This window comes from Pelecanus crispus, chromosome 4 (genome assembly GCF_030463565.1).
Source record: "Pelecanus crispus isolate bPelCri1 chromosome 4, bPelCri1.pri, whole genome shotgun sequence".
Taxonomy (NCBI): domain Eukaryota; kingdom Metazoa; phylum Chordata; class Aves; order Pelecaniformes; family Pelecanidae; genus Pelecanus; species Pelecanus crispus.
Window position 1 is genome coordinate 29,577,338 of NC_134646.1, and position 58,363 is coordinate 29,635,700.

At 41.3% G+C, this 58,363-nt stretch overlaps 1 protein-coding gene across 1 annotated transcript; it reads left to right on the plus strand.

The window, feature by feature from the left end:
* The first annotated feature begins 3,138 nt into the window (after window positions 1-3,138).
* PPA2 (inorganic pyrophosphatase 2) lies at window positions 3,139-40,561 on the plus strand. The gene is made up of 12 exons (XM_075709184.1): window positions 3,139-3,280; window positions 5,135-5,199; window positions 6,901-6,945; window positions 15,131-15,184; window positions 17,715-17,834; window positions 20,237-20,323; window positions 20,741-20,867; window positions 28,588-28,715; window positions 30,533-30,618; window positions 32,132-32,201; window positions 39,320-39,359; window positions 40,405-40,561. Exons 1-12 carry the CDS (start codon window positions 3,139-3,141, stop codon window positions 40,431-40,433), a joined length of 993 nt encoding a protein of 330 aa, XP_075565299.1. The 3' UTR covers window positions 40,434-40,561.
* The last annotated feature ends 17,802 nt before the right edge of the window (window positions 40,562-58,363 follow it).

The window sequence follows — 58,363 nt, forward strand, 5'->3', positions numbered from 1 at the left end:
GTGTGTGTGTGTATAAATATATATAAAATAAATGTAAATGTACACTGCAGAGTACAAACTTTTAAAGTAAGGATGTCCTTCAGGCTTAGGTGATTATACTGCTGCCGCGTTTCTGCTATACTCCACTAGCATTCTGCTGGAATGAGATTCACCCCTGTGCAGAGGGCAAGCATAAAACCTAAGTACCATGTAAGTCCTACTTAAGTCTTAAGGACCTGGTTCTAATTCCATTGAAATAAATAGCAATATTTTCATGGTCTTTCAGTGGGAGCTGTTTCAAGGTCAATAAATGGGATCAGTCCTATACATGCCTTTTGCTGGCCCAGTTGGAATGATACTTGAAGGAGCTGGGGTGTAAAATGCTTGGGAATAAAAAGAGGTGAAATAATTAATGGTTGGACTGGATGATCTTAAAGGTCTTTTCCAGCCTAAATGATTCTGTGATTCTATGATTCTAATACCTTGGTAGTAAAAGCCTTGGTAATTCTGGATAATTTGCTTAAGGTAGATACTGGAACCAAAACATTCATTTGCTTCAAAGATTCAAGAATGTTAGGTACATTTATTCTAACCAGGAAGCTGGTCTTACCCAAATCTGACTTGAGGAGTACTGTACGTACTTCTGCCATATTCTGTGTAATATAACACATAATACTGAGAAATCTACTTAGAGCTTTATTATTATTTTTTCTGCAGTACTAAGAGAACTTTGTTCTAGATGTTCTAGAGAATTAGAACATCATGTTCTCTGCCCTGGCAGCATTAACAGGGTTTCTGTGTGTTTTTCTGCTGCATCATCTACTCTTGCTAGGTGACATGATGGCATCTATTTACGCATCTAAAAAGTGCCTGCACAGAAACTCGGTTTTATGTCATAAATTCCAAGTGTTTCACAGCTGATTTCCCATTACAGATGAGAAAGCTTTAGATAAGACCACGTTCACAACACAAGGCAATGGAGAACCCTGCGCTCAGACTTTGTGCATCTTACAGGGACTCCTGGCCACAGTGGCGTATTTCACTTTCCAGCTTGTACAGGGAAATAAATATATATTGGACTCCTTCTAGAATAACCTTACACCCAACTGCCAACTTTGCAAGTGTAAAAATACTGTGTGTGTGCTCAGTAACTGATTTTCAAAGGCTCCGACCTTCCATAAATTAAATCCAGATTCCTCAGAACTCAGCAGAGGGGGAAGGCTAGGCCTATGGCACATGTTTGGTTTTAACCTCGCCTGTTTCAGCAGCAGGCCAACTCATAGAAAGCACAGAATAGATTTTCTTATAATAGCAAAAATTGCTCCACTTTTTTTTATTATTATTATTCTACATGAAAAACAGATTATTTGCCCCCTTGACAAACTTAAAAAATGAAGAACTTCAGAGACCATACATGAATTTCACCCCCACATGTCCAGTTGAGGAGGTTACCCCTGATAACCTTGCGTTGAGTGAACTCAGTGAAGAAAGACACCAAGTCCCCTGTTGAAAACACCAACATTTTGCAGCTTTTGTGGAGGTAGGTAATGAGCCTGCAACATAGCCTCTCTGTTCTCCTGGAGATAAGGCTGTTGTGACAAATACAGCAAGCAGTGGCACAAATCAGAGGAGACCATAGCGTTTTTTGCCTTTATTGTCAGGGCAAATCCACACACAAGAATACAGCTCCCTCCAAGGTCCTGAGTAGCAACTAACACACTTCAGAAGAGTACATGGGGGAACAGTGACTGAAGCCATCAGGAAAATCCCCCACTCTGGTGTAGGATAATGCTGGGTCCTTATTGCACACACCAAACAGACAATCCTGACACTTTTGAAGCCTGACCTACCAAACAGTAGAGGGGACAAAAAAAGGGAAGAAGTTACAGACTGTTTAAATCTAAGGGAAGAGATTGACTTAGCCTTTCTGCTGCAAATAAATAATTCGCAATAGCATTTAAAATACTGTATAAAGTAATCAGGGTAACATGGAATTATCCTGCAGGAATCTTTCAGGGTCATTCAAATCAGAGTTAAAATTCAACGCTAATACTGACCACCTTTAGAGGTGAATACACAAGATGATTGGCTTGGGATTTAAGAGTGACGACAGCAACAAAAGTTGTTCTGCCTCAGTTTCTGCATCAATAAAATGCCAATAGTGGTATCTGCCCCTTTTCAGGAATTTTTGAAATATCCATGAATAAGAAGCACTATTCCAAGAACTACTACCTGTATCGACAGATGAAATTAATTTGAAATCCTCCTCAAAGATCAATGAAAAGAGAATTCAAAGGAATCAGATCACATGTAGGGGTAATAAGCTTTAAAAACAGCACAACCTGAATACAGGTGAGAATCTAATTTAAGTATCAGTGGGGTTCAAATATAAAAACACATCTACCATTGGGAACCCATGCAAACAGCCCGCCTATAAGCGGTGCAGACACAGGCTGGCTTGGGCAACATAAAACTGCATGTGCCACGAAGAAATGAACGCTTCCTTCCCTAGGGAGCAGCAGGGTCGGGTCTTCACACTGATGTGGGCCTCAGGTAAGGATAACAACCCTGCCACCATCACCCCTAGTTTTGCATCCACACCTTTGGCAGTGCTGGTGGCCCGAAAGCACCTCAGCATGGGTACAGCTGGGGGTACCACCTGCTCAGGCATGCCCGGGTCCCGCTGGGGAACACCTGCCACCTCAGGTGGTGGGTTTTTGACTGTTTTCACCTCAGCGGAGCCCTCCCTTGAGCCTGGGCCTGCACCCTGCAGCATCCTTCTTCCTCTGAGGTGCTGACCCTGGCCTCAGCAGCGGCAGCAGCCACCCCCTCAGGAAAACCCCCCCTCCACACACCCGCCTCTTCAAGGGGGCCCGTGCGGGACGCCGCCGCCATTTTGGGCCTCTGGGGGCTAAACCTCGTGCCCTCCCTCAGGTGGCAGCCGCGGCCGGGCGGGAGGCGGCGGCTCTCTCTCCTCGCCGGTGGGGCAGGAGGGGACAGGCAGCAGCCCCCGGCGGCCGGCAGCACCCTTCGCCGCCGTGCGAGGTTTCCCCGGCGGGGGCAGGGGGGGCGGGGGGCCGGCGCGGCGCGGCGCGGCGCGGCGGGAGCGGCGCAGGCCCGGCGGCCGCAGGAAGGGGAGGGAAGGCGGCCGCCGCCATCATGCGCGCGCCGCCGGGGCTGGTGCGGCTGCTGGTGGGGCGGGGGTGGGGGCGGCCGCCGCGCCGCTGGCTCGGCGGCATGGCCCACTACGGCACGGAGCAGCGGGGGCGGCCCAACTCGCCCGATTACCGCCTCTACTTTAGTAAGTAGCAGCCCACGGGCTCCATAAACCTCTGCTACCCCGCCTCGGGGGGGGGGGTGGGGGGGGAGCGCACGGTGGGGAGAGGTGATGGCGGCGGCGGCTGCCCGCTCCTGCTGAGGTGTCGCCCCTAAGCCTCCCGCCCCCCGCTCCAGGGCGGCAGTTTTGTGTGGAGAGCGAAGGGGTTTCCCGGCAGATCCGCTCTTGGAGGGGATGCTGGGCTCGCTCGGGCCTGGGGGCTGGTGTGCGGGGCACAGCCGTGCCCTTCCCCAGCCACGCGAAGGGCCCTGGAGGGTGAAGCGGTGCTGGGGGCGCCGGGGGTGAGGCGCTGCCCTGGTGCGGTGCGGTGTGGGGGCAGCCTGGGCGCAAAGGCCACGGGGTGCTCTGGGACCCGAAGGACAGCCTTGGCCGTGGGAGCCTTGCCTCACCTCTGCGGCGTGACAGCCCAGGGGGAGCATGGCCTGGGCCCTGTGACCAGGCCGGTCCTCCCTCCAGAAACGTCACGGTGAGGGGAGGCTGGCATCCAAAACATGGGGCTGCAGCCCCGAGGGGCCGCTGGGGCCAGCAGCAGCAAGTGGCACAGGGAGGGCACGGGCAGCGCTCCAGGAGGCTTCTCAAAACCCAGTGAGAGCTGGGAGCCTGCAGTCTCAGTATTACGCATGTTAGTAACAATGTTGTGTATTTGTACGCCCCTTCTTTCGCAGTGGTTTTGTACGTTTTTGGTCCATTGACTTACAAGCAGTTAATTCTGACGTCCGCTGGTGTGAGAGAAGCGGAGGCGTCGTGTACCCTGCCAGGGCTCCCTTGTGCTCAGTCCCCAGGGCCCTGCCATCCAGCGCAGGAGCTCATCCAGCGCAGGAGCTCATCCAGCGCAGGAGCTCATCCAGCGCAGGAGCTCATCCAGCGCAGGTCACTTTAGCTAGTAGGAATACGGAGCCTACCGCTAAACTTTGGCTTATCTGGGAGGCTTCTAGGAGTTGCAAGAACAACCGCCATGTACTCCTTTTTGCTGAGGTGGTCAAAGTACAGTCCAAAGCTAAATGAAGTCCCTTGTCTGATTTTCTCTTTATTGTGAATAGGGGTGCTAGCAGAGGAGAAACTCCTTGAGATTTGTGTTAGCACAGTACATTGTTGTTGATGTTTCTGTTTTGATGCAGTACTTGGGCTTTTAGTATGTTGAAAAGTTTGAGTAGTTTGAAAAGCTTAAGCACCCACTCCAGAGAGTTTTGTTCCTTTCTACAGTGGGAGCAAGGCTGAGGTGTAGATTCGGACCCTGTTAAGTTAATGTCAATTTCTGCTGTTTTTGAGGCATGGTTATTTCATTTCTAGGGCCTAGGCAATTGTCCAATCCCTCACTTGTTCTCTTGGTCAGACTTTGGCCTAGTATGTTGGGGGACTTTCTTTTTGTGGCCATGAAACTCAGTTTATTAGAAATGCAGTGAAGTCATCTGGTTGCTAGAAACCCAGATGAATTCACTGATTGCTCATGGAAATGAGGTTCCCTTGGTATATTTTTTCTCTGTTAATGGTTGTGTATTGCTGGGGAGGAGAAGAAAAGAGAATGAAAGGATCTTCTCATCTTTACATAGCTTGTATTGCCATGTAGTCAGAAGAGAAGTGTGGTATTGAATACTAAAGCAATAATTTTGATTCTAAGGAGTCCTTGTCAAACAATCGAATTCCTTGTCTTGCATGTAGGTTATTTTTTTCATCCTTGGAATTAAACTTGAGAAAAAGTTTAAGCGATGCATAATTGTGTCGTATCATACATTTATGTAACACATAATAGTTAGCAATACCAACATCTTATGGCATATCTTTAGAATTGTAATGCTACTTTTTTGTTTTGTTTTTCAGAGAATGCAGATGGTAAATACATTTCCCCATTTCATGACATTCCACTGTTTGCTGGATCTAAAGAGGTATGTATTTATGCCTTGAAACACAATTAATTTCAAAATGATAACAATTTTGTTGTTATTCTTTAGGTAAAAACGCAGTTTTTAAAAGCATTTTTTTAAGCAGCTAACAGACAAATGTATAGCACCAGAAAGGACCATTTTAACCCAGGCTGATTCCTTATGTAATAAAGGCACGATAACTGCCAGATTTTCTCTGCTGAGTTCAGTAACTTGCAGCGAAACATAGCGATTACTTTGCAGACAAGCCTAAGTGTCCTCTTTAAGTCTCCAAGTGATTGAGGGTGGGGAGAACCCTCACTGTATCTTGTTCTCCTCTATGTTTAAGGTTTGTGTTTATATGTTCTTGAATTCATTTTCTACTCTTACTCTTTTTAACGTGGCATTTTTCTACATCTGCAATTAAAAGTGTACATTTCCTTGCAGTAGGGGATGTACAGCACACACTTATGTAACTTAGGGTGTATTTCATTAATTCCCTAAAGGATCATTATAATTGGAAGGCAACAATAATGCCCAAGAGAGAAGTGGTAATCATACCTTTGGAGAATTACAAGGCATGAGGTGCAGCTGAGCACTTTCACGTCTTGTTAGCCACACTCCCTGGAGTTTCATTACAGCAATAATGAAACGCCTGTTTTATGTGTCACCGTTGGGAACTGCCAGTCTTTGGTTTAGACTTAGACTTGCTTATTATGGTATGCTTGTTGCACAAACAGGTTGGGAGGGTTTCGACCGTTTTCTTGATTTGTTGCTGGGTCTCTATGGATGATATGAATGGTGAGAAAGGTCAGCAGTTGTAACGTGTTCAGATTGAGACTTCTGAACTAATGAACCAATCTCTTGAATTATTTAAAAAGAGAGATTAAAAATACGCATGAAACATTTTTGATCAGCAGACCTTAAGCATGCTAGTCAATGGAAGAGGTAAGTCTCTTTCAGATGAGAGAGTCGTTACTAAGATGCTCTGTTCAATGGGTGCTATTGCTGGAAAAGCAATGGGCATTTTCATCACACGTTCCCTGGGAGCCTTGCTGTCCTTGCATCCAGAGTTTAAGAGGGGTGGATTATAGTCTGTGATTTTTCTGTAGATTAAATTATAGTACAGCGATGTGTGATCAATGTGGAGAGGATTTCATTCTGGTGTGTGAGCAAGGAAAGAGCCCTCCACAGGACATAGGGGCCTGAGGGGGGCAGCAAGAAAGGGAGTCATTGTGAAGGTCTCTGTTAATTTTGCCTTCTTTGCAAGAGGGTGACATAAGGAGTTGTATGTTATATTCTTTCACTCCCCTGGTCTGCTCTTTGTGGACTTTGTTTTATGACAGATAACTCCAGCCTTATTTTTGCATACTGCTTTTGTTTGCCTGGTTTGGTTTTTATCTTTTTCAACTGAACAGAAGGATGACTCTGTGTTTTTAGTGAGTTGAGGACAGGCCTAAATTGTGGCTTGAATTTTTTAGTAGCTGGGAGAAAGTGGATGTGCCCTTGTACATTTTTACCTTCCTTTGTTAACATCTGGAAGGTTATAATTTCACAATGAAACAGGACTGAGTACTTACTTTTAAAAGCTATAGCTTAGGCCTTTATGCTCACAAAGGGATGTTTCAGTTGCATTGAAAACTACTGTTGGCTGTATTTTATGTGAATACAGTACTGCTCTCTAATGTTCTTTATGCACTTCTTTACTTCACTCTTTCCCTATAGGATAAAGAGATTCCTGCAAAGAGGTCAAAGACTACCGGAAGTGAGGTACTGCTAAGTTTGTCTTGGTGTTTTGTGGGGGTTCCCCCTCCCCCCCCACTATTCCCTTTATTACTTTCCAACATTGCTTCACTATTCTGCAAAGTGAACTTGCTCTCACTGAATATAGTTGACATATCTTCAAATGCAAGTCTTTTAGGAGGAGAAAGCTTAAAGGATTTAATATTCTCCTCTTCGAATGGGCCAGAAATGTCAGCATTCTTTTATTCATCAAGATGTTCTCAAAGGCAAACACCTTTATACCACTCTTTGAAAGGTTCTTTACAACTATTGCAGTGTAGATACGTTTTATCTTTTTTGCTATTGCATTCAGAAACATTTGCAAAAAAACCTGTTAATGAAATATTTATTATGCTCTGACTGTGGGTAATCTTTGGTATATATACAAAACCTAAGAAATCCTAAGTATATTAGGGCAGAAATTAGACTTAGTATCTGCTTTTTAGAACTGAGGATATGTGGTTTTCTGTACTCATCTGGGAAGCCCAAGGAGAGGAAAAACCACATCTGCTAATGGTTCAACATTAACCAGCACTGAAGTTAAGCCTAACAGAAGCCCAAAAATTCATGGAAGGCCTCCTGGGGCTCTTTCTGTGAAACAGGATTTGTTTACATAAGTGTCTTTTAAAAACATAGCATTTTTTTGCAGTGCTTTCCCTGGCATAGGAGTACCTAAAAATCGGTGGAAGGAAGTGAAAGAAAAAAATGAAACCAACTATGCTTTAAGGCCATGATGTGTCTGTGTGTGTCCCAATCTATCTTCTCAATATCTGTTTGGCCAGTCATATTGCAAAACTGTAACCACCCATCTGATGTGAAAGAACTGTCCTAACTGTCTGGGTTCTCATAGTTTTGCAACTAGTACACCGGTGGTTCTACTGTACACCAGCCCCTACACAATCCTGTACTATGCATTTCCTCTCCCTTTGCCCTGTGATTCATTCAAGCTACAATGCCTAGGTAATGCTTTTTAGATTTCCTGTTGCTTGATGCCCATTTAAGTACTATTTAGTAGACGTAGAATCGTGCCTGAAGATGAAGTGTTGAGGAGAAAGAGTATGTGCCACTAGCCTTTCTGAAAAATCATTGTCTTGCAACATGAATTCGTAATTACTGCTCTTGCTGGAAGTCAAGTATTCTGTTTCTTACCTGCTTATGAATACTGTGACAATACCTGCCAGTTGTGAAGATGCAAAGCCTATTTTATGCAGTGTCTAAAACTGTTCAAAACTGTATTTGTCTGTGTAGTGGGAAGCATGATAGCTTGTTGAAAACCACATTTCTAGTACCCTTTTTCTGATCTCTGGATCAGCCTATGGGGGGGGGGGGGGGGGGGGGGGGGGGGGCGGAAATGCCGGTGAAGCTGAGCAGCTCTTGCTTCCTGGGCCAGTGTAGACTCCAGAGCTGCTTCACATAACTCCTGCTGTAAGAGAGCTCTGGACTGTGGCTTAATAGAATTATGGAAAATGAGCAAAGGCAAACGTACATTCCAGTCATTGTGGGCGTCTGATGAGAGTAAGCAAACAAACATGCAGGCTATAGGCTTCCCAAACATGCTTGGTCTTTACTTAAATGGTGAAATGTGAGAATGCAAATCATTTAGAAAACCCTTTTTCATCATCATCTTTGGGAGTTGGGGAGAAGAGAGAAAATAGAGGGATCTTTGTGTTCAGGAAAGCAGTTTCTTCTTACACTGGTCCTTTCAGCAGCTCTCCTCACCTTGGCCTGGTGAGAAATGCATACCTGTGTGCAAACAGGCAAAACATAGCTTAATCAGGGGATGAAGGGAAAATAAGGAATTTAATGCCATGTACTGATTTCTAAAGACCTTTGAAGCACTGTACTCCTTACTCTTGTCTAGGGATACAAAGGCTACTATTGATACCTGGTATTCAGTTGATCCTTGCACTGAATTTGGCCAGAATTCAAAGGTGATAGCTCTTCTTGTCCTGGAAACACAGTGGCATCTTTAAAACTTATGCTTTTAGGGTGGGAGTTATTTGTTACTCTACACAAGGGCAAGCCCTCTTAAGAGTGTGTCTTAAATTATGCTGAACTGGTGTTCATCAGATGGCAGTTTAGGTACGGAAAATGACGATAATTCTGCATGAGTCTCCTTAGTCTGTTTAATCTACTTTAAATTGTTCTTGGCATTCCTGATGCCAGAAAAGAAGGTCTCAAAATTGAGGCGTTTCAGCTTTCAGCATTCATGGGATAGGGGAATGCACATCATACAAGTCTGTTAGCTGTTTTGCAGTCTCGGCTTGTAGTTCTAAGGGAGACGCTGTAGTGTTTCTGTATGAACTGTTCTCAGTAGTGCAGCCATTTCTTGCAACTTCTTAGACCTTCCAAAATCTCAATTAAGTTTAGCTTTGCGGTCACTGTTGACAACTGATCTTTTTGCTTTCTCACATGTTTTTTGGGTGTTTGAAGACTAGAGAGAAGTTACTATGAGGGAGAAACTATGCTCGAAGAAATCATATTCAGCTTCAGTCTCAAAATTATTACCAGCTTGCAGTCTGAACCTTTGCTTTGTCTTAAGTGTTGCAGACACTCAGAATCCACTCCTGCCCAAGTAAAGCTCTGTGAAAGGTATCAAAAGTTTCACATCTGTGTCTGGAAGAGTGGATGTTTCCACTGTGGTTACAGTCAAAACTGTGTGAGGCTGATTGTTGAATGTGGTCTTCATGTCTAGCAGGAAGAAGGTTTGAAGAGGTCATAATTTTCTTTTCAAGATAGATATGACATGTTGGTTCCCTGCTGTAGTGAAAGGGTTTCTAATCTACTTGTCATTGTACATTTTTGGTAAAGTATTCACATGTCATCTCATTCAGAGGACCCAGGTGTCCTTGAATACAAAGTTTTATTTAAAATGTTGGCCTTGGTAAGGAAGTTGTCCAAGCATGTAGAGATTATACTCCTCTAACTTGGAGACACCCCCAAGAGCATTTGAAAAAGAAAAAAATACAAAGAAAGAAACAAGATGGCTTTTGTTTTGTTGCATCCTGTGGGTTGCACAGTGCTGCTCTTGTGGACTTCAGCTGAATTCCTTCTGTCAGGCAAAAACTTCTGATAGATTAGCTAGTCAGGTGAGATATAAGGGGTCATCAGAGTGGTTGTGCAGTCTGAATAGGTGATCATCAGAGGGCGTTATGCTTGGAACAGTATTCAAAACTGGTGTCAGAGTTGCCTTACGATAAAGTCGGTATGTTTCCTAAGAAAGGAAAAGCTGTCATTTCCTGTGCAGTGCAGGTGCAAACTTTGTAATGACTTTGTATTTGGTCTTTACTACAGCCTCTGTCACTTTCTTTGGTCACATTAGACATTTTTTTGGTGTATGTAACCTGGGCTGTAGTATGTCCATTATGTGTGTTCAGGGATTTGTGTGTTCCAAATTTTACTTACATAGCATTCGTGACTCTGTTTTCACTATAACATGAGGGAAGTACCCTATGAAGAGGCTGTGGGCACTTTGCATTTATGTTGGGCACTGCACTCCTTTTTTGCTATGTGGCATGTTAATTTATATTGGAAAAGTTCCATTGACTTCTCATTTAGATACAGTATATTTGGTCTCCAGATGTTGCTGGCATCTGGTTTGTTGTTTTCATTGGCAGATACCTCGTAGCAAGTGTTACACTGGGAATGCTTATAACATGGGTACTCATTTTATAAGCAAGCCCCTCTCCATTTATTTCTGATTGTATTTCATGACAGCCCTTATTTTCGTTCTCCTTTTTTTCCTTTTTTTTTTCTTTTTCCTTTGAAACATCATCCTTTGTTCACACTGCTGCTGGACTGCAGCTCATCTTTTCAGTTCTCATTAGTCTTCAGGTGCATGCTGCCATGTTCAGTTGATGGCTGATGAGAATCCCTGCAAGATTGCAAATGAGCAGACGGAAAAGAAATGAAAATGATAGCTGCTTTTTCTTCTGTCTTGTGAGCTCAGAACTTCTCAGTGAGGAAGGGTCAGTAGCCCCCAAATGCTGCCTCTAATACTTTCAGATGTTTGGGTTGTTTTTTTTTTTTTGAGCTCTCTACTATAAAAAGGAGTAAAGTAATTGTAAGCTTTAGCATATCTCTTCTCCCTGTCACGCAAGGGTGATGGTGAATGGAAATCAGGCCTTAAAAAGTGATGTTTATCATTTTATGAAATTGTACTGAGTTTCTCTTCCTCTCTCTGTCTTGTTTTGTCACTTTCCTTGCTCTTTATAGGTTGCTCCACTTCTTCAAATTAGCTGAACTTTCAGAGTTGAGCATTAAGTGCTGCAACCCTTGAGCAATATCATTACCTATTCAAAACCCTCCCCTCAAATGTACCAGCTAAGGAACGTGGAAAGACTGGGAAAGGAAATAGTTGAACAAGAAGGGGAAAGTTAGATAAGGAAGAATTGTTTCTGAGAAGGGTGTGTGGGAGTCCAGAAGGGTAGGTTGTAAAAATAGTGTCAGAAGTGTGCTTAATTTTTTTTTTTCTTTCTTCCTGTGATATTCAGGTTTGTAATAACAAACCCTGGTCAAAATGAGTTACCTTCTGTAAGAATCTGTACGGCCAGAGCTAGCAGTTATTTTTGGCCGTCAGTATTAGTGGAGAGAACGCTGACTCACAGTTTACCCAGGTACAGCAGTCTATATTTTCCTTGCTTTTCTCAACACTTGCTGTTTGAATATGTTGAAGTGTATCTTTTTATCTTTCTGTGGTTTTCTTACTTCAAAAACCAAAAATGGTTCCTGTTCTCTGTGCAAAAGAGAGATTCTTACTTGTCTCAGCAAAAATGATATGGTGATACATTAAAAATGATGTTCAACTGAAATGGAATGCAGTAAGTTGCCAAGCAGTGTTAAAGAAAACACCCCGATAAAGCAAACACTTACATCCTACATGAGTTCCCATGTAATGTACTTAGCGTGTAGTTCTTAGTAAATAAAGGATATCATTTAGACATACTGGTTGTTCCTTCTGATGTAATTTTCTGCTGATTTTCATATTCAGTTTTAGGAATTAGGAAATGTACTTTTGACTTCTTTGAGCAAATGGATTTTCCCACCACCCCCCCATCACCTCTTCGAGGTATAATAGAGCACAAGTACAAATGTCTGTCTTGTGTCCACATTAACCCAAAGTCAAACAAGCTACGTAATACCCTGGGTTGAAAGTCCCTCTGGGCTGTCAGGTCACTTGCCCTAGCGGATGGGTTCTGCCCCTATTTCTGCATCTAGGAAACTGTTTCCTCTGCTTTTTGTGTGCTCAAGGAGACTGTCCTTCTGAAGAAACCATCAGCCAGTAGAGTTGGCATGAGGCTATCCTGTAGGAACTACTCCATCTGGCCTGTTGTACAGTCTGCTGTCACGAAGTAGAGACCCTTCTATATTAGGCGCTTGCAGAGTTGCATTAAATCTGGACTGCAGCAAGCAATGATCTCATAGGCAGACCAGTTGACTGCTGTTATACTAAGGCAGTTAAATGGTAAACTTCCCAAAGCAATAGTTTTCATTTCATGAGAGATCTTTTTTTCTGTCACTGGAAGGTGTGTCAAATGGGCTGTTGAAACAGCCTCACCATTGCTTGAGGGGGTGTAAGTGCTCACTTGGGGGTTTGGTGAGGTGGAATTTGTTGGTTTACTGATTTAAAATAAAGATAAAAATACCAATTACCAGATGCATTCACCATCCAAAACTAACCACTGAATGGCATATGCAGATGGTAATTTGTGAAGACAGGTGGTGTCTGACACTTGCGTTTCTGTTTGCAGCTGAGGCAGGGGTGGTTTTGCAGCAAGGGATGGGGGAGAACATTCAAGTGGTCAGAAGGAATAGGTGCTTGGTCTGGGAAAATAAGTGATGGAAAGATTCCTGGGTGATACTTAGGCAAGGAGGAAAATAAGGTAGGAAAGAGGAGGAAAAAACACCTAAAAAACCAGAGGAATATACTTCTCTCTGTCTGTCAAGCTATCTAGTATGTGCTCTCGTTTCCACACCAGTGAATCCTGTCTCACCACTGTGAAAATGTGATTGCCCTATAAATAAAACTTTTATTTTTAAATGTAAGCACTGCATGAAGTTATTAATCTCTTGTAAATGCTTGTGGCAGCTTAGCATTAGAGAGAGTACTTTCGGGGATTTTTTTGCATACAAATTAATGTGTCAGGCTGTCACATTTAAGACTCCTGACAATTCACATTTGACTAATACCACAAATTATGAAGGCCTGGTCTTAGAGCTGAGTTAAACCCAAGTGATTTTTTGTTTTTGAGAGCTGCATTGTATTCATTTCAGTCTAGTTGTTGTCCAGTCCTGAGAGTTGTTTTGGTGAAGACCTGGAATAACTCTTGGTCAATTAAAGCTCAAACCCAAGATTTACAGGCTGCTGAAGCCATTGTATTAGACATGGTCAATGTACAGTGGCATCTGAACAATAAAAATACAGGATTGTGGTGAAGACACTGGGTGTCATTCCAGGAGCAGTTTGTAAGTTTTCTGCCTGTAGCTACCAGTCAGAACAATTCTTTGACCTGCTTGGCAGTTGCCTAAGAGTTTCTTGTCAGCACTGGCTTTCATGCTGTGCATGTCTTTTTTCCCAAGTGTTTCCCAGACAGATGTGCAGACTTTATTTGGCTCTCTTCGAACCCTTCCCTTACCTGCTGCTGCATGTATGTTGTTTTGTTCTGTCTGCTTCCTTAGTGTTGACATCCTTGAGCTCTCTTTCTGATTACTTCTCTATTTCAACTGTTCTTGTATACATAAGGTGTACTTTATGAAACTGATCTGAAGCACCCCTCTCTTTCTCTTACTCTGTTAGGACCTGATTGGGAAAAGTGATTCCATCTGACATGCCACTGATTGCAGTATGGGCACAGTACTTATGGATGGTGAATTGATATCACATAGCTTGTGATCTCGTGGGAGAAACGCTGAGTGACAGTTGGGATTTTCCTTTGCTTTCTTGCTTTCCACATTCCAGGTTTGTTTGGGAGGAGAAGATCATGGAACCATTGGAATTACTTTAATCAGACTGTGGCATTGACCCTGGTAATGGTTATTTGTTTGTTGCAGCTGCAGGATACAAGGAGGAAAAATACAAATATTTAAGGAGTCTGCTGGAGCCTTAATTGCAGTGTAGTTAAAGAGTCAGTGCAAGTCTTCGGTTGCTTTAACTTTATTTTTTTTTCCCTACACATTTCTGCAGAAACATGTTTTGTCCTTCCTGAACCATTGTGATTTTTAGTACCAATGCAGGTTTGGTTATGAAGAGATGTTCCAGGCAATGTGGTATTTTGGGGTTATTTTAGTAATCTAGGAAAAAATAGGTTGTGGACATTGCTGGGTGGCTTGGTCTAGTTACCCATTTCTATTAATACTCTACTCCTTGGTAATGCTTAACTCCGACAGCTTCAGAAGAAGAAATACTATGGCAGTTACACAGAGTTTTTCTCTTTGGAAAATGTCACTTTAACCTCCTCAGTAAGAAGGGCGTAGATTACTTATTTTTCTTCTAAAAGCATGAAAGTTTACATGTTTTAGGTTTATTTCCCCCACACCTCCTTCTTAAACAACTTTAACTTCAGTTTCTATTAGGAAGAAGGCTAATGCAAACATGAGGTGTCTGTCCGTGTCCTTCCTCTGCCATCACTTTTGGATTCATTCTGCCTCACTTCAACCAGATTTGTCTGAGACTCAGAAATGTCTGTGGTTGCTGCATTCACATGGGTTTTTAAAAAAATGAATGAGGAAAAGAGGAGGGCCTGAAGAAATAAATCCTCAGGGGAAAAAAACAAAACATTGTCATTTACAGTGCTTGAGGGAAGCTAACTCTGCCCTGTAGAAATGCCCAATCCTTTTGACTAGTCAGCTGAACCACTGCCTTGTGGCAAACCATTCCATAGACTTTCTGAACATTTTGTGAAGAGTAATATTGATATGGGAATAAAAAACGTGGATTTCCACTACTTGTAGTTGTTCATATTCTCAAAGGGGTGGGTTGAGGAAAGGATGAATGAAGGAGGTTGAATATCATTGTGCAGAACTAAACGAATTGTACTTAACGTCAAAGCAGCTGGAACAGAGAGATGTGGTATATGTTGCTGCTGAATATAGAGGAGAGAATTTGTCTTACTATAAAATACTAATTGCCAAGTGGATTTTATTTTCAGTTCTGTTGTTGGTTTTTTTGTTTTAGGTCCTGTTTAATATGATTGTAGAAGTGCCTCGTTGGACGAATGCAAAAATGGAGGTAATTAAGAAAAATACCTTGATAATATAGGTATTTGTGAAAGTTATGACAATGCAGTGGCTTCCAATAGTCAGAGTTTAATCAAAGTGTGGATTACTCCTTACACATAAAATTATCTCCTGTTAAAAAATTGATTTGAATTTGTGCATACACTTTCCTTGCAATTACAAGAAATGTTGAGGTTCTAATTTTGTTTTCCTTCTGCAGGTGAGCACTGCTTCTTGACAGCCCTCTGACTGCAGAGTGTAGCATACCTGCAACAGAGTCCTAGAGTACTGGCTTGCAGGACATTGTCCAACATTTAGTCTTGCTCGCTCATAGAGAATTCCACTCAGAGGATTTAATTCCCCTCATTTCCGCTGTATAGCGTGCTAGGCCAAATCCTGACAAATGGCGTTGCAAATGAAAAGGCATTTCATTGTGACAAAAAAATACTTGGGGACCTCACTGACTGAAAGCATCTACTCCTGCAGGGAGATATTTTAAAAGTAGAGCCTAGTAGGTTGTTCCTCTGCGGTTACGATATAGAAGCTGAGTAATGCTTCATCTGTAGTGTTCGTGAAACACAGATCTCACCAGGATATGTTCTATCTTCTTGAACATTTGTATTAATTTTAGGGATGCTTCCTGGATGCTTTTAAGGAAGTTTGTTGTTGAGCTGTTAACTATTTTGATTATTAAAAATAACGCCAAAGAACCTCCCCAGCCTGTTATTTCAGAATTTTGTTTTCTCCTTTCCCTGATGGTGGAAAATCATTTGATCTGTGTTTACTGCCATAGTTTTTGTTCTGCAAGCAGGGTTACCTTGGATATTTACCTGGTATTTTAAGATGATGACTTATTGTGGAAGTTGAATTCTCTTTTGCAGAATTTCCCTTTGACAACACTATTTGAACTCTTTCTGTAAAGCTCAGGTTGCTCTCCCTCCCCTTCTCTCGGCACGTTATGTCAAGGGTAGAAAAGTTTGTGGTGCTGTCAGGTTCAGAAATCAGTGGGTTTAGGCTTTTCTGGCTTGAGAGAGGAGACCAGATGTAGTTCTCTAATCGATAACTTTTAATATACTTGAAATTTCCTGCATTAATCATTAAGGCAATTGTCTTGTCTTGCCATTGTGTCCTGGCAGTCCTTCAGTCCAGACTGTGGTAAGGTGCTAATACCAGGTCTTGTCTGTATCTCCATGCTGAGATTCCCTCACATGGAATGGAGACTGTAGGAAATTAAACCTTGCCTTAGGATGAATGTTTCCCGCTGCTACATCTCCAGTGCCAGATCTCCTGTTCATCAGTTTGTTGTATTTCTGTTGTTCTTCCCTTGATTTTATTGAAGGTGCTTTTCCTGAGATTTTGTCTGCTGTTGTCAATTACTCCTCTTTGTCCCGATTTACATCAAGAAAAAGCATTGCTGAGCTCCACTTCTGTCAAAGTTCCAGGTGGCATATTTGAGGTCTTCACTGTTAAGTTATGACCAGAAGCAGGTAGAATCAAGTGTGAAACCAGAAATGTATGAACCTTGATCTCAGCTCTTGGGGAGGGTTTACTTGTGGAATAAGTGCATCCTATGGACAATTTGGTGTAGGTCAGAAAGGTGGAATTTCTTTGGGATGGCTTTGGTGGTGATGCTTTAGGTAAATGACAGGTATGTTGTAAAATGAATATGGACTAAGGGCTGTGTGCTTATGCATGCAAGCTATGTACCACCTGAGCCAGCGTGTGCTCATAGCCTGTAACAAATGTGATGCCACTCAGATGAGGGTTTGTAAGCAAGAGCCAAGCTAACATGGATTGGGTTGTGGTGTGGAGCGTGAAAATGATGGTTACAGTGAATTAGCTGATGTGTGGTAGGTAACTTATATGGCAGTGGGTTTGTATTTGAGGTTCTGGGGAGGTTGATGACAATAATACACTGTTCAGCTCTAATTACTTCAGTCCTTCTGTGAGTGCTTCTTTGGGAATAAGAATGCCACCTTCTAATGCTAGCTTAACTTGTTCCAGATCTGTGTGAAGCTGGCATTTAGTGACTGTGCAGAGCTTGTCCTTACTACAAAGCGTTTGTGTGCTGAGAGGTGATGGAGAGAAGGGATGTATGCAATAGGAGAGCAGTGAACAGGGGAGATGTAACATTTCCTGTTGCTGTCAAAGCCCCTGTTGTCTGAAGAACTTGTGCCACCATTTGCATGTCTGTTGAACTTGTACTATAAGTGCAAGAGCTTCTAACTTCTTTTCAGTATTTATGTTTGACCAGGACAGTCTCCTTATAAATTTATGACTTTCTCTTCTACATTGACTTTTTTGGTTTTTTCTCCTTTCATCCTTCACGTTATTTAAAACCTTAATAAGCTGCTTTTTTAACATGACCCTTGAGATTTAGAGTGAGGCCATTGTACTTTTAATACTTCTCAAACCGCAAACATACGCTCCCAGATGGAGCTTCCTGACTGGTTGGGTAGAGAATGAATTGCTTTCCATTTTACCATTCTCTCATTCTCTTTCTTTCTTTCTCTCTCTCTCTCTCTCTTTCACGATCTGCTTAGATTGCCACTGAGGAGCCGTTGAATCCCATTAAACAAGATATAAAGAAAGGCAAGCTTCGATATGTTGCAAATGTCTTTCCTCACAAGGGTTATATATGGAATTATGGTGCCCTCCCACAGGTAACATTTTTGTTATAATGGTGAAAGTTTTCTGTCTTCTGTGTAAATTGCCTTGTAAATCTTGGGTACTGCCTGAATGCAAATAAGTTGCAAGAGAGATGTTTCTCTTTGATACATTTGTAAATTAGGATTTTTTTTTTATTTTGAGCTTTATTGTGTCCATAAATTTTGATCAGAATTTGGGTGTGGGTGTAAATATGTCTTGTGTTTCAGGAAGGAGTTAAATGATCAAGAAGCCTCAAATCTTTAGTCTGCCTATCTGTACTGTAGTGACAGAATTAAACTTTCATGGTCTGCCATTCAAGAATACTTTGTCAAGTATCCCTTTTCTGCTTAAACAAGACTTTTTTTTTTTCAAAACTTATTTAGGTTTTTCATGTATTGCAGTATAAATTTTAATTGGGATTTCTTAATATTTCTTAACAAAGAGGAACACAAGGGCTGTTCTTTTTCAGATTAAACCTCAACTGCCTTAGTTAACTTCTCTCTGAACTGTGAGACTTTACTGATCATGACACATTCAAAACTTTGAGCCTTGAAAAAGCCCAACTAGTGGCTGAAATTTTGAGCATAATTTAAGGTTTTAAACTCTTTTCATTTCTGTGAATAACACATTGGAGTTAAATTAGTACTGAAGAACATGGTGGAGCTAGAAAAGAGTAATTTATTTTCTTTATCCTTAACTGCATAAGCAATGAAAGTTTACTCCTGAAAATCTGCTTATGTGTTTGATCCCTGAAGAGGAGATACTAGGCAGGTGTTGGAGTACAGCAATGAAGTTCTTAACCAGTCAGCAGTCTCAGTAGACCAAGTTTTCAAGTAGGTATAGTTGGGAACCAGTAATTCCATTTAATATTTTGAAATTCGTGTGTGCCTTAGTACAAAGCCAAAATTAAATGTTTGAATATTTTCCTGCACAAAGTGCATTATTTCGGACTGATGACACTTTCTGCAGGAGAAATGTTCAGCTCTCCTTGGTACCTTGTGAGACAGAGAGGGCTGGAGATGATTGTCATTTTTATTTTCTGTAATAACTTTAAAATACCAGTTGGATCATTACACCTCCAATTGTTGAGGTCTAGATGATACTCCAGATTCCTACTGGCAGCTGTAACAAACAAAATCCGGTTCAGTGTCTCCATTATCACAAGAGGACTTTTAATCAGGATCAGCAGTTGCCAGATGTTCAGCCCTAGTATATGGCAGAAAGGTAGGTGTTTGTGGCTGCTGTTTTACGCTGTAGAACAGAGAAGAAAAAAATGACAGTAGGACTGTCATTATTGCAGGAGTTGCTGTACTGTCCAGAGAACCATACCATTTCCTAGCGAGCTTTCCTTTTAACCTACAGGTGGAGGGGTGCAGCTGGGCGGGAGAATAGTACCAGTATAATGCAGCCTTACATAAAAAGCACTTTGGAAGAGTATTGGAAAAATAAGTTTTAAGTTTAAATTCTCCCTTGACTCCACTTCAGCAATTTTTTGGTAATGATTCTGTCACCTAAACACCTGAGCATTTGCTTTTCACAGTTTTGCATTTTAGTATCAGTCAAGTTCTCAAGAACAAGTTTGAGGTGGAGGTTAGACAGTGGACAGCAGGAGCTAACAGTATAGCTCCTTGGAAAAAGGTTTTCTAACACCTTTTCAACAAAACATCATTGGACTCAAAATTCTTACTGGGAAAACCTCTCAACTTTAGAATGAGTCACTCGTTACTAGCCAGCAAGAGACAAAACAAGTACTGGTCTGATAATTAAGTTAGTATAACTTTGGCTGTGATTCTTGCTTGTGCAGAGCTTAGAGCAGGGATTTGAACTTGCCTCCTGGAGAAGCTTCTTTGGTCTTAAGCTGCTGGCTGTTCCTGGGAATGTACCCATCTCAAAATACTCTGAAATATGTCATACCTAAATCTAAACACTTTAAAAAGCCAATTGGGTGCTGACAAATCCATACCTAGGAGCTTGGTTAGCTCAAAGCCTAGATGTTTTTGAAAGCAACTTATGTTAGTGCCATGGTATTTAAAAAGTATAATAAGAATGTGATTGTAGGATGTCTGGCTTAATCCCACAACCACTAGTAACCAGAAGAATACATATTTAGAGTCCTCCGATGCATTAATCACTGCAATTTGATTAAGTGCATCTGTTGAGTCACGGACGCAGTTACTAGTTTTGTTACTATGTCCTCAGTAATCCTCATGTTACTTGTCCTGAATGTCAGGATGAGTTACTCAACGTCAGTCCATTGGCTGTTTGTTTGTTTGTTTTTTTTCTTTTCCCATTGAGCAAGACTGTTCTCAGAAAGCTGATGTTTTTATTGGTGTTTTTATTAATCTTAGTAATTTAGTGGTTAGAGGAATTGTAACTGCAGATCATCTGGTAACTGATAATTCTCTTTCCTTGACAGACCTGGGAAGATCCAAGCCATACAGATAACAATACAGGATGCTGTGGGGATAATGATCCTATTGATGTTTGTGAAATAGGTTCAAAGGTTTGTCTTAGTCAGGATTAATTTAATTTATCAAAGTTAATTTAATAATTTTTAACAACTTTTGGAAGAGAAAAGCAGATGGAAAACAAGTAAAGATGGTAATGAGTATGAGATGCTTTTGATTTGCAGTTTGGGGTGAAGATCAAGAAGGTGTATGGGAAGTAGGGTAGAAAGAGAAGGAGAAATTTTCTAGCTTGTGTTGTCTACTTAAATGCTGACCGGAGAATTGAGGGTTGAAGAATAGCAGTGGTGGGAGAGGCTAGTAGTGTTAAATAGATGTGTACTGGGTTTACAGATCTATCTTGCAATTCTGTTAGCTGCTGGTCAAAAAAGTAGTAAAACTGTTTAGTCCATAAGGTAAAAGAGAAACTCTGTGTGTTGTTTCCCAAATCTTTGCGAGATTATGTTCTGTTGCAGATTCGTGCTTCTGGTGAGATTGTTCAGGTGAAGGTCTTGGGTGTTCTAGCCCTTGTTGATGAAGGAGAGACAGATTGGAAGATAATTGCTATCAGTGTGGATGACCCAGAAGCTCAGAAAATCCATGGCAAGTATTTTTCTTTCCTAATGCAAGTTATGTCAGCAACTAGCACAGTAGAGCGGTATCTGACTTTAGGCCACTCAAGACAAGAAGAGGCAGACAGCGGAAAGGCAAGATTTTTTTGTTTGTTTTAAATCAGGTGCTTCCTTCAAGGAGGGCATATGTGCTTTCACACTAAGCTTTTGAAAAGGTTCACTTGGATTTTCAAGAGGACCTGTCATGCAGAAAGTCTTTTGACTTCTGAAACACAACTGCTGTAGAAAGTGACCTCTTAGAAATACAGGCTTATCTCCTGTATAATAGTGCATATTTACCCACTCAGATTATGTAGCACACTGCTATTTTCCTTGTTGAAAGTGTGTGTTCCTTTTATATTTGTAGGCATTGTGTTGCATTCTGAAAAGGGCTGTACATTTCCAATGTTTTGTCACTTGTAACTGGGTTACTTCCAGGGTTTGTTGCCTGGTATGAACAATAAGGTTTCACATTTTAGCTTGAAAATTTGCAAAGTAAACTGCTAATGCAGCTCACCCTAATATCAGCTTGATGATGACTAGCTGTGCAGGGGGAAATACTGTGTCCAGACTTGCCATCCTTGTCACCATGCTTCTGGTGTCCAAATGCAATTTAAGTACTAAAATGTGTCTATGTGAATAGCATGTGAGGTGTAATTCTGCTTGCAGACTGTTTGATAAGATGATGATACAGATGTGTTAAAACTGCAGGGAGTTAGGTTTTTACAGCACAGGTAAAATGCAGCTTTACTCTGGATAAGTGGAGGTTCACTTCCTCAAATGCAATGTTACTGGGAATCATGAGAATTAAGTGAGGAGGTTTGTCTAAAAGTTACCGATTGTTATGAGACCAAAACTCATACATACCATCAGGTATGTATGATCAGAGCTGGCTCTTTGTTGGTGGGGAGCACCAAGGCACACAGTGGCCTTTCTGTAGGAATAGGGCTATCCAGTTGCTTTTTAAGGAATTATTTTTCTCGGCCATTGAGGCTTTTTCCTGGTTTCTGAATGTAAAGTAAGTATATCACTGGACTGGCCCTTCATTCTCAGTTTTCTTGCAGGTTACTTTCACATGGAGAGTACTTGGCTTGTGGGGAAAGAAGGGGAGAAGAGGAAATGAGGAAAAGGAAACTCTTGGGTTGCTGCTGATTAAAATCATTGGGCAGATGAATTACTACATAGTGTTTATGACTCTTTAACTACTTCGATAGTTAGAGATTAAGAAGTTCAGCTTAAGGAAATAGTAAGTAATAGTTTGCTGTTAATGTTAGTATCAATTTAAACCTCTCTATTATGTGCAGTGAAATGCGATATGTGTCAGTAGTTAAAAGACAAGTAATTAGCACTTTATTTTTGTACGCTGTTCTGTTTAACTCTTACCTTTTTTCCTTAACAATTTCTGAGAGAGTTTAATCAGAAAAGTGGGTGAGAGAATTTAAAAGGACTTCACTAAGTAGGGGCAGAACTGGGGCAGTTTATGCCACTGGGTTAAGTAGTGCTGTTTGAAAGCCCTCTGTTTCGTTTTGGTTTTTTTCAGGTAATGACTGATTTATGTCAGCTGTGTTACAGCTTTAGTTTGTTTGGGAGGAGAGTAAGAGTTTTAGTCTTTTTTTTTTAAAAAAAAAAAAGGGGAAAAAATAGGCAAACCATTGCCTGTAGTGGATTCCTGTGTGCATCCTTTTTTAAATAGGTGCAGAACTTCAAGAAGAGAACTGGCCTTCTGAGGTTCAGAGAAGTGCAGAAATACTTATCCAGTTTAATATGATTTCTTTTTGGGATTGGAGTTGCAGTCCAGAATTTACAAAAGGGAAGAAAAAAGGGAAAGGAAAGAAAAAAAAAAAAGCCCCCATCTGCTTTCACAAAACATGACTAGCTTGCAGTGTTTAACAGCAATCCTTCTTCAGTCTGAAAACAAACAAATCTGTTAGAGTAGGCAGTACAATATGTCCTTTTATACTTGTTTTTCCCCCTTCCCAAAGATGTTAATTATTTCAGCATAAAGGGATAGCAGCTACAGATAAAACTGGTATTTCCCTCAATAATTGACGTGCTGCTGTGTTACGGCAGTGGCCTCCTAGGGAAAGATGAGGCTAAGTGTTGCCTTCTAAGTCTGTCCAGTTATTTTTGTATCATTTGCTAAACATTTTGAATTGGACTGAGAATCATCACATTTGCTTTCAGCTCAGTATGTGCACAGCCCCCAGTGAACATTTGGAAAAGATAATTCCGAGACACCAGAGTGGTGATTATTTGCAAACCCCATCCTGAGCCTGCACAGTGTGTTAACTCCTCTTGCTGCTTTAAGCACACCCCAGGTACTCTGTATATTCTCCTTCTGGGATTGTGTTCGTTCTCATATGTGCAGTTGATATTTTTTTTTTTTTTTCCCTGAGACTTCACAGAACTTAAAACTGAGCAGTCCCAACTTCTGAGCAGTTCTCATTGTTTATTCATAACACTCCACTGTACAGTGTCCTGCAGGCATTTATTGATAAATACTGGTTTAAATTGGAAACCCTGCCTAGAACTCTCTCTTTCACACAGAGCAATGAGAAACTCTACTGTATAGTGACAATACCCAGGAATGATAAGCAGTGCTTAGCACCTGTTCAAGTGGGAAGTGTGTCATCAGTAGTAGGGAGTAGCAGTCATCAGTAGTATGACTACTGTCATCAGTAGTAGGGAGTAGGGAGTAGCAGGGGCGTAGTGTCTTTTTGGACTGACTTTGGAAGGTAGTCTGTTTGAAATTATAGCAGTTAGTACTGGTGGGTATGGGGACAATCTAACTCCAAATACAAGCTGTATGTCAGATGCAAGTATCTGTATGAGAAAGTTTCTTTTAGACTAAAGCTGAACATCTTCAGATTTATATATTTCAATAAGATCTGTCTTTGTGGCTACCTGAAAACTACTGTGTTGTGTTTCTGCTCAGGCAGTTGCTAGGCAGATGGCCATTAGCGGACCAGCAAAGCAACTTCAGACCAAGTAAGTCTGGGAAGGGCCCTAAAAGCTCTCTGCACACTGAAAAACTACATCTTAGTGGTGTAATAGGCCTGGCTGCATCCCCCTCATCCTGTTGCTGCTTTTTGTTTTTGTTTGGTTTGGTTTTTGTTGTAAAATACTAGCCAGGAGAAGGAGCAAATTCTTGGAGTGGAAAGGCTGCTTGTCTGCTTATCTCATAATTTGGGTTTAATTTAATATATTGGAATTCACATACATAGCTGATGTGCTTTACAAGGTTGGGCTCAGAAAGGATGAGCAATATTTTCATGCTGTAATTTGGTCTAAATGTGTGTGACATCTTCATGTTGGCCAAGAGGTTTTGGAAATTGCTGGCAGTTGAAACAGGAAGTGTGTTTGAAACAGTCTGACTCTCAAAAGGTCATCTTGCTTTCCCTGAGCAAATTGGGCAAATCATGCTGGATGGCATTTTGGAGGTGATTTAGTCACCTGGAATCTTAGCAGCTGTTTTTTGCTATTGCTCACTGGAAAGATGCCTGGATATATTCAACAGCAGTTGGTGATGTCTACCATCTATGTTGCGCTACCATTTGCTGGCACTGTTACAGTTAACTGTGCTATGTTGCCATGCTTCTTTTCCAATGTGCAACACAAGATTGGCTTTTTGAATTAAGTGGTCAAACCCTAAATGGCAAAACCAAAGCATATTGCATACTTTGTGCCATATATTGTTATAGACCCTTGCATGTGAGTGTATTTATATGCAGAGAAGCAGCAGAGGCCCTGAAAACCTTTGTTGTGGATTTGTGTAAGCATTCAATGTAAAGAAATTAATTATCTGTACTGAGGCTCCCCTCCTACCCCCTCACACCATGCTGCACAAAATACACCAAAATGCCTTTATATGGAATGTAGCTGCTGCTTCCTGTAAATGTTTATAAGATGTTATTAAAAACATATGTCCTCTCTTCCCACAGACCTTGTTTAGAAAGCTTGCTGCAAGCATGTTGTTTTAGCTTTGCTTGCAAGAAGCAGCATCTGTTGTACTAAAAATGGTAGTTTTGTACAAATGCTTTTGTTGCTCTCTTTTGTAAAGCCAGATAGAATTGGGATCTGCGTTTGCATTGGCTCACTCCATTGACAGAGAGCTAGCAGCAGTTGTTTGTGCCAACCTCTAGAGATTTTCCTTATTGAGACTAAACTGCAACCCTTAATGTGATTAGCCATTTCTTTTTAACCCTTGGTGCTTAGCTTTGGCGCCCAGAAAAATGGGACCTGTGGTTGTATGTAGGCAGTATAAAGAAATTACTGCCTGGACCCCAGTGGGTCTGTGCTGATGTGTACCTGCAAGAGCCTGACCTTTCTGCTCTGTCACTCTGAGTAGGGCTTGCTTGCAGACATGAAACCATGTTAGGCCAGGTACATGCTTGCTAGTGCTGTACTTGCTGAGCCCCTTTTGACATCAGTGTGAGTACATAGCTCTAAGGGAAGGTAAGCAGTCAGGGTCAGAAAAAAGTGTCTAACAGTGTCTGCTGTGGAAAAGACATCTAAATATTTTTTAAATCATAATATGCAGCTAGCTTCTGTAGATATTATTGCAGTAAATCACTGTGCTGCTTACCGTGATCTTTTCTTTTACTTTTCTTTGCTTACTCTTCTGTTTTCTGTGTATATTTTTTCTCTGTCTCTCCCTGATATTCCACAGATGCTGTTTGGTTTTTAAAGTGGTGGACAAGCTGTCTTTCAAGCTTTTCTATGGTGCCTTTTAATGAACTGAAGAGGTAGCTGTTGAGTGATGCGAGAGCTGCTGTTTTCCTTATATTTTGTGCTATGGGCTGAAACCACAGAAACAGGATCGATCCCCCCCACCCCTGGTTGCACTGTTGCACTTTTTCATGCTGCTTGCCACCAACTCGCATTATAATACAGGTGTTTTGGTTGTTTGGTTTTTTCTTCACCCATTTAAGCTTCATTTGCTGCCCAGTAGTTGTCCTTCATAATAAAGAATACTGAAGTGAAGCATGGGGATGAAGGAGGATAACTTGCAAGGAACCAAGGAAATAAAAGCAACCACTGTCCCCTTTCTTCAGTCCTCAAAACCAGAATATACAGCAGCTAGTACTTTAGGGGCTGTATAATGCTGTAGCCTGATTCTGTGTAGTCATTTTACCTAGGCAAGGTATTTTCCAGTAGAGAGAGTGTGAAATTCAGAGAGATTATTCTATTCATAAAAATGGTCATCCCTATCTTAAGGAGGTAGTGAAAGCCTGCCCCAAAGCCTATTCTAATATTTGAGTCCTTTAAAGAAATATAAACAAATCCTGTAAATAAGGAACAACAGATGGGGAAGGGCCCAAGTGTCAGTAGACAGTAAAGTACTTTTGATGAACAGTTTTTACGGGAATAGGAGGCAAATAACCGTAGGAGGAGTAGAGAAGCAGAGTTAGGAGAGAAGTTTGCTGGAGCAGGAACCAGAAAAAAAGGAGTAGTAGTCTGAGAAAGTATGCTTGAATTTAAGTAGTGTCTGGAGATGGAGATCTGGAGTTCATCTGCTGCTGGGAGCCGAGGAAATTGCTGCAGCAGCCTGGTTTGCTTTGCAGACTCGAGGAGATACTGTCTTTTCAACTGGTACTAGAAATTGTGAGTTCAAACCTCCCATAGGAGGAGATGGCAAGGGCTCAAGATGAGAGGAGGGATGTTCCCTTGCTTGGAGAGAACAGGATGATATGCTGGAGCCCTGAAACCGATTTGAATTGGAGCTGCAGTTTTATTAGTGCCCAAATGAAGCATCCTGTCTCCAACCAAGACCCCACCCTTTTCTAAATCATTCCTTCTTGGTCTCACGCCCCACCCACCCCAGTGAAAGGCATCTTGTACTCTTAAACATGTATTCCAGCTAGAAGACCTGCCTCTAGCACAGCCTTATGTGCCCTTGTTTTTTTCTGGGATTCTGCCAATGAAACTCCCTCATCTTCTACAGGCATATGGCCAGCAGCCAAGTTCAAAATGTGTTTTACTCCGAGTCCATAAACGCATAGCCTTATTAAGTGTGTGCAGAAGCAAAAATTTACATAGGGTTCTTCAAAGTTTTATGGTTTATTCTTTGGGTAGTGTGTGATCCAGTGGAATTTGGGAGTGGCATCTATCAGATGCCTGGAACACTTCTCACGCAGGTTTGGTCTCACAGTTCAGTACACACGTCATCTCTCTTGGTGGTCTACAGAGAATTGAATGGTCTGTAGCACAAGACTTTTTCCCTTCTCATACTGTTCTTGTTAGAAATACTTAAATGTCTTTGTTCAGGTTCACAGACTAGGTTTTAAAAGACATTTAGGCACTTAAAGATGGAAAGCATGTGACTAGGTGTCAATTCTGTGGACTAGCAACTCTGAAAATTGGTTTTGTAGGGCTGGATAGACAGAAGACTATCCATCAGGAATCACTGCCAACCAGGAGATGTCAGTGAGTGAGGCGTTATCTATGGGAGAAGAGAATGAAGTAGCCAAGCAGTATGGAGAGAGAGCAAGAGGGAATCAGGAAGGGAGAAATGAGCAAGTGACTTGCAAGACACTAGAGAAGGAGAACAACATGGTGGAAGATGGCCTGGGCAGAACGAGGTTATGGAATAGCTGGAACACTGTATGCAAAGTACAGCAATGAAAAGTCAGCCCCTGTTTCCATCAGAAGTGACTGTAAGAGGGAAATAAATGGAAAGAGAAGGATTACAGCAGCTGCAAAAAGTACTTGGTTTCTGGAAAGGACAAAATCCTTTATTGTATCAAAATCAGTTAAAATTGTTTTGAAGTCTTTTCCATGTAATCATTGCCAGAGAGTTAATTTGCCAGGGGGCTGATAGGACCACCTTATTGCCAGTGATGGGAGTGATGGTAGTCTTACAGGACAACCTGATAAAATTTGATATGCACAGCAGAAGTAAACGTTTGAGGTCATGAACTGTGTCTTTGCTATAGCAATATAGCCCTTGAGCAGAATTACTGTGTGACTGTTTAATCTCTCTGGGACAATGTTCGTCTCTGGCTCCCAAGGGTGTCCTGCAAATGACATGCATTCCTCTTTGTGTCCTGTTCCATCTTTGCACGGTAGGATTATAGAGGTAAAGGTAGAATTGGCTTATCACTGTGACTATACAGATATCACAGGGTTATCGGTAGAGTTAGCATGCAGTGCTCCTGGCACCTATCTGTCTTGTATCTAATGGGTTGAATTTGTAAGTAATGCGAGCAAAGGGATGCCTTTAATGTAACTTTGAGTTTGTTTTGAGGTGCTGGTTTAAAAATCCATGTGTTGAAATTGTTTTTACTAGCTCTTCTTTCATTATCAAAAAATGCCTGTAGTCCTTGCAGTTGCTGGGGAAAAAAATACCTCACTGAATAATCATAAGTGTTGCAAGAGGTACCTACTGAGATGAAAGCCTATAAATACAGAATTTTCTTCCTCTCCTGTCACAAGTATGGTCCTTTTATTCATTGTCCCTTTGGGTCTTAATTAATGAAGGGCAGGAGGCAACTGGCTTACCTGTTTAGTGTGGTTGTGAAATCATAAGATATCAACTATGGGCAGCTAATGTAATAAAGTGAAGTTCCCCAATGACTTTGAAAGTACTCAGTGAAATCAGATTGCTTGCAGATCCTTTACGAGACTTTAAAAAATGAATGTTACAAAAATCATGAGTAAAAATCACTAGTCCTTTTCTTTTTTCTTTTTTTTTTTTCCTTTTTAACCTACAGATATTGATGATGTCAGGAAGCACAAACCAGGTTACCTTGAGGCTACGGTTGACTGGTTCCGATTATATAAAGTCCCTGATGGTAAACCGGAAAATCAGTTCGCTTTTAATGGAGAATTTAAAGACAAGGTGAAGATAATCCAAAATTAAAGATGCATCTTTCTGTCGTATGGCCTCTTTAATACATCCTAGAATTTTTGGAATTGTCAAGGAGGAGGTTTAACAAAAAGAATTTTTATATGAGGGATCTTTGAATATAATTTATTAGGCTAGAAGTAAATAATGTTTGCTGCCTTCCCTTTTATTCAGGGGAAAATGCATAGGTTATTAAAGGAAGTCTGAAGAAAAAACATTCAGTCCTAATCCTGATGAGACTTACACATGCATCTGTGTGTTTGTAGGTTTTTTTTTTCCTTCCACAGCATTTTTGTTCTCCCTGTCAGAGGAATGAACAGATTGTCTTTTCAGGTATTCTTTTCAGTCTTGATTGATAAATTTTCCTGACTTTTTTTTTTAAGGCTTTGCAGTTTAAGACAGACAATAGGTTGCAGATTTTTTTGTATTTGGTTATTTGCTCAAGGTATACTTTTTCCTGGTATTTCTATGTAAAAACATGTGAGCTGTTTTTTGGCTTGAAGGCTGAAAAAATATTTTTCCCTTTTTTAGAAAAAATGAATGGCATTTTAAAATATCTACCGTAAAAATGGCCAGTATTTGAAAGGAGAGTGGACCTGGGAATAGAACTTGCTGAAGAAAATACCTGGATTTTTCCAGAGGAAACTGGGTGTGATTTGCAAATTGTGTATTGCACATTCTCTGTAGACTATTTTGGTTGAAGAATCACAGGTTCCTAATGAATGATGTCCATGTGTCAGCTAGTTCAGCCTTGCAGCGTGCTATCAGAGTTACAAAATGCCTTCTAACCAGCACAAACAACTTTACATGTTTTGTCTGGTTAAATAGATGCCCTGACTCCCCTCTGCACTAGAACTGTCTTTTAAATCAATCAAACGAAGAGTTGTAAGGCTCGATAACCTGATCTCTCCCCTGTTCTCCCAGGAACTGCTCTTAGAGATTTTCCTGCTCTGTAAAGCAAAGTGTTGCTCTGTAGTGACAGTTTAACAGGGTATATCCCTGTCAGGCCATTGGAGTTCAGGCTTGAGGCATGAAGTGCCCCGAGATAGCTGGTTTGGAGCACTTGAATAATTCTCAAGCATTTCTAGAGACCCAGGATGTGGTGAGGCGGCCGTGGCCGTGCTCCAGCAGTTCTGGTGAAGTTCACAATGTTCCAGTGGCATTTTGCCAAGTCACTCCTTGTTAGGAAATGTGAATGTTCTGTTGGCAGCTTTTTGCAGGCTGGTCTAGATATCATAATCTGGACACTGAGGGCTTAGTTTACCTTTTTTTTTTGAAACTTTTTCATACCCACCCCCAATATTACTTTTGTTTTTAAACAAAAACAAACTGTTAAGCAGCTGATATATTATATTGTTCCAAATGCTTAAGTATATGGTTGAGCAATTAATGAAGTAAATGCAAATTTTGCCACTGGAGGGGAAACCTTCACTCTGACCCTCATGTGCAGACGTAACAGAGTCATAGCTCACACACTTTGTCCCATTTAGGACCTCGTACAGTTTCCTACAGCTGTAGGTGTCTGCTTAGCATCTAGTGCCGATTTCATTTTTTTTTTTGTGCAACCCTCATGTTTTCTGGCTGCATACTGAGGAAAAGTCTTGAACGTGTTGCCAGTGTATTTGACAGATAGTGAAGCTTGTTTCTTTTCATAAAAAAGGGTGTTATATTTTCCAGAAATTTAATGAGGCCTCGAAGGAGGCCCCTTAAAATAACACATGAAACAGTATGTTTTAATAAACTAGTTCTGTGGCTTTTTTTCTGTTTAATAACATTTTAAATCATAAAAACTTTTCCTTGATGTAAACTAGGATTTTGCTGTTGAAATTATTAAATCCACCCATGAATACTGGAAAGCTTTGCTTCATAAAAAAGCTGATGGAGGTACTATTAAGTGGTAAGTATCCAGTCACCTCTTTTCCTCTTTGTATTGTGTTAGTACTGGTGGTATTCAGTGTGTGGCAGCTGTGCATGAACTGCTTAGATTCTTTTTTTACTTTGAGATGACAGGAGTACTCATGGTTTTGATTGATAATTAATTGATAATAGACTGTGATTGACTAATTGCACCTCGTATGACAATGATTTACTGGTAGGTAGTTCAAAAAATATATTGTTTATATAAAAGCAACATAGATTACTTAAACTTTTGAGAAATGGCCTCAAGAGTGTTTGTTCGGGATCGTTTTGTGAGAATCTCTGTATTCCATGCAAATCCTCTTGTTGCTATTTATTGCATGCTGCATTGCTGTGATGCAAAATTCTTTTGCAGCTTAGCATTCCATATTTTTCAGTTGTTCTCTGGAATGAGAGAACCAAATTATTGTTCTTTACTAGCCTTTGGCCTGATGTAAATTAAAATGGCCTTTATTAAGCTCTGTGGACTGGTTTGCATTGGCAGTTTTGGCACCAGAGGCCCTGAAGAGCAGGCAGGTATCTTTACCTGGTGCTTTCCAAGGGCTGTAGATTGCCATTAGCTAAACCAGAGGGCAAAGGCTGTGCCGGAAGCTGTGCTCAGATAGTTACTGTCATCTTCTACTTTATTGGGAAAATGTGACTTTCTCTCTTTTTATGGAGCTGATTGAACACCTTAGCAGTTGATAGTTCTGCTTTAGCATGGCAAGAACAGTATAGGATAATATTCACATTCTGGTCTTGATCATTTCAGAGGCACTTTGAGCTTCATGTTGACAAATTAAAAAATAATTAAAATTGCAGTCTTGCTTTGAGGAATTGAACTTCTTGCTCTTTACTGTGTAGGACCTTAAAAGCTCATGACCAAACTCACTTTTGGTGTGAAAGGATATATATTCATAGGGAAACGTTTCTGCAAAGTATTTGGTCCCAGAGTTTGTATGCTCTCTGGAAGTAGTTCAGGTATCTGCTGCTTTATGTAGGAGCAGAATTTTGACCCCTTTTTTTCCTTCTTGTTAGATACAGCAGGCAGGTTACTGCAAACCAAGGGTGGCCTGCCACAGAACCTGGCCAGCCTTCAAGGCACAAGAGACAGAGGGATATTCACACTATCTGTGCTAACCATCTAGGTGTTCTTCAACTCCCTCAGGAAGTGCCAGTTTATCTCTGCTGACTTTCTTGGGGGAGCTTGTTTCTTAACTGTGGTCCTCTGAACTGTACCCAAGTTAGCTGCCAGAAGCACTGAGTGTGAGCACTGCTTGCATCAATATAGAACGTAGAGCCTAAAAACCCCCTCAAACCCAAAGAAACAACACTCCTCCACACCCCTGTTCCCTTCTAGCATTACTGGTTACTTCATGTTTTTGACTTCCTCATTTCTTGCAGATACACGTTTCTGAGCTCTATATGTGAAGGTGTTTTTTTCCATAGGTACTTAATTGTGTGTGTCTCTCTTCCACTCACTGATAAAACATGTTTTTCATTTTCTTTTTCAGCACAAATGTTCTGGTGAGTGGCAGCCCATTTTGTTGCAGTGAGGAGGATGCCCGATCGATTGTGCAGTCGGTAAGGATAATATTTACTTCCCCCCCCCCCCCCCCCTTTTTTTTTAAAAAAAAGTGGTTAATAGGAAAAGAAGATTCAGAACCCGAAAACTGAAATAAAGTAGCTAAACTGAAATGGTCCTTGAACAAAAAATTAAGGCATAAAGTAAAAGGAAGAGCACAAAGGTTTGGGGGAAATGTAAACGTTATAATATAAACCTTTCATTGCAGTGATCCAATTGTGCTTTCTGGCAGGTTCATTACTGTTCTGGTGGGGGTTTTTTGTTTTGTTTTTTTTCTCCCTCTGCAGTGCTGTTTCTTCTGATCCTGAATAGCAAGATGGACTGCTATTTGTATCTAGCCTGCTGTCTTCTCTGTCTCCCCTGTTGCCATGAGTTACCACCCAGTGTTAGAACTCATTGACTAGCTGACTGTAGTCCCTAATCACTAAAGGGATCCTTTGTTTGTCTACTTGCATAATTAAATGCATTGCTGTAAGAGAGGGGGATGCTTTTTCAAATGTTTCTTAAAGAATGCCTGTCATATTCTGAAAATTAACATAAAATTAAAACATGCAGGTCTCCTGTTCAGGCGAGAAAAACGTCCTGCAGGTCTGATGCTTTCATGTGCAAATGCTAGTGGAGGAGACTTTCTTCCATTTTAACACGTGCTAGTTTGGATGCCAGAAACTAAGCAAAGTTACCAGAAATTACATGGAGAAAAGTACCCCCAGGTACTACTTTTTTGTTTTGTTTTTGTTTTTTTGTAAAAAAACCATATGCCATGGTTGAGCCTGTGCTCATGATCACATGAGCATGGCAGGTATTTTGCACATGTGCACGGCTGCCTGGGCAGGCAGTGTTTTGCCTCAATAGTCACAGTAACTACACAAGTTCAGGTGTCAAAGGAGATGCCATCCACTGTCTGTGCAGTTAACATTCCAACAGCATTTCTAGTAAGAATATGTTGTCCTGGGTGGTGTTTTGTCACAAGCAAGTAAGACTGACAGTTGCAAAGAAAAGTTGGTTTAAGTCATGAAGTGTCAAACCTAACTGTTTTTCCTACTCGGATCTCTTGCTTTCAGCACTTCTTTAAAAGTACCTTTGTGGTTCACTTGTGAATGTTGATTAACAGGACTGTAAGTTCTAAATGAAAGAAAAACTCATTTTGGAATTCAAATAAATTTTTAAACATGTCAGGCAAACATTTATGTCCTCTGTACTTTCAAATTTACAATAACTTCTAGTGAGTGTTTAAATGCAACTAAAATTTCAAGTTCCAACATATTTGGATGGTGGCAAACCTGCAAAGGAATATTTCTTTTTGCGTTCTGTGTTGTTTGTACTTTGAAGCATGTAGAGAAAATAATTATCTGTTTAAATCAGCAGTACCTGTTATTTTGTCTCTTAATAACCAATCAAAATTTTTCCTGGTTTTTGGGGGGAAGGTTAGTAAAACCAGTTCATAAAATAGGTACCTTGTATCAAACTTTAATGTCTTTTTTTATTATGAGCGCTTGCCTTCTTATCAGATATTATCACTTCCTGGCTTTTTTTGTGCCTCACATTATTTTCTTTAAGTGATACTGTTATTGTGAAGTTGTCATCACATACTCCTTTCCATCATTCTGTTTCAGTTCAGTCTAAGTATTTTAATTGTGTCTTTGTAGGCTACTGCCTCTTAGTACTTTTCAGACAGGGAAAAGATGCAGTAATCTTTTAAATACTGTTCATACTGCATGCAATTTCCAATCTGTGACAACTAAAAAAAGTAAAATGCTCTTGAGATATGAATAGTGGACAGTCAAACTCTAAATATATGCAGGGAGGTTGACTTGCACATTTTAAGCAGGTATCTTTTTGTCTAGTACACTATGCTGCCTACTTTGGTTGTCAAGCATTCATCTCTTTCAAACTGAAGTGAAAGTACGTGAGTGTTGGCTGCAGAATTTTAATGGCTGTGGTAATTTTAAATGAAAGCTGCCTGTGTCTGTCTGTCTGGGTTTTTTTGTTTGTGGGTTTTGGGGGTTTTTTTAAAAACTAAAAGCAGATACGTTTTCTTCTAATTTATGTCCATCTATTAACTTCTGGATAAAAACAGAAGAATGAAAGCTGAGGTAGAGAATTTGTGTGCAAATACAGTGAGAAACACATTTCGGCTACTGCAGAATTTCTGAGCTACTTGTGCAGTGAGAGCTGGTTCCCTACAATTCTGTTTCCTGGGTCAGACACCAATTACAGAATTTTTGAGTGGGTCATAATTGCCTTAAATCAGGTATACTGAGTTCTCAAAAAAAACAAACCCCCAAACCAACAACAAACAAAAAACCACAAAAGGCAATACTCAGTATTGTTATGAACCAACTTTTATGGTGAGGGAGAGAATTATAACTAAGAACCAAATGGAAAACAAACAAATCCTTACCAAATGCTTACCAAATTGTGCACTAATCAGAATTTCATACAGATTTTTATTGGGCAGTTCCCAAGATAGTCCTGTTGATTTCACTAGGATTTATTGTGCTATTATTTGACCTTTCATTATTTTACAGATGTGGGACTAGAATGGCTTGTCTGTGTTGGGGAATTTCCATTCCACTGAGTTAGTTTCTAGTTGGTGGGCATGTGTACTGTCATCTGTACTGGTAGAAAACTAGGAATGATTCTACAGCTGGCAAAGTTGCCATGTCCAGTCAATCCCAAAGAGACAGAAGATAATATGTGCATATGGGAACACATACTGAACAGTTGAACCAGCCAGAATTACACCAGCCCCCTCCAACTACAAGCAACTACAAACCCAGTTGAGGTTTAACACTAGGTGGTGAAAATTTCTAGTGTTTTGTAGTCTCTGAAAATTGTTTCATCTCTTTCTCAGCTCCAGTGTTAGTATATGTTAAAAACTAAACCCAGGAGGAATAGGGCTTTGTAGCTGAATGCGTTAGTGCTAAGATGTACTGTTTATTTCAGGCTTTTAAGTGTTGCCATCTGTAAAACTGACCAGGACAGCCAAACCTTTGTTTAACATTAATCCCGAGAACTGCTTGCTCACTTGCTCTGTGAAGAAGCTGCTGAGGACTTCGCAAATTGGAAAATCTCCAAGACAATCTATATATAGTTAGTAGAGCAGTGTTTCTCAGACTTATCACATAATTCTTCCCTTATAATACTGGAAACTGAACTAGGAAGGCTTTGCTAGATGAGGTCTCTTCTGATAAAATGCAGAACAATATCTTACAGGGGAAAGTATTTGGCTTTTCCTGATAATTTAAAAAATCTCCAACAAAATTTGAATCTGTATACTTACTAATGTGTTTCAAATAATTCAGATCTAAGCAGGAAAGTCTGTTAACTGCCTTTCTCCCTACATGTTTTCTGTGAGGACATTTCCATTTGGGACTTAGTAGAAGCAGAATTTTGTGTTCAGTGGCCAGTTGTGAAACAAAAGACTGGTGGGGTTTTTGGTCTGGATTTTTTGTTTGTTTGGGTGAGGTTTTTGTTTTGTTTTTTTTTTTTTAAATTATTATATTTATTTGTTTGGGTTTTTTAATGGTGTTCCAGATGAAAGGGTTGTGTAGTGAAGAGATTCCTGGTTCAGTGGGATGAGGTTTTGATCTGTTCTGGGGGGAAGGTGCCGAGTCCTTATCTCAAACTTTCTGAGCAATTACATCCCAGAAGTGGCAGGCACCTGCTTATACATGGTGGTTACTGGTTCTCCCTGCCTTATGAGATAAAGCTTTGGTTTTACTGGAGAGGGCATGGTCTGGTGTTAAGGCCTGGAAGATGCTTTCCACAGAGCACAAGAGCTCTTGATCCCCATGTGTAAGAAATTGGGAAAGGACAGCAAGAGACTGGCATGGATGAGTCAAGATCTGCTGGTCAAAATAAAGGGCCAGAGGGAAATGCATAGAAACTGGAAGCAGGAACAAGTATACTGGGAAGAGTATAGGGTTGTTGCCTGGTTGTATAGGGACAGGATCAGGAAGGCTGAGGCACGGCTAGATCTGAACTTGGCAAGGGACGCAAAGAATAATAAGAAGGGCTTCTATAGGTATGTCAGCCAGAAAAGGAAGGTCAAAGAAAGCTTACCCCCCCTTGATGAACATGACAGGCAAACTGGTAACCATGGCCGAGAAGGCTGAGGTACTTAACAACTTTTTTTAACTCAGTCTTCACTGGCAACCTTTCTTCCCACACCTGTTGAGTGGATGGACCTGAAGGCAGGGACTGGGAAAGTCCCTTCCACTGTAAGAGAAGATCAGGTTTGTGACCACCTGAGGAACTTGAACTGGTCCCATAAGTCTGTGGGACCTGACAAGATGCATCCCAGAGTCCTGAGGGAATTGGCTGATGCAGTTGCCAAGCCAGTCTCCATGATACTTGAAAGGTCATAGCAGTCAGGTGAGGTCCTTGGTGACTGAAAAAGGGGAAGCTTGCACCCATTTTTAAAAAGGGTCGAAAGGAGGACCCTGGGAACTACTGACCTGTCAGCCTTACCTCTGTGCCTGGGAAGATCATGGAACAGATCTTCCTAGAAGCTATGCTCAAGCACATGGAAGACAGGGAGGTGATTCGAGACAGCCAGCACGGCTTCACTAAGGGCAAGTCCTGCCTGACCAACCTAGTGGTCTTCTATGATGGAGTGACTATATCAGTGGACAAAGGAAGAGCAACAGATGTCATCTATCTGGACTTCCGTAAGGCCTTTGACATGGTCCACTGCAACATCCTTCTCTCTAAATTGGAGAGATATGGATTTGATGGATGGACTGTTCAGTGGATAAGGAATTGGCTGGATGCTCCCATCCAGAGAGTGGTGGTCAACAGCTCGATGTCTGGAGACCAGTGACAAGTGGAGTCCCTCAGGGGTCCATACTGGGACCAGTGCTGTTTAATATCTTCATCAGTGACATAGTGGGATTGAGTGCACCCTCAGCAAGTTTGCAGATGACACCAAGCTAGTGATGCCGTTGACATGCCTGAGGGATGGGATGCCATCCAGAGGGACTTGGACAAGCTTGAGAAGTGGTCCCATGTGAACCTCATGAGGTTCAACAAGGCCAAGTGCAAGGCCCTGCACCTAGGTCAGGGCAACTCCCTATATCAATACAGGCTGAGGGATGAAGGGTTGAGAGCAGCCCTGCAGAGAAGGACTTGGGGGTACTGGTGGATGAAAAGCTGGACATGAGCCGGCAATGTGCAGTCACAGCCCATAAAGCCAACCATATCCTGGGCTGCATCAAAAGAAGCGTGTCCAGCAGGTCGAGGGAGGTGATTCTGCCCCTCTGCTCAGCACTGGTGAGACCTCACCTGGAGCACTGCGTCCAGCTCTGGGGCCCTCAGCATAGGAAAGACATGGACCTGTTGAAGCGGGTCCAGAGGAGGGCCACAAAATGATCAGAGGGGTGGGACACCTCTCTTATGAAGAAAGGCTGAGAGAGTTGGGGTTGTTCAGCCTGGAGAAGAAGAGATTCTGGGCAGACCTTATTGCAGCCTTTCAGTACATAAAGATGGGACAGACTTAATAGGGCCTGTAGTGATAGGACAAGGAGTAATGGTTTTAAACTAAAAGAAGGTAGATTCAGACTAGAAAGAGATTTTTTACAGTGAGGGTGATAAAACACTGGAACACGTTGCCCAGAGAGGTGGTAGATGCCCCATGGCTGGTAATGGTCAAGGTCAGGTTGGATGGGGCTTTGAGCAACCTGATCTAGTTGAAGATGTCCCTGCTCCTTGCAGGGGTGTTGGACTAGAAAGCCTTTAAAGGTCCCTTCCAACACAAACTATGATTCTAAGACCTGGATTACGTTTGTTCTACTGGCACATCCTTTCAGACCAGTCGCATAACTCCCCTGTGCAGGTAAGTATCCTGAGTAAAGTGGGGAAAAAGAATACTGGTTTTTGCCTTCCCTCCTCACAGGCTTTGACCTGCTCTTCAGTGGATCAGTCCCTGTGCCTGCTCGGAGGCAGGCAGGCTCATGAGGGAATTTCACACCAATGCATCTCAGTCTGAGTGCTGCACTGTGCTAAGCCCAGCTGTGTGGGTTCTGGGTCAGTTTGCCTGCCTGCAGGGCACTACAGAGTTTTCCTTAATGTCTTCATGTGCCGTTAAGTAGTGGCAGGAAATTCCACCTGTTGGTGTGGAAGACGTGGGTGGTCACTGTGTAGCTTTGTTCTCTTGAAGCTTCAAACAGCTGTAAACCCTGTCTTTGAGGTGGTTTCTTTTTTGCATGGTTCACCTAAGTGATTACTCCTGGGGTTATCCGCTTGGGTAAGCATAGTTGGGGTGGGCTTGTGTCATGTCAAAGGCCAACATCCACGTGTGTTTTGCACTTGATTTGTGCGTGCAAGTGAGCGTGGCGGGATTGCTTATGCTGAGATGTTCTCTGCTTCTTTCTATGTCAGTTGGAAAACTTGTCTGTGAGGAGCTGAGGGAAGGGCAGTGGAGGATTGTTGCTATGCAAGTAACTAGCGTGTGAGGCAGGTTGCTTCCAGCTGGTGTTAAAACTGACTTTAATTTTGTCCTTTAAGTAATAGGACAAGACATGCTGTGTAATACTGCAATTGAATAGTTTTGTATCCAGCTTTGAAATGGACCTGGACTTACAGACCTACATTTTAAAATGATTTGTTACTTTCCACAGAACTGAATCCTAATCTGGAAAATGTGATTGTAAAAGAGTTTAATTACACATTTTAAAATGTTTGCATATATGTAATGTAAATTGTGTGTGTGTATATTCACATGTGTACCTTTATACTGAAACATGTATAATAATGTGACTGGAAAGGCATTTTTACTCTTCAGTATGTAAACAGCAAATCCTGTTATCCTCAAAGACAATACAGTAGGAAAATCCCCTTTACATTAGGTAAGATGTTAGTCTATCATGCATTATTAGTGCGTTTGTGTTGTCATTTATGAGCAACCAAGAAACTTGTACAGTAGTTGGGGGGGGAGGGAGGAAAAGTCTGTAAGGTAGAGCATTGTTCTGTGGGGGCAACAGAAAGTTCTGTGTTTATTAATATCTCTTGACTTCAGCAGTAAAATAGCTTTGAGTTTGGGTACTACCTGTGAAACTTTGACTAAACACTGATATGTTCACTTGTTTTTTTTTGTTTTGGTTTGTTTTTTTTATAGGCACCAGTGTCTGTGAATGGAGAATCTGTTTCCCCGGAAGGTACCATTTTTCCCCAAATGCCATGCAATTTCTTTAATTGTTTGCTTTAAAAATTGACATAAATACTGTTGTGTTGAAAAAAAGGTGATTTTGTGCACAGTGGAATGATAATAGTTATATTCTCTCAGACTGTAATGCCTGTCCGCTGTTAAATAGAACAAGGACAGAAATTCGTGGATGGTTTGTGGGAGAAAATTACTTTTGAGTATGAGTGAAAGAGTAGTCCACATCAAAAGATGAGAAGACTAAATTTTTCTGTTACTGATCGTGAAAGGCAAATGCACGACATTTATCCTTTTTAAAGGAGAAAGGTTGCTTTGCCTTAGTTTCTGTAATTTCTCACAGTAGCTAACTAATCAAATAAACAGCCCCTTTTCCTAAAAGTGACATAACCGTACTTAATTTTCTAGTGTAAGTTCTAAAGACAAAATTATCTTCTTTCACTGTTAGGACTGTTTTTCTTGTTAACAGAACATGTGTTTTTCATCAAGAAATAAGAATGCATCCTACATTTTCATTTTTGTTAACTACTTTAAAAAAAAGATTTTTCTACTGGCAGGAACTATAAAGAAGACATACGTGCTTTTTGAGATGGAGGGAGTTACAGAAACACTAAGAGAAACTTAGTTATGAGTCGAGTTCCAGATTGTTTGCGAAGTAACATCTGTGTAGTCCGTGTCATGGGAAAGCAAGTTGCATTCCATTTGCCCTTATATGGCCAATAAATAGCATTTGTTTACTGAAGTATTACATCTCAGACCTCTGACAGACAACTGAACGTAATCTGCCTGATCTTTGATGTTTTCCAGGGATGGTCATGTCAACGTCGTAACTTGTTGCAGGATGGTTTCAGCCAAACTGTTAAAGTGAACAGATATTATTTTGAGGCTGTGCTTTACATAGGCCGGGGATAGAGCTCGCCCAGAAGTATTGTTATGGGGAGGAGAGATAGCTGAAAGGGCAGAATGTTGCTTTTTCAAGTGTTTGTGTGTGGCTAGTTGTATAGGACTAATATCATTCTTGGTCTGTTTTTTTTTTTTTTTAGTTGATTCCTGGCACTTTTTTCCCAAGTGATTGTCAAAGTGTTCTGAAGCTGCATCATCAAATCTTAGTCATCCCTTTTTTGAAGACAGGCAAAAGCACTAATTGTTGCGTTCCTGTTGAAACAACTTTTCAACTTGTGTAAACCTTCTCTCATGTAAATAAACACAGACATTATAAAATGAATGTTTCCTTTCTGTGTCTTTGTGCAGGGTGGAGCAGAGGGAAGAGGACGGCTTGTTTGCTTGTTTGTTTCTGAATCTCAGAACTCCACAATTGCTCTCAGCCACTCATGAAGTGTAGTATCAAATGAGATGGGAGATAAGGTGTCTTCAACCTTGTTCTCCAGATTTTGGAATAATTCAGTCATAGGTGCATAGAAGACTGTGTTAATTTGTATTTTAGGGCTTGTCTGGCCACCCTGACTGTAATCCTTTTCAAGTAGACTATAATCTTTATGTAGTAGGCTTAGCAGTTTACCATGTTCTTTAATATGCAACTGTGCACTGTTTCCTGAGGGGTATTTACTTTTGTGCCCAGTTATCTCTGCATGCTTCGTAGAGTTATGAGCAGAACATACTTGCTAGGAAGGGCTAATGCCATAACAATTGAAGAAAGGATGCATGTGTGCTCTCTGTACTACATCCTGTTTTGATAACTTGTGTGTTTCATCACACAGGAAGGACTTTCCTTACGGAAAGCTTCCATTTTTAGAATTGTGTATGCCTGAAGGCTTTTGATAGTTCCTCATTCAGTGAGGCAAGGTTAATAAAATGTATAGAACTGAGCTTTGTGCTTTCACAGTAAAAATATGTGCCACTTTTTCTACTGCAGGATTATATCTGACCTGTCTGTACCCACAGTGTTCATTAAAAACAAAAAAAGCCAGCTGTTAAGTAGAAAGAGAGGCAATGATAATAGACAGCTTTACCACCTTGTTACTGGGACCAAAGGTGAGTGTTGTCTGCTTTATATGATGACTGAAACAAAAGGTTAATACTGCTGACACAAGATGGAAATGGAAGAACTGAAAAAGTTAGGATGTGGCTTGCCATAGAGGACTAACTTTTCCTTAGAAAAAGTAAGTTACTAGTAAGAAAGCTTTCACCTTTTGGAATGTTTCTTTGATTTTAGGAGATGATTTTCCTGTTTTAGAGACTTTCCTCTGGAATATTGTCCAGGGTATAAGCACCAGTCACTTGGGAAATCTCAGTTTGGGCCTTGGCACTTATGAGTAGATAAGAGTTCTCCCGTCTGCACAGAGTTTTGCATTGTTTTATACACAGAGTTTAGGTGTGGTATGAACAATGCAACATAAACCTCAGATATTAAGGTGACTTTTTTCTTTTTTTAGTCAAGAGATACGTTACATCCAGCATACACTTACAGTACTGATTTTCCATACTTTATTTTACACTTTAGGATTCTAAGTATGTGCAGCACTATACCTACAGGTATAACAGCGCTTTTTTTTTTTTTTTTTTTTTTTTTAAATAGAGTAAATGTTTCCCTAGTGTCTGGGGTTCATGTGCAGCCTCTCAGTATGAGATTACTCTGGTTAGAGATGAGCTCTTGTGGAGTGCAGAACAGCTGCTGTATTTGCCCATATGGTGGTACATCTAGGAGGCTTACTGTTTGGTAAAGTGCTTGGGGACAGCTGGACAATGAAGGGCACTGTGTAAAATCAAATTATCATCCCTATACAGTGGTCACTGCTGTCCTTTTTTTTTTTTTTTTTATTTTTAGACGTACAAGGAAAAGTTGTATGCATATGAAAAACAAGTATTGATTACAAGCCTACCCATGCTGAACTATCAAGGGTAGGTTAGAGGGTAATCCATTTTTACTTCAAAGAATTTTAGTAGTGTTTTTTAATTTATAATTGTATTGATGGCATGTGGTTAGGAATTCAGAAGGAGAAATATATTTCTAGTTCAAATTAGACTTTCTACAAGAAAATAACAAATAGTACTTGGGAAAGCTGAAAATGAAAAGTGATTGGAAATGCCCAATACTGTTGTAAATCTGAAAATGTTAAAATATTCTTACATGTAGAGTATACAAACAGATGACCCTCTTGTCTTCAGACTACTTTCAACATATGTTTATATACATTTTCTAAAGGTTTTTCCCAAGTGGGATAAAAAGATGTACTGTTACGTGTAGCCTTGCTGCTAAAATGTACTGAATGCTACTGATGTGGATTTCAGAAATGAAGCGTAATGAAATAGCTGTGGAGAGAATGTCTGCTAATAAGAGGATTAGGGGGATGGGACAGAGAAACTAAATATATTTTTCAGATCTCCTCAGGAAAAACAAGTCTGCAATAAACACATTATTTTATTTTGGCTTTTTTCACAGGCTAGGTCTTCTGTTTGTCTGTATTTATGTGCCTATATTGTTGTATTTAAAATTGGTTTCATTGTAGTGGGAAGCTTCGTGTAGCAGTGTCCACTTCTTGGTAGTTTTATGAAAAGAACTTTTTCATATTTGATACTAGTATCTTCTGGAAAGATGTCTTGAAGATAAATAAATATCTTCTTTTTCCCCAAAGAAATAAATCCATCTTAACTGTATTTTCTGTGTTGAATATATAATACATATATGTATATATTTATTTCAAGGATAACTTTGCATCTTGATTTCCTCTTTTTGTCTGTTTTGGAGAGAAAGGAGAGGTTACTTCACACACATACACATATTGTGATGGTGGAGGTTCTTTTTACATATGTAAATCATTAGCTGCTGCTCAAAATAGTACCTTTATGGACGTGGAGTCCACACTTCAGTCGCCCCAGCCAAAAATGGGGTTTGAATTTTACTTCTGTGGAAATAACATTCATTATTCTTTAAAGTGTGACAATAAAAGGATTGTGAAAATAGTATGCTATTGTCACTGTTAGGATGTTATTTTCATGCCGTTAGTAACAACGGACATCCTCTGAAAACCCCCAAAAGAATAGAAAGTAATTCTGAAGTGTGTTTGGGAGAGCTGTTCATAGACGTTACGCAGGGAGAGCACCTTATCATAACTTGCCTGTGGTTGCCACTTGTATTAACACTTGAGAGCTGTGGCATGAAGCAGCCCTAAACTGACCAAAGCAGTATTTCATGCTTCACTTTGCTTTCACTGGGATTGAATCTTTTTAATGGGTTGTAGTTCAATTTTAGTCCAGTTAAAAGGCAAAACCAATATTAAGTCAGTAGGGCACAATTTTTTTTTTTCTGCCGTTGTTGTAAAGCTTAAGGTGATTTCTTACCAGGTTTGATAGCCTGTGTTCCACCCCCTGAGGACAAGAGATCTGGGATTTAGAGAACAAAGGTGAAAAGATAGCTGGAAGAGAACAGACAGAATGGAAGACAGATCTGGGAGGCTCAGGCAAATAGAAGTAATTAATAGAACGTTAAATAGGACTGACGGAAATGCTTTAAAACAATTTTGCCTAAATATTGCAGCAATACATAACAATACTCATTTCATGCGACTGGAGAGATCAATAGAATGCGTTTGCCAAGGAAGAACAACATTTGCCTACCACACAGAAGTTAGAATTGCATCCCCTAAGTGCCTGGAAGTAGTACTTTAATCTTTGGTCTCCTGAGTGGGAGAAAACAATGGAAAGCAGCAATTGTATTTGTTGTTGAGTTGACTTTCTTGGGAGTCTTTTGGGTTGTACAGAGATGACCTGGGTGCTCAGCAATGTTGACTGACTGATCCACGCACAGTCTTTGATTTCTCACAGCTTACTGTACTGTGCAGCAGGATGTTGGATGTATGGAGTGCACTCTTCCTGAATTTACAGATGGGGTCTAGAGAGTAGGCCAAAAAAAGACAAGCTCACTGCAGTAGATTATCGCTTTGATTATTTGTTGGCTTTGGCTAATTAATTCATTGCTAATTCTTGTGGCAGAAGCTTTTAAGTGTTCTGGAGCTATGGGCAGAATTCAGATACTGCTGCATGTTTTCTCTCATTCTTGATCTGATAAGTTACAACTGATTCAATCTTATCGGTGATTCAGTATGCTAAGTCAGAAGTAAGATTTTTTTTGTTGATGATTTGGTCTACTGTAGGGGTCCAAAAAGGGTTTCTTTTTTAAGGGAAAATGCAGAAGCCCAAAAAAATTGTGCTATTCTGTATGTGAAGAATGTGTCTTATGTGCCAGAACACTGCTGCCCGTTAGTTTTTTCCCTTAGAACATCCTCATAAAGTTTCTAGATTATTCACAGATGTCACCAAGTTTAATACTAACTTGTTTGTTTGTTTGCCTTTGGAGAAATAATACTTGCATTACCCAGGTATTACAGCACATATGCAAATTTATGTGTTCGGTTGCACTCCTTGTGGTTTGCTTCTGTATATACATTAATGCTTGCCTGGAAATTGAGGGTTTTTTTCAGACCTGAAGATCTGGTTTTGTGGGCAGTGTTCAGTGCTAATAGATCACTGGATGGTCCTGTAAGCTTCTCTTTCGGGATGAAGACAGTAAGTGTAGTCACTGAAATGGCTGCACTTCGTAGCTGTTATTAGCTTTATGCTCATTTATTGGTGCGTATATCAGGTTAGGGATATTGAGATTGGAATGTTTTGAAACTGGTTTGTCTACTTTGTGTATCTGACTGCTGTCTGCTGCTGTTATACCAACTACAGGTTTGGGGGTTTTTTTGAGCATTTTGTATTTCACATTTTAAATATGCTGAAGAGTAAACATCCACCTGGCGTCAAAAGCCTGGGTTGGAATACAAAGAATTAACTTTAAATTCTGCTTTTCCATAGTGTACCTTGTGGGCTTGGGCAGACCATGTAATCTTTATGCTACCTGTAAAATGGGTAGAAAAGTTTCTTCTGTGAGTGGTCTGACTTCTATCAGAGACCTGACACTTCCCCAGCATTGAGAGGGGAAGTCCTTCCAGTGTCTAGGAAAACGTAGGAGACATTCAGCTTTGTTTACGGTGAGAAGGCGAGCTATACTGACAGGCTTTCTGAGGGACTTGACTGAAGATGCAGGCTTTGCTAGTCAGGCTGATCTGCCCGAGGGTTGTCTGATGGTGTAATTACCTTACAAGTGGAAAGAGCAGCAATGGTGGTGAAAGTTCAAGGTGTAAATTGGCTGCTTCATCCTTGTGAGTTCTGCAGGAGACTAGACTCAATTCTTAAGCAGGCCTTTAAGTCCCCTAATGGCCTATGCATGGTGTTTCTGGAGTGCAGAAAAGCCAATTTCAAAGTGTAACTCGTGACCACCTGGGAGTTCTGAGCATTTTAACTCCAAATCATAGGAGGCCTGGGAACAAAGCTGGTTTAAGAGTCAAAGTGAAAATATCCTGCTAGTTCCTGCTATTTAGAAGACCTACTGTGTGATAAAAAAATCACCTCTAGCTGAGCGTCATTTGGCAGTCCGTCTCTCTGGAGAGTTGGGATGAGAGGGAAGGCACAGGTGAGGACAAAATTCCCCCAACAGAGCTGTTCACTGAAATTTACTTCTTGCCTCATTATTGCCTTGCTTTAACTAGATTATTTATTCCTTGTATGTGATAATTTGGGAATCAAGAATTTAGGAATTTCTAGGCCTTTTCTTGGGCAGTTTTCTGACTCGGACAAACTGCATAAATCTCTCTCTTTTGTGTCTATAAATAGGGACAGTATCTGTTTATGTTAACAGTAATGTTGTGGGCTTTAGTTGCTTAAAAACTTTAAACATCAAGGAAGCCTTATTACTAACAGATGTCTCTCTGACCCTATAGGTTGGCAGCACAAAGCTTCTAAGTGTTCAGACGAGGAGTTTTGGAATCCTGTCAAAGAAAGTTTCTATGGCTCTGTGTGTGTGGAAGGGAAATCCTGCAAGAGAAAAGGAGTCAGGGTAAGAGCAGGGCAGCTGAGCGAGAGTCATTGTGAAGTGCATATGAAAAGAAAGTTGTAGCTTGTTGTGCAGCTAACTGGGAGAACAAGAAGAGAAAGAGAGGGGACCCAAATGAGGGAAGGGGAAATGGCGTTTCCTATCCAAATATGAGAAGAGATTTGAGATTCGTATTTCTGTGGACCTAAGCGTTATCAGAACATCTTTGTCTTTTACCTACAAATCATGTACAGGTGTTGCTCCCTGATTATGAGAATCTGCTTTGTAAAAGAGCTCTCTGATTCACTTAGCGCTCTGTTTTGAGCTGGAATGGTTTGTGGGACCTCCAACTGAAATGCAAATTAGCCTTAGATGTCTCTTTTCAATTCACACTTCTTGGAAGAAGTGACACAATTCTTGAAAATATCATAATGATGTTTCTGTGACGTGCAAGCTCTTTATTATATACGTAGTATAGCTAATCTGAATCATACCAATATGCTTATGGTCTGCCTGAAAGTGTAATGTATGCAAGTTGCACAGTGTATGATATTTTTCGCTGCATGCATGATCTGGTGTTCTGACGTGAAAACAAAAGTTATTTTTTCAGAAGGGAGAAAAATGGGGGGGAAAGTGCCCTTTACCAGGAAGGGACCAAGCAAACTGTAGCAGTTTACGAGCACACCAGCTCCTAAAACTTCAGGATTTTTTTTTTCCTTTTAACTGAAAAGCCTGATCCTTTTCTAAATATACGTTTATTCAAATAAGTGTAGTAAAAATTGTTTCTTTATGATGATTAGTTAGATGGTGAATAGAGGCAGCTGAGTCATTTCCAGTTCTCTTCTGTACTAATCAGTTTTTGCTTTCTGAATGTCCAAATTTTAAATTTTCCTATTTAAAAATGCCTATTTTTAAATTCTTCATTTTGAAACAGTGTTGCACTGAAGTCTCTGACCCATCAAATGATATTGAGTATCCATAAAAATGAAATGCTCATTCCCTGTAACAACTAGGAAACTATTTTTCCTGATCTTAAACATGCTATTTTCCAGAGTATGAATAATGAGGGGAAAAAAAAAACCCAAAACTCATTTTGCAGCCATAATCATTTTCATCTATTAGAACTTGTAATCATGATCAGAGAGCATTGTAGTAGGTATGTCAAAATGTACATAGCACCTCAAAGAGCTAACAATCTAAGTAGAAAAGACAGATAAGAGATGGGAGAAGAATTAAATGCTATTCCTGTTCTGCTACTGAGAGAAACTGAGGAGCAGTGAACATTATTGGGTTACTGGGGGGCAGTGGGTGTTATGTGAAGGAGGTGAACTCTAGAGAGACTTATCCTGACCCTGCAACCTCTGTACTGTAATATCATGGTGTTATTGTTTGACAAACAGTTATATATTATATGGAGTGATAGTGGCTGTTTGTAACACAAAAGTGTCATGTAAGCAGGACTAAAGTTTAAGTGATAAATTTAGCAAACCCTGAATAGTAAAGATGTAGGATATTGGGACCTTAGATCCATGCTGTTGTACCTTAATGTCTCGATGGTCTACATACCGCATGTTGCTGAGGCCCAGAAGAGGAAGCCTTGTATTCACAAATGAGATAAAAGTAAACAAAGTGTGACTTGCCTTGAGGAAGTACTTTTCCCTGGACTAAAACCCATCTATTGTGTCCTTTTGCCAGCTGAATCCTAGAGCTTCCATGAATGACACCAGCCAACATGTATTTCTCTAATGTGCAACCAAACTATGAAGAGTTACTGCCTTCCAGGAGTTAAGCTACCATCATTTGAATTGTTTTCACAAACCCTTTGAGCTGGCATTTGGAGATTACTGACCTACACTATGTTACTGTAAAACACTTTTACAGCGTTGACAGAGAACTGTTACCTCAGCTGGTGCCAGGGAAAGGAGGTTAAACTTCTGCATCTAATGCAGACCTACTGAGGTCTCGTCTTTCTGCTTACTTACGATCTTGTCGTGTTGATGAAAGTGTAAACTAGAGGCAATTCCTTTGGCAGGGTGACTGAAAGTATTTTTGTGTGATGGGACTGTAGCCATTTAAGTTTGAACCATTCATACAGTCCCAATAATTAACTATCTTTGTTAGCAGTTTTCCATTAATAAGAAATTCTGGTGTAGGAGTCTGTGTATTTGGCTTTTTATTCAAGCTGATGATGTTTGTTTCAGTGAAAGTGTGGTGTTTCGACCATATGCTCAAATGTTAACATGTTTAATGCCAGCAGCAGAATATTTACATTAAAGGACATGGAGCCAAGTTACACTCAATTGCAACTTTATTAGCTGGATTACAGTATTATCAGCAAAAACCAGCTGTGATAATCAATTGAGTGATCTCTTGGTTTTTTTCCTCTTTAATTTTCTGAACAGGCTCAGGCAGATCTGCCCTTGTTGGAAGTTGTGCTCTAATTACTATCTTAAGCCCTAGTGCAGCAGGGTAGAGGGGGTTCCAAGAGGCATTCTGCTTGGACCTGAAACCCTTGATAGGAAGGTAAGCGTATCCAGGATTTTATTCCATATCCCCTCCCTCTTGTCAGGGGACTAGAAAATGTTATATGCTTTCTTTTGACAATGCACGATTTAGCTGTGTTAAATTAAGTAGTAGAGAGATTTTACAGGTAAGACTGAGGCAGTTGAGTAGATCATTCCCAGAAGTCTGGTATGCACAATATCTAACTGTAGTAAATGCCTTATGAGGTTTCCACCTCTCAGATTAGGCTTGCAAAGATTTACAGTTTTGATTGTATAACTGAACCAAAAGCATTTTGATAGAAATGGCTAACAGAGGGATAACCAGACTAAAGAAGTCAGCAGATTTGAGGAAGTGGTAACTGAGCCAGGCATAGCGTGAACGGTTAGTGATGGACATCTCTTCTGCTCTGTTGCAGGCAGGGGAAATGGCCTGTTCATAGATGGTGTCAGAACTGGGACTGCAATGCAGGAATAAAATCTCTGTGTTTTGTTTTAAACAGTAATGAACAGGTGGTTGCCTAGTGGAGTCGCTGCTAGTAGTACGATGATGTGACCGTGAAGCTGAGCATTTGAATAAGCATTCAGCCTTCACAAAAAGAAAACCAAACCCAACCCCCTGACAACAACCTCAAACCCTGGATGTTCATCATGCCAGTTTGGAAAGAGGATGAGAAAAGTCTTGCTTTTTACAGTTCCCCTTTCCATCTGAAAAAGAGAACCATCTGAGGAGCACAGAAAGGAGAAGTTCAACGACACTTTTATGGTTTGTTTCTTGGCAAACTCTAGGCCATTTTTTTCTTTTTTCTTTTTTTTTTTCCTTCCTTCCTTTTTTTTTCCTCTCCCCTTTCCCCTTCCAAAGTTGTTAATTCTAGTTAGGCCCATTCTAGATGATCTTGGAGAGGGCTGACAGGGAGTTAGCATCATAGTATGATCCAGGCACAAGTGATTTCTGCAGAAGATGGAACTTTGGCATCCCATGTGTGTTTTGTATGCAATATGGCTGCCCTCAGAGGAGTTCTGCCTTTTTGTTGAGACAAGAAGGCAGAAGGGGCGCACAGTGGAGAATGAAAAGCTGAGGAACTAACACAGAGGAAAAATTGATCTGCCTCATGGGATTAGGCAGCAAGAGAGCTGTAGACAGTTTTCTTCTTGCTGAGCTGATGTTTCTGAGGCTGGGGATGGTGAGTGTTCAGGCGAGGTGAGGGCTTGTGCACTCATTTTTGGAGAGCACAGATTTGTAGGAGAAAGATGGAACTGGAGTTGTCTGGGTGCTCAAGGGGAGAGGAAGCGATATGCACTGTGGAGGTGATGGATGTGAAAACGAGAGAGAGAGAGATTAGGGTTCTAAGATGACTGCGGAGATGAAAGAAGTAAGTGGATTTTTTTGAGGGATCTTTTTTCTCACGTTGTGTGTTACTGCTCTAATTTTACACTCAGGAGCGGGAGGCAAATGAGAGACCCCTCTTTCCCTTGTTTGTTTCTCAGTGCCCATCAGCTTTTCTGTATCGGCAAAACCCTGTGACACACACTTTGACCACAGCAGCTTGTTTCTCATTCTGAGAATATGGTCAGACTGTGGTGATGCTTAGAAAGGGGTTACACAGACGGTAGCCTCAACTTCCCCACTTATTTTAGGCCCCAGCCACTCCTGAAAGGAGGATGAGCTTAGAGGGAACAGTTGATTCATTCACTTCTTAAAGCCATCAAGCTCTCAAGCTATCTTGTGTTATTTTCCAAGTTACAGTGCCTTCTCAAGAAAAGGTCCTGTATGATGTAGGCACTGACCCAAGAAGGAAAACAGTAGTTGGAAATGTCAGGAGGAACAGAAGGAGTACTTCCATGTTTGCAGAAACTTTAACATTTGGTCATGCATTTACCATGGTTTTCCAAATTTTTTTTTAAATGCTTTTTCCCTGTATTCAGTGACTTTGTCCAGTTCTTTGTAACGAGTTAGAAGAGCCAATGGTTTTTTTTGTTAAGGTGATCAAATGTAGAAGTTTGTTGGAAAGCGTGGTTCAGTGATGCAGGCAAATGAAAGGAAGCTCAAACCTTAAGAAAATATATTTGGGGGGAGGTAGCTGCATAAAGATTAAGTTAAAATGAAAATGTTATCCAAAACAAACAGTGGGATTAAGTCTGAGTTGATTTTTCCTCTTGAAGTAGTTGGAAAATTGTCCCTTCATTCCAGATCCCAAATTTAAAGTGCAGTCGTGCTTTGTGAAACTGAAGACGTATTACAGATGTTGATTTCTATACGTGATTTAGCGGTTATGGCAAGTGGCAGATTTACAGCATCAGGACTTTCAAGTTTTATTGCAGACTGAGTCATTTAGTGACCTTTGGGTAACTCTTGGTTAAACACCTACATACAGAGCTTGATCTTGAGCAGTGAGGAATGGCTGCAGCTTCCCTGGGCTCCCCTTGAGCTTAGCCAAGACCCACACAGAGGGGCAGCGACGGCCGCCCCTGCAGACCTCCCTGTAACGCCCGGCGCCCCGCACTTCCGCCTGCCATCAGCAGGGGTAGCTAAGCTGCTGCCTTCCCTGGCAGTGGTCTTCCTTCCCCTTCCTTGCTCTTCCTCGCCTGGCAGAAGGGGCCAAGAGAGTAACCACAGAGCTTCTCCCCCTCGCTGCCTGCGCTGGCATGGGGACAGGAAAGGGGAAGTGGTGCGGTGTGTCAGCTTGGAGGGCTGCTTTCCTGGAAGCATGCTGCTTCCTATGGAGGTGTGCATGGAGATGGGAGTTACTGTCATTGCTTTTACTCCCCTGCCCCTGACCTGATGCAAGACTTTTGGTTGTATGTCCTGAAGTTTGCTTTCTTGATGTTGAAATGAGTTTGTGACAAATGGTTCAATACCCTGAATGGAAAAATGCCATTTGAATCTCTAGGAGGCTTACAGGAGGTGAGGGAAGAGAGAAGGTAAGATGAGGAGAAAAGACAGCGTCATCCAGATTCGCTTCTGAGTTAATGCCACATGGCAGTCAGATGACTGAGCACAGCTGCATAGCTGCGTGGTCACAGCATCCACATCCTCACTAAGAAGTTCGTTGGTTACTTCAGAAGGACAAGTCAGGGAAGGGGAAGGCAGAGAGACTGCTGGGACCCATGGTCATGTGTCACAGGAGAGTCTCTGGTGCTGTGCCGCATGCTGGGACGTGTGAGAATAGTGAACAGTGAAATACCTTTGTGCACAGAGCCCGATTCTGTGAAAACCCAGGCTTAGAGGGCAAAGCAGCACAAAGAATTCTTGTGCAGATGAAGATCAGTCATCACAAATTCTTGTGCTCAAAGGTTGCTGATTTCACCTTCAGCATTGACATTTTTCATACAAAGAGATGTGGTGGCAGGTCTGGGGCTGGTGGCAGGCACAGGAAGAAGCATTCAGCTGCATGGGCAGTGTTTATTGTCCCCATTTCCTCCAGAGAAACAACTGTGGGCGGGACTGGTTTTAGAGCACATCTCTTTGAACTAGCTTTGCACATCATGCATGGTGTGCCTACCACAGTTTGGGAAGTCCTGACCTAGTTGAAGGGAAGCCAGTGAGTTACTGCTCTCAGCCTGTTTGAAACTGCAGTGCCGTAAGTGATTGCTGCTTCTAAAAAGGAGTTGTTACCGGTGAGATGCAGCAAGCCAATGGTGGTGTTACTTACCTGATTATTAGCAGAACTGCTGAATCAGACCCGCTATTTGCGTTCTCTAAACTTAGTCCAATGCTAAATGTAAAAATCGGGTAGAGGAGGGAAAAGCAGACAGGGAGGTGACTAACTTAGTTCTGTTGCTGTAATCCTTTGGTTTCATGGAACACATCAGAAAACGATGGGAAAGGCACATGGGACATGATGTGGTGATCGAGCGACTCCTGGAGAGTGTGTGAATCTGAAAGCCGTGGAGTCATTGAGACATCAGCTTTGCTTCCCATAATTACAAGGAGAGAGGAAACTGGAATAAGGGGTCGGACCCTGGCTAAAGGCGAGTCTGTCTTCTATGAGGCAAAGGGTATCCTAAAGGGATGATGAGATGGCTGGCAGCAGGGCAGGATGCTGCCCTCCTGTGTCGGGGCAGGGCTGGTCACGGCCGCTTCTGTGGAAGGGCAGAAGTGAGAGGCTCCTCACTACTGGCTACATAATACTTCTCTGCCATTCTGGAAATGCTGCAGAACTTCAGTACCTTACGCTGAATGTATTTAAAACAGCCTTGGTTATTTCATGAGGCTGTTATGACATGCCTACTCTGCTATTTTTCATGAAAGCCTGCTATGCTTTGGTAAAAGAGGAGTCGGTTTATATGAATTCGAGAGATCTCAAACAAGTTGGTTGTGAGCTCTGCAGTTTTTTCTTCTTTCTTGAAAAAAAAACCCACCAAACAAACCCCCAAAACACAGAAAAACCCTGAAAACAAAGGTTATTTTTTTCATTGGGGAATTTTGAAATGTTCAAACTAAGCAGCTGTTTTTTCAGCTGTTGCAGGTATTAAACAACAGCAAGAAAATCCTCTGCTATGACCTGTCACAGGAAATAATCCTTTCTTGATCATGGTGAACAGCTGGGTTCATTGCTTCTCCTGCAATAGTAATCCTCAACTTCTCAACTTGTTACCTGCACAATGGTTCGTCACAGTTTTAAGGTAATGGTATAAAAAAAAAGAAATAATGAAATTGCAGATGTTTAACTGCATCCTTGGGATTTATAAATTATGGGAGCTACAGTGAATTGCTGTTAGGAATGAATTAGGTGTTTGGAAGTGACCTACTTTGAAGATATTTTTCCTTTTTTAAAAATGCTAAATGCTTTTGACCTTTCTCCCCGTTGCAATGCAAGTGACCACTTAATAATACCGCTTCAATTTTGTTGCTTTTTTGTGATAATAAATAATGTTTACTTTTCAATGGTGATACTTGAATTATGCAAATCAAATTCTCACTAATAGCTTTTTTCAGACCCCATAAATCTGCAGTGTAATTTGTTCTTTACTAAATAGGTCAGGGGAAGTGCAACAATGACAAGGGTAGGCAGATGCATTTTGGATCCTCCGTTTAACTACATGTAGGCTGTGTAATCACTTAAAAAAAAAAAAAACACAAACGGCAAAAAGCCCAAAAAATGGGTGGCCTGTATAGATGTTAAGAAATGGAAATTATGGTTGGAATTATTGTGTTTTGTGGTGTTATTGTCAATAAAGGGGCTGTTGCCAATTTGCTTCGCTTAACAAATATCAGTGGAACCAATCCTGAAAAATCTTACTCTGAGAATGTCCTGTAGGCTTCCTTTACTTGGAGACTAACTAATGTTTATTTCTGGCTTGAATCTGCTCATTGTTTAGATTAAAATCTGCTTTGTGTGGTCAACATAGTTGAAAGTGAGCAGATTGCCTTCTGACTCCTACATTATCAACGCAAGAGTAATTGCAATCACAAATAAAAAGGCAGGAAATAACATGCATTACTTGAAAAAGAACACACAACTTTCATGTTCACAGATTTTTAAGCTTAACAGTTACTTTCTCTTCTCTTTCTCCTGCTTTCAAATCAAAACAGAACCCTACCCCTGAAAAACACCAAAAACCCAGGAACAAGCAAACTACCCCAAAAGGTGAAAAGCAGGCAGCTGCGACCTGTAATTGCTGGCACACATAAAAATGGTCTTTTGCTGTGTCATTTGGAGAATTGTATTTGAGATTGGGACTGTGATTGAATTGTTGCTGCATTACAGAAATAAAAGCACAGAGACATACTGAGACAGAGGTGCCAGACCAGAAACCCAGGGCACTGCAGGTATGTTTAAATTCTGTATGTGGCAATACAGAGTCATTTCTGGATGATGTCTATATTCTCACATGTACACCAGCCAAGGCCATTTCAGCTGGCTGGTGGTGCGGGATGGAAGTCTGGAAGATAATATGTGAAGTGGAGTCGTGAGGAGGGGACTTGGAAGGAGAGTAGTGCTTTGCACCATCCTGTGTATGTTGAGAGGGGTATGATAGCCATAGCCAAAAATGGTCCATCTTAACAGAGATTAGAAGTTCCCCATGCCATGCTTGTCCTTTACCATCCTTTTGACATTGTAAGTTTTTATAAAGAAAATTATGGTGGAAGAGCGTGAGACGCCTTAAAGAATCAGTAGGTGAATACCAGTTCTTTGAAGATAAGCACAGTCTGTCTCAGAGGGCTTGTTAATTATCCAACAGCAATTCGATCTTGTGCTCTGTTGGTTCAGTGATTTGACACACCGTGTTGGCATTGTTATTTAGGGTGGTTTATGTCAACCAGTGTGAGCTGGTTTATCCTGTTTAGGGTGTAAGCTAGTTCTCCCATTCCCACAAGTGAATCTAACAATTTCATTACACTGAATGCTTTCCTTACTTGTCTCTGAACTCTTAACTAAGATCACGAACAAAACAGCTGTGACCTCTATCTTTGATGTGAGGTTGTCAGACTTTTCTTATGTAAGACAGGGGATACTGCCTTGCCTTGGATAGCTGTTCCCCGTTATCTTTGGAAATGAAATCTTTTTTTAAAAAAGGATGGTGGTATCTGAAGAACCTTCATTATATCAGCGTTTCTCAGGCTACGATCCTGGATTGCTGGTCAGCCATAAAACATGGAAGGTTATCCCAGGGAGGATGGAAAGTAAACCACTCAAACTATACCATGTGTGTGCTCTCACAGATGTCAGCAAATCAACAAAGTGGGAGGAAATGGGCAAATAAAAATAGCAGACATTCAGAGTTTTAGCCTCATTTTTTGTTGGAGAATTTTAATAAGTAACAGGGCAACAAGCATGGCCTTGGATATTGTTTATTCAATTTCCTGAAGGGGCAGATAGTACTTTGATTTATTTATTTCTCGGTTGTTGGGAAGCATCGCACTTGGGCTCTGTTCTGGTGGGTCTGGCTATTGCAGACAAGAGATGCCAAACTGGAGCACTGGTGTGGCAGGCATTGGTCTGCAGGAAGAACTAGTACACCTCCCATCTCGGCCAGCTTGTGATCATCTCAACTTGGAAACCATCTGATCCTAGTTTTTCCCACTTAAATCCTCAGACACAGACAGTCCTGCTATTGCCGTTCTCAGAAACACCTGACTTTTCTTCGGGGCTAAGTGGTGTGGCACATCCGCCTCACCTGAGCCCCAGGCAGGCTGCTCTCCCTGCAGCGCTCAATTCCGGCAGCTTTCAGGGCACTCTTTTTATGCTATGGCTCAGAGGTTAAGAGTGTTCAGGCCTCCAGTTTCTGAGGGTTAGCCCCCATGAAGCTGAACAGATGGATCTGAGGCCCAGCAGGTAGACACGGAGCTGTGTTTAATTCCCACATCCTGAATGAGTGCTCTAACCGCTAAGGAAGGGCAAGGAAACTGCTGCTTCCTCTGGCCACGCTGTGTAGTAAAGATGTTGCCCTTCCTCACGAGAGCAAAGGGGTAGGCAGGGCAGAGCTCAGCATGCTGAACTGCAAATTAAAAGAAGGGCCTCCTGTTGCCCTGCATGGGGAGCCTCAGCCCCCAGAAGAGGTGGGTTTAAGGAGCTTCTCTCTCCTCGGTGCTCCCTGGTGCTGGGTGAACCAGCTTAGTGTGCGGTGAGCCGGTGTCTGTGGCTCGCGCTCTGGGGCATCAAGCCCTTTCCTGCACGTTGCACGGGGAGCCTACTTGCCAAAATCACAACTGTTGCTTCTGCTGCAAAATGTGGAGACTGAAATAGTTAAGTGCCTTTGTGCAGCACCGCTGTGCCAAAAACCTAGGCCCACAAATAGATTAATAGTTTGTTCCTTAGGCGGCATTAACGCTACAATACTCTTGAAGAGTACTGTGTGCTTGTACAGAGAAAAAGTAGCATTTGGTGCTACTTCCTTCCCAAACCCTCCTCCCAGCAGTCTGCATATTACATATACATTAACTCCCCCAATAACTACACAAGTTTGACAGTTGAAACAGAATTAGAGGAGCTAACATAAAGCCAGACCCTGTGTCCCACCTGCACTGCAGGCTGCTGTCAGAGCACCTGTCAGTCATGATTTGCATCTGCACAAGGGTTTCTTTCCTGAAAAAAAGCAAAACAAAAAGCAGGCTTCCTTCCAGCCTGCTACCCTGATAAAGCTTATCAGTCATAGTGATAGCGAAGGCATGGTGAGAATAGCTTATGTCGCTTGCATCGCTTGCTTTGTTCTTAGAAACGTAGATGACGCAGCGCTGAAAATCAGTCCCTTGCATCTCGTTGCACTTCTGCTGCTGGCAGGACGTCCACCAGCAGTTACAAAAAAAATCCAGCTATAGCATATGCAGAGCCCGCACTGCTATTTCTGTGGACCTAACAATCAATTTCTCAGTGTCCTGCTTGTATAGAAAATATTAATAAAATATTTGTCCAAGAAGAAGTCCAGTTTCTCTAAAACGCTCTAAGCTGCCTGGGGTGGTCTAGAGTCCTGGTGATCTACATGTTACCGTAATTCAAGAATGGATGGCATCTCTCTCTTGAATAAGCAGCATGATTAGCATGAGAAATAAGAAGAAAGCACCTTTCCAAATGTCTGGTATAGTGCATTGGCTTTTTCAAAGGTTGTTCTGGACTTTCAGCGTTTACTCTGGTAGCCCTGGACTCTGAAGTTTCAGTATATTGCATTCATTGCTTTGGATGGATGCCTTCTTTTTTTCTAAGTTAAGACCAAGCACAGAGGCAACTGTAGCTTCAGGATAATAATGTCTTTAGTTAAATAAACCCAAGACTCTGCCATTTTTTAAAATGTAGCTCTAACCCATTTGTTGCAAATTATGGCTTTCTGTGTTTGCACTGCTGTGACTATGCTGGTTCCTGATGTGGGCTCATTAATAGATTATTTCCTTGTTAGCTGTAGGTAAAGCTTTGACCTAGAGCTGATTAGGGAAAAGAACTTCTGTATCTATTATCTTTTCTCTCTCATAATTAGTATAATTATGCTTCTGTGCCCTAGACAGAAATCTCAGACAGTCTGCTGTGGAGCCACAGAAACCGTCTGGACTGGAGGAATGGGAGTTCGCTGTTGAGCAAGGGATGGCTGGGTTCTGTAGTGTCAGGGAAAAGCTGAATTACAGCATTACACAGAAAGTAACCAAACCAGCGGAGAGAGAGTTCCCTTCCTCCCCACCCAGTTAAATCCAATTAACTGGGAGGAATGCAAAAAGCAGGTTCTGTCATTTCCACTTTTTTTAAGATAAATTGGCATGCCAGTAAGACAGAATCAAGGGCACAGTATTTCAATTTAGGGGTGGAAATCACAGGCAGTGTTGAGGAGGAAAGCATCCAAATGAAATTGCTCTGGTTTTGACACAATACTGCAGTATTCTAGTGATGCATTTACCCGCTCTCTCTTGACTTGGGCTGGTTGAGAGCGTTTACAGCTGTGCCGAGTGGGTGTCACTGGGACTAATTTGGCACCTGGGTGGGGGTGGATCCCCACAGGTGTAGGTAGGGTTTCCCTTCCCAGGGTGCACTGGCTAGCGTGGTGCAAAGGCCAGCTGGCTCTGAACTTGGGTTACAAAACAAAAGCAAAGGAGGGGAGGGCTCTTTTTGAGGTAGACCTTAGCAGCCTTTAGGGGGAAACACGTTAAGAAGGTGAGTTCGGTTTAGTACCTTTGGTTTTCATAAAGCTTCAATGTTTTTTGAA

Bases quoted from the DNA above. Each gene is read 5' to 3' on its own strand.
- PPA2 (XM_075709184.1), top strand. From the start codon at position 3,139: ATGCGCGCGCCGCCGGGGCTGGTGCGGCTGCTGGTGGGGCGGGGGTGG. The intron at 6,946-15,130 runs GTACTGCTAAGT...TTTTTGTTTTAG, and splicing joins CAAAGACTACCGGAAGTGAG to GTCCTGTTTAATATGATTGT. The intron at 20,324-20,740 runs GTTTGTCTTAGT...GTTCTGTTGCAG, and splicing joins TTTGTGAAATAGGTTCAAAG to ATTCGTGCTTCTGGTGAGAT.